This window comes from Tursiops truncatus, chromosome 17, assembly GCF_011762595.2.
Source record: "Tursiops truncatus isolate mTurTru1 chromosome 17, mTurTru1.mat.Y, whole genome shotgun sequence".
NCBI lineage: Eukaryota > Metazoa > Chordata > Mammalia > Artiodactyla > Delphinidae > Tursiops > Tursiops truncatus.
In genome coordinates this window covers 28,288,890-28,360,978 of record NC_047050.1, presented here as the reverse complement: position 1 = coordinate 28,360,978, position 72,089 = coordinate 28,288,890, and the positions used below count along the sequence as shown (strand labels likewise).

At 38.7% G+C, this 72,089-nt stretch overlaps 1 protein-coding gene across 1 annotated transcript; it reads right to left on the bottom strand.

The window, feature by feature from the left end:
- Positions 1 to 43,635: 43,635 nt before the first annotated feature.
- On the bottom strand, positions 43,636 to 58,346 carry CA2 (carbonic anhydrase 2). The gene is made up of 7 exons (XM_004324933.4): positions 58,173 to 58,346; positions 56,865 to 57,062; positions 50,114 to 50,232; positions 49,593 to 49,685; positions 48,528 to 48,590; positions 45,802 to 45,957; positions 43,636 to 44,444 (listed from the first exon to the last, which is right to left on the bottom strand). Exons 1-7 carry the CDS (start codon positions 58,204 to 58,206, stop codon positions 44,325 to 44,327), a joined length of 783 nt encoding a protein of 260 aa, XP_004324981.1. The 5' UTR covers positions 58,207 to 58,346; the 3' UTR covers positions 43,636 to 44,324.
- Between the last annotated feature and the right edge of the window lie 13,743 nt (positions 58,347 to 72,089).

Here is a 72,089-nt window from a genome sequence, read left to right as displayed (position 1 = left end):
CCTTCAGCAGATGCCAGTGTGGCCGACACCAAGCAATGCCTCCCTAACCCCAAGTCTGAAGCTCTCTTAGTACCTGGGATTTACCAGGCATTCCAGGGGGAAGGAAAGAGGAAGAAAGTCCTGAATCGACCAAGTTTGTCTGAAGTGATCAGAGTAAGTTTTCTGCCATCAGACTAAATGGGAACTTAACATTTTTATCTTCAGTTACAGAAAAATAAAGAACATTACCAATTTTGTTTTCATACCTGAGGTTTTGACTCGTAACAATCATACAAACTATATAACGATTCCTCATCAATGGATATTTTTAAATGTTTCAAATTTTTCACGTAAAAATTATGCTGCAATGACAATTTATATGTGCTTACTTATATACAGGTCTATTTCTCTAGGAAAGATGCCTAGAAGTAAAAATTCAAATGATTCTTTGCGCTTTTCTACAAAGAGCTGTCCCACCCAACCATTTGCTTAGAACAACCTTTATCGTATTATTAGAATGTGAGTTTCTTGAAGACAGGGGCTTTTGTTTGTTCTGTAGTATTTGCACAATAAATATTTGTTGAACAAACTATTCACATTTTTGTGTCAAATAACTCTATGCTCTCTTTTCAAAATGTTTATTTTTGAGATAATCTCATGAGCCGCTTTTTCTCAAGACAGTATCCTATTTCCTGAGTAAAACTAATTCCAGAAGCAGACTATGAGCCAGCTAAGGAAGTTGGAGGAAGAATTTGGGTGGGAAGGGGGGGACAAGGATTACTGCTCAAGATTATCAAGTTTGATCACCAATGAAACTGCAATTTTTACAGCATGTTGCTGGGAGTCTTGAAGAAGTCTGGTTTTCTAGTAAGTCCTCTCAGCAGGTAACATATCTGCCTCCCCCACCCATCACCACCAATAAATTTTGCAGTAGTCATCACTGATAATTTAAACAGGGATTGTTTGGAACAAACTCTATCCACTTTAACTGAGAGGCAGAGGAGTAAGGCGGCCAGAAGGGAAGAAGGGACACCAAGGATATAATCTCACCTAACTTCATTTTGCCGGGGGCGCACCTTGCGTGAGATTAGAGATGACAGAGTTCAGATTTACAGAACTTCCGTTACTTGACAGATCTCATCTGTGAATATCATTAATTGTCTACTTCTCAGGTTTTAGTTTGCCAATCTGTCAGTCCAGGTGAAATAAATCCACCAGACAAGTGCTCTACCTAATTCTACTTGATATATAAAGCCTGCTACATTATTAGATGTCAGTAAGAGCTAAGTAATACCATGATGTTGTCATCAACATGTTCAGTTTTCACTTCGTTTTTAATCCAGGTCAGCCTAGGTGATTAGAACAGTGTTTGCCCTCTCAGTCACAGTGGAAACTGACTTTTAAAAATCTCCAACAAATGACTGTAAAAAAAAAACAATGAAAATGCAGACCAGGCCATTTCTCAAATAAATATTAAAAATCTAGATAATTTTTTCAGTCAGTTTGTGATTTAAACTTTGAGCTAGATATAATTATGGAATAGATAGACCTTGGGGGGAAAAGAGGTGGTAGGGAAAAATACATTGCAAGAGTATACTTGAGGCTGTTCTTGAGATTTTTGGTCTACAAATATGTTCTGTTTCTCTAAATCAATAAATATAGCAAAGGTCTCACACTAATATTCTCAGAGAAGAAAAATGCAAGGTTAGTGAAATAAATAAAAGGAAAATCTATATGAAAACTTAAATTGTTTTTCATTCTTATTTATTTCACTTTGTCAATTGACAAATCAATAGCAGATGAGTATATTTTAGCTTTGCCTGCAGACTAGTAATTTATTTTTTTCTAGATTTGGATTACAGGTGTGTTTCTAGTGAGGGAGGCCCTTAGCATTTCAAAAGGGTATTAATAAAGCAAGATGTTATCAGATTGAACTGACCTAGATGATCCCTTCTATTCACAGGGCTCATTCTTTGACAATCTCCAGGTCTCAGTTTAGATGCCATTCAATAATGACTGGATGTCAATGTGTACTGAGTGCTCACTAGGTGCCTCACAATTTACACGTGCTAACACATTTCATTCTAGTAACAACTTTATGAGTTAACCCCATTTTAGAGTGGAGGAAATTGAGGCACAATGTATATGTCCTTAGCTATTACACTGTATGTATGGAACGATAATAGAGGTAGCCTGGCTCCAAGGCTTATGCTTAACCATGGTGCAGTTAATCCCTCTAAGGTAATGATAGTGAAGAACGTTAAAAACAAGACTACCTTGATTCAAATCTTGGCGCTGATACTTGCTGTGTGATTGTAGGCAAATAATTAAGCTCTTGGTAGCTGTTGGCTCAGGAATAGCAATAGTACCTGCTTCACAGGTTGTTGTACAGACTAAATGTTAGAAGAGGAGAGCTTCAACAGTGCCTGGTGTTTGGAAACAATTTAATGAGGAATCCAACTCACAGATGTATTTCTTGAATGAAGAAGGCAATACACCAACATAAAAAAAATTTTTAAACAATTACTGAAGGTCTATGCAGATTCAAAAGAAGATCACATGTTAATACATGAAAGAAAAGAATGACATCTTACATAACAGATGAGTATTCTTCACAATTTACTGCTAAGTAGAATTTTACATATTTGACAAATATTATCCTCTGCTACACCTTGTGCTTTGGAATCATGATTAATGATGTCAGAAAAAGCTACCTATAAATCTCAAAGTATTACCTCTGACAGTGGCTCCTCAAAGTGGCTGAATCACCTACGAGCTCTTTAAAATCATGTATACCCTGGCCTTACTCCCAGAGACTCTGATTCTTCAGAACTGAAAGGGAAGCACCAAGGAATTTGCACTTGGTGTTTTGTTGTGTTGCTTTTTTTTCTTTATAATCTGAAAGTCACTGATTTAAGAGAGTTGGACACCACTTAGCTGCATTATGCTCCAGTCCCTCCCCTATTTTTTGAGTAATGCCAGGGAAAATCAGGCCACAGCTGCGCGATCACCCTACTACTGACTCTGTCCTGGGCTTTATTGATGTTGTTGCTCTTCTGTTCATGGATTTCCCACCAACTTTAGCCCTTTCTGCTGGGGATTAATAATATTGGAGATTTAAAAAAAAATACCAGATTAGAAACATATTAGGAACCTAGTATTTAATTTTATTGGTGACTAAAACTGTGGTTGAGGTTATTGACAAAAAAAGAGAAATGTTTTGGTAAGCACTAGTTTTTTAAGCAATTAAAGCAGGTAAATTATTCATTTCCACTAAATAATGTAGATACTACTCTGTTTCAGACACTATCTTATTTTTTTCTTACATTAATTATTTTCTCTTCATAATAATCCTGTGAGGTAGGCATTATTTCACCATTTTGTTGATTAGGAAACTGACATTCATGATAACTTATTCAAGGTCCTGGCCAGTAAAGGCAGAGCTCAGATTCACGTCCAGATTTCTGAGTCCATGTTCAGAGCTGTTTTCCCTTCGCTAGATGAACAGGGGGTCATTTTTCTCTTCTGTGGTGAGAAATATATTAAACTAGGGTTTTTTCTAATGCATTATCAATTTTTATATTTTTTGTAACCTTACTTTTCAATAGACAGTCTTTTTTAGAATTACTCCACAGCCCCCACAAGGAGTAGGCAGTGAAAATTGGCAGTACAGTCCAGAGTCTGATTTAGTCAAACATCAATCCACTTGCAAAAGTCCTTGGAAAAGAAAAAGTGGCTTTTAACACTTTGCCAAGCACTGGAGAGGAGGCTGGTTTGAAGGTTATACGAGAGTTTTCTTCCCACAGTTCAGAACATTCTACTTCACAGCTTCAAACGTCACTACATAATTTTTTTCTCTCATTTGATTGCTTTTTAATACACATGGAGATGAAATTTTCCCCATAAGACACAGAAAACTGCTGGGTAGTCCTCCAAGTGGACCTAGTTGCTTGTGACCCTTCATTTTGGGTTAGGTGCCCTCCCACCTTGTTCTCAGAGGGACAGCAGTCTTGAAGCAGGATGTTATTTCTGTGCTCAGGAATTGAATTCAGCCACTAGTCCACCAGGGGCTAGAGGCTACAAGCAAAGTTCCCTGGCTCTTGCCCCATTTGATCACAAAATGTATTTCAAGGAGGCAAGAACAGGTACAAAGTATATTATTAGAGACATGGCACAAAGTATGGGAGAGAACACAGAGGAACTATTTATTTAAGTCAAAAGCAAGGCAGAAATAAACACCCGGAGAGGATTGCCAACGTCCTGAATGAGGAACGCAGTAAAGAGGTGATTTAAATCATCAGTCCCCAACCTTTTGGCACCAGGGATTGGTTTCGTGGAAGACAACTTTTCCAAGGACCAGAGGTGGTGGAGTGGGGATGGTTTCGGGATGATCAAGCGGATTACATCTATTGTGTACTTTATTTCTATTATTATTACATTATAATATACAATTAAATTATTATACAACTCACCATAATGCAGAATCAGTGGGAGCCCTGAGCTTGTTTTCACTTGACACCCACTGATAGGGTTTTGATATGAGTCTGCAAGCAGTTGATTTTTTATGGTCTCTGTGCAGTCAAACCTCTCTGCTAATGATAATCTGTATTTGCAGCCACTCCCCAGTGCTAGCATCACTGCCTCAGCTCCAACTCAGGTCATCAGGCATTAGATTCTCTTAAGGAGTGTGCAACCTAGATCCCTCACATGTGCAGTTCACAATAGGGTTCGCGCTTCTATGAGAATCTAATGCTGCTGCTGATCTGAAAGGAGACGGAGCTCAGGCAGTAATGGGAATGATGGGGAGCGGCTGTAAATACAGATAAAGCTTCGCTCACTCACCTCCTGCTGTGTGGCCTGGTTCCTAACCAGTCACAGACCACTACCGGTCTGTGGTCCAGGGGTTGGGGACCCCTGATTTAATTCACTTATGTAAGACAGTCCTTCCAGGTCTTTGTTTACATTTGGCCAATTACCTTGTTTCTTTTTTCACACCTGACCAGTCCTAGGACCCTTCCCAGCATGTGTGCGCAACATTTTGCTAAGATGGATTCCATCGCAGAGGCCTGTGGGTTCATGTCCACACTTATTATGGGGTGGTGCCCCCTCCTGTTTTGACCCCCAAGCCTTCCTGTACATGTGCAGACAGGGAAGTTTTCCTTGACTTCAGGAGTGGTCATCTTATCTCTTTACTTCAGCAGAGCTCAGCTTCTGCCATTAGCTTCGTCTTGGAGTGTCTGGGGGAAAACAAAGCTTCAATATTGCTTCACTTGACAAATACCAGCTGTCTGGCCCAGGGGCCCATCTATCTCCTACCTCAACCTGACTCGGGATGCTGTCACCAAAGAGGCGAACATTTGTAGTCTCTGACCAGGCGGCTTCTCTCCTGACAGCTACTGCTCCCCACACCTGCTCCAGTTCCTCTGACTCTGCTCATCCATGGGGTCTCTTGGCTGAGCAGATTGAAAATTATTCTTAAAATATATGATGAAGCACTTCTGACCCATTAATAAAATCTAGATGGGATGAGGTGGCTTAGTGACTGCGGTCAGTTTCCAGCTTCACCCCATTTTCCATTTTCATTCCTTAATTTATTCACTCATTCATTTATTCAGTACATACTTTCTAAGGGGAGCTGTGTGCCAAGTACTCTGTTAAGCACTAGGAATGATTAAGTATCTACTGTCTACCCTCAAGAAGCTGACCAAGAAGTGATTTATAAAAACAGACTGATAGATCCAGTAACGGTGCCTGTGAAGGGTACTGGGGAGCAGAGGCCCACAGAAGAGGTGCATCTCTCCCAGCCTGGGGCTGGACAGACGGTTACAGGGCAAAGTAGAGATTCAGGGGGAGGTTACCCCGTAGTTCATTCTAGTAAGATGTGTGTGAGGAATTGGATTGAGGTGAGAAAGAGCAGTGGAATGGGATTTGATGAGGCACATTCTAGACGATGGAGACATTTTGAGCAAAGGCTTTGGAGAAGGAAAGTCATGTGTGTGTGTGTGTGTGTGTGTGTGTGTGTGTGCATGTAAGTATGTGTGTGTGTGTGTAAGTATGTGTGAGTGTGGGGGTGAGAGTGAGTGTGTATATGAGTGTATGTATGTGAGTGTGTGGGGATGTGTGTGTGAGATAGCTACTGAAATCAGTTCATTGTGTTATCAGGGAGCAGAACAGAAAAGTACAGAATGGAGGAATACATTCATAGCTGCCGTTTACTTCTACTTACTGATCAGAAATCCTGAGGTGTACAAAGAGCTACCTAAAGCCTGAAAATAAAGACCAGCACTCCTCAGATGCCTTGGCAACCATTCCCCAAAGGCTTTTTCTTTGAGTTTTAGTTTCTTAAGTTGTGAAATGAAAAGCTGTGTCTCTGGAGTGATCAAGCATGAAGGTTCTGAGATTGGCTGCCTGGGTCTGAATCCTGACTCCAATTGCGAGTTCTAAACTGAGGTCAATTACTTAACTCTCTGGTGGGATGGAGAGCTGACTGGTGGACCATTACTGATGTCATCAACCAGAGGGCACCAGGTATTTACTGGGGCAGCTCTGAAACCTCCCATCCTCTTCCTTTTCAAGACCTACATCTTGCTTCCACATGTAACAGAACATTTGATGCTGTAAACCAAAGACTATATTTCTTAAATCTGAGCATAGTACCTTGTATTCCATGATTATTCAGAAATTTGTATAGATGACATGTGTTATGGGTTGAATTTCCCCCCCACACACACACAAAAAAAGATATGTTGAAATCTTAACCTCACAATATGGCCTTATGTGGAAATAGGATCTTTACACAGGTAATCAAGTTTAAATGAGGTCATTAGGGTGGATCCTGATCAAATATGACTGGTGTCAGAATAAAAAGGGGAAATTTGGACAGAGAAATAGATACACAGGAAGGATGATGCAAAGACACACAGGGAGAATGTCACGTGAATACAGAGGGTCTGAGTGATAGATCTACAAACCAAGGAACACTACAGATTCCTGGGAAACCTCCAGAAGCTAGGAAGAAGCAAAGAAGGATTCTTCCTTATGGGTGTCAGAGGGAGCATGGCCGTGCTGATGCCTTGATTTCAGACTTCCAGACTCCATAACTGCGAGACAACAGATTTCTGTTGTTTTAAGCCACCCATTTTGTGGTACTTTGCTACGGCAGCCCTAGGAGACTAATACAGCATGGTACAATTTCTTTTATTTAGTGGGTTCTTAGGAATGATCAAATGCCAACACTTCATTATTTGCTCAAAATATTTTTCATCATAGGGGAAAAATGTGGAAAGGAAGAGTCAAAATATATCTACTTTTTATAGGCTATAAGAGCCCCCAAAATGCAATAGAGAGTAACATTTTTGTCTGTGCTTAATTTCCAGTAGCTATCATAGGAAGTTCTGATGTAAATTTGGCTAAGTGGCTGTTTCCCACTGGAATGTGATCACACAAAAATAATGCAGGATCTCAGGGCTGTTCCAGCTTTTCCAAGGGAGAAAGTTGATAAGTACCCCAATGGTTAAGAGACTGTTTCAAACTTATGTGATTGTTACAGGCAAAGAAAAGATCATAGTCATGTAAGAAGTTCCAGTGTTCCAGAATCCTGCATGTGGCTGTCTGTTGGCCTGCAAGAGATAAAATAGTTTTTAAATTGGAAAGCTTGTGGCCAAAACAAAACACCCAGAACCTAAAGCTAATGGTTTTCTTCTTATGGTATTTGTGCCCTATTATATACTCAAAAACTTTTAAAGCCTCCAAAATCAACTCAAAACTCACTAAACATTTCTATCCTCCAAAGAAACACAAAATCTGAGACCTATAGTTTGCAAATCACAATCAAGCTCTGTATCACTTAAAACACACTCAAAATGTAAAGTTTTACCTTAACCCAAAGATCAATGTTTCCAATGAATGTATCAAGATTTATTGATTCATACACTCACTTCTTTATAATACCAAGGATCAACTGAGCACCAGTTTCTTCTTTAAAAGGAAAATTATCATTCAAATATTTGTTAAGATGACTTTTTTTTTTTAAGATGACATTTTAATCAGACTTCCTGAAAAGTATCCCAAGGTCAGAATTTATTTATTACCTGACATTTTAAAATAGAAATGTATTTTAGTGTTACATGGAATAAAGCCTCCATTTTTAAATTTTCTTTAAAAAATAAAGCATTATTTGACTTTTTGAGTATCGAGAACAATGTAAGGATAATTCTCTAAGGGGTTTAATAAAATGCTAAACAAAGCTTAGTTTGCATTTTAATCCTGATTAAAAGCAAAGTGGCAGACTGTCTATAATGGCCCCAACCCAGAGCCCCTTCTGGTTCCCCTGGGATTTGTCACTATTTGGGAAATAATAGCTTTCATTTTCTGTTCTATTCTCACCTAAAAACTCTCCTGTACTTTTTTTGGTCACTATTACCTTTGACTTCAAATCCTTTGTCCATTAACATATTTGCCTTTGCTTCACAAATCCCTCATGACATGGAAGTCACCTAAGAATCTTAGACGTGGCTAAAAGGGATCAAAATATACTGTAAATTTTTAACAGGTAGTAACAAAGTCTTCTTGATTCAAAATTGCCCTCTTACCCCCAAAAAGCTCTGGTTAAAAGATCTTGTAAACTAACTGAGGCAACGTGCTGCTGTTTGGCCTTGTGTTTTCTTACAGCTCTACTAAATATTACAGTGATGCAGAGGAAGGGAGTGTAATTGCTTTTGCTTTCTTTTTATGAGCTAGTTTGTAGGTCCTCCTCCTGTGCTAAATACCTTTCAATGAATATTGCAAGAGCTGTGCACAGGTTTGTACCCCAAATGAAATCAGTTTGTTAATTTTCAGTTCTTTCTCAAAGGATGAAAAAATCGCCCCGAGAGACCCCTCCAATCTGAGCACCAGATTACCTGTGCCATTAAAATATAGAGAGCACTTTCAAAGTCACTGACTTGAATTTTTAAAGGCCATTGGATGGGCTTTAATTTTCATGACTTTTAAAGTCAATTAATTGCAAGTAACTCAGATGGGTTCTGTCCCGAGACTGTTTCCACTTTTGTTAAAACTGAGTCTCCCGCTGGGTAAGGTTAGTACTTGCTTTGTTCCTACTGAAACCAACATTTTGGACTCAATGGGTTTTCTTTCACCTTATTTTCAGAAACTTTGCTACAAAAGAATTGCCTGCTCTGTCCCTGATGTGAGATTGTGTATAACTCTTGCTTACATTCATCTACTCAAGTCAGGATTAAAGCTGGAATCTGAAACTCCTATCACAGTTTAAAATGGTGGTTTTCCCCAGAAGAAGACCTTAGAGTCATGGGCTCAGAGAGATGTGCACAAGGAAGGCAGAGAACTAGGAAACAAAGGTCAAAGATCTTCTCCAGAGGTCCCAAGTTTTATTCCAACAATTGCCTGGACATGTGGGTAATGTTGACTGAAAACTGGAATAAAGAACTTTTGGCCACTTATCCTTCCTTTATAAGTGCCTCTATATTCAAGCCCTTTATAGACTGTCCATAAGGACAAAAAATATCAAACAAATGAATACTGATCTTTACACAGCCCATGTTAGAATGTAATTTAAGAGAACTGAAAATTGTTCTGCTGTATTATGACAGAAGTGAAATAAATTGATTTTTTAACTCTCCTGAGACAAAGTTTTATATAACAGCTCTATTTATAAATAATTCACGTACCATAAAATTCTCTCTTTGAAAGTGTACAATTCAGTGTTTTTTAGTATATTCAAATGATTGTGAAACCATCAACACTATCTAATTTCAGGACATTTTTATCAGCCCAAGAAGAAACCCTGTACTCATTAGCAATTACTCCCCATTCCTCCATCTCCCAAGACCCTAGCAACCACTTATGTACTTTCAGTCTCTATAGATTCGCCTCTTTTGGACATTCCATATAAATGCAATCATACAATATGTGGTCTTTTGTGACTGGTATATTTCACCTAGCATCATGTTTTCAAGGTTCATTCACGTTGTACTTCACTCCCTCAGTATCAGTACTTCATTCCTTTTTATTGCTAAATTGCTGAACTGAGAAGATCAAGCTCAATAGCCCAAGAAAAATTATTTGTTATATGTTTATTACCTAGAGAAGCCTTTTCACATTAGCCTGATGTGATTTGCTCTATTTCTGAGTTAAGACACAAGAGCAACTTGGTAAGTATTATCTCACTTCTGCCAGAGTCTTGACTGGAAACAGTCATGGACCAATTATGTAATTTGATGAGAGTTTAATAAAGGGACTCTTCAGAAAGTATGGGTGAGATGTGGACTCTCCATGGGGTAGTGTAACACCCCAGAGCCAGTAGGAGCAAGGGACTCTTACCATGCCTGGACCTGAAGGGCAAGGAATTGAGGCAGCAATGAGATCCCAGAGAGGGAGCTGTGGGGAGAGGACCACCTGGCAGGAGCTGGATGGTAGGAGGAGAGAGAATCGAGAGGGCCGGGAAGTTAAGGTGCTGGCAGTACCGCTCTGCCTGATCAATTGTGGCACTTCCTGGGGATCCATGTGTCCAGAGAGAAAGCTCTGCAGAGGGAGCAGATTGTGAAGAGTGAGCCAGGGAGGTGAGAGTGTGTGATTCATCCCTCTCCAGTGATGCCTCTAGATCTTCAGGAAAGCTATGAGCACCACAAGATGCTTGCCAAGAGTGTCTTTTTACTTTTCCTTTTTCATGGAAACCAGAATAAGGCTGAAATGAGAGAGCAGATTTGGGTGCAGGAATACAAAGTGAAAGGAAAAAGAGAAATCAAAAATCCACAATCATGGAGAAGGGCTTATTATTTTTCCAGACCCATGCAGATCTCCAAAAGATAAGAGGGACTGAATGGTATCAAGTGCGACCTGGGTGCATTTATATCCAAGAATAGAGAACTACTTGTTTCTAGATAAAAATTATTCATAATAATAAAAGTTAGCCTTACTATGATCTCAACAAAAGATGATCCTTTAATGAAAAAAAATTTTTAACATCTTTATTAGAGTATAATTTCTTTACAATGGTGTGTTAGTTTCTGCCTTACAACAAAATGAATCAGTTATATATATACATATGTTCCCATATCTCTTCCCGCTTGCATCTCCCTCCCTCCCACCCTCCCTATCCCACCCCTCCAGGCGGTCACAAAGCACCGAGCTGATCTCCTGGTGCTATGCGGCTGCTTCCCACTAGTTATCCACCTTACGTTTGGTAATGTATATATATCCATGCCTCTCTCTCGCTTTGCCACAGCTTATCCTTCCCCCTCCCCATATCCTCAAGTGCATTCTCTAGTAGGTCTGTGTCTTTATTCCTGTCGTACCCCTAGGCTCTTCATGACATTTTTTTCCTTAAATTCCATATATATGTGTTAGCATACGGTATTTGTCTCTCTCTTTCTGACTTACTTCACTCTGTATGACAGACTCTAGGTCTATCCACCTCATTACAAATAGCTCAATTTCATTTCTTTTTAAATGCATGTATCATTATTTATTATTCAATGTCATTAGTTTTTTCCTCTTAGTTATTCCTTTAGTTTAATACTGCAATAACATTGCCTTATTCTCCCATTCATTATAAATGAACAGTACCACACCTATATTAGAGATTAAGTAAATTTTTGCTTGCTAGTTTGGAAAACCAACCACCACTTTTATAAATTTTGTTAGACTGTACATTATGATTCCAAGTAACAAACATTAAAATAATCTTTCATAATATGCCTATTTTTGAACTGGGGACTATTGATCTTAACAGCTGAATTGAAGAGGCTTGCCAGAAGAAGAGGGTCAGAAGGAAGAATGTGGGGAGATGCAGTGATTAACTTTTTATAGGGAGATAAGAAATTTAGAAAGGCAGTAAATCAGTGAGGAAAGTTTGAGTAGTGATGGTCAAAAAAGAAACTTATTGTATTGAAGGAGGGCAACATACTAGATTATATATGTCTTGTCACTGAATTTTGAAGTATCTATTTTTCAGCAAGGCATTGAGACAAACTAGATAAGAGATCATAGAATATTTACATTCTTGCAACCAACCAAAGTGAGGTTGGCCAAGTTCATAGGTGAAATTAGTCCAAATGGAGAGAGGGCTCAGCTAAATTAATTGCGTCTGCACCTTTCCCATTTACTCAAGTTACTGAGCCCCTCCTATTCTTAATTATTTTATAATAAGTAAGGCTACACCTTCTCCAAGCTTCCAAGAGCCAAACCAGCTGCAGGAAAGTGTCCTTTCCCCCAGTATCTTAGGCATCTGAACTATGCCAGTTCTCTGCAAATGGCATAATATTTTATGTAGAAAATCCTAAAGTCATCAAACAAAAACCTGTTAGAACTAATAAATGAATTCAGAAACAACCATCCTTTGAGCACTTATTCCATGCCCTGTGCTAAGACATTTACCTAATTGTGTGTTTATAGCCATGTCATGTGTAGCTATTAATTATCTTCATAATTAATATGAACACACTAGTCTTCACATCAGTGTGTCTGATCCCAAAGTGAGTGCTCTTTATCATCATAGTAAAGTTCTCTTATCAGAGAACTACATGCTTAAATTGTATTGCTTTAGACCTTTATGAATTATTTGTACTTAAATATGCAAAACTGGCAATGTTGATGATGGTTGTTGCATTAATGAAGACACATCAGAAATGATTGGACACCAAATTGCATTTATTTGATCCTGTTTTCTTCTTTGATTTGGCCTCTAGGAAGCACAGAGAAAACCATTGCCAACCTTTCACAACAAAACATATGCATTTCTGTATGCCAATTTTACCATAGATTTATTATTTTCTGGTCCATATTTTTCCTTTGCCCTAATTCTCTCATTTATTTACTTTAGTTACTTTTCATTTTGTGTATTTTTTAAACCTACTCAAATCCTTGGTAAAAAAGTATATTGGGACTTCCCTGGTGTTGCAGTGGTTAAGAATCCACCTGCCAATGCAGGGCACATGGGTTCGGGCCCTGGTCCAGGAAGATCCCACATGCCATGGAGTAACTAAGCCCGTGTGCCACAACTGCTGAGCCTGCACTCTAGAGCCCGCGAGCCACAACTACTGAGCCCACATACCACAACAACTGAAACCCATGCGCCTAGAGCCTGTGCTCTGCAACAGCAGAAGCCACAGCAATGAGAAGTCCACACACCACAAAAAAAGAGTAGCCCCTACTCACTGCAACTAAAAGAAAGCCCGAGCGCAGCAACAAAGACCCAACACAGGCAAAAATTAATAAATAAATTAATAAATATATTAATTAAAAAATAAAGTATATTAAGTAAGTAAATACAGTATATTTAATGTGATTCTTTTTTTAATGTAATATTTATTTTATATTGGAGTATAATTGATTTATAGTGTTGTGGTAGTTTCAGGTGTACAGCAAAGTGGCTCAGTTATACATATACATATATCCATTCTTTTTCAAATTCTTTTCCTATAGAGGTTATTACACAATATTGAGTAGATTTCCCTGTGCTATACAGTAGGTCCTTGTTGATTATCCATCTTATATACAGTAGTGTGCATGTGTTAATCCCAAACTCCTAATTTATCCCTCTTCTCCATATTTCCCCTTTGGTAACCATAAATTTGTTTTCTATGTCTGTGAGTCTATTTCTGTTTCATAAATAAGTTCATTTGTGTCATCCTTTTAGATTCCACACATAAGTGATATCATATGATATTTGTCTTTCTGTGTCTGACTTACCTCACTTTGTATGATAATCTCTAGGTCCATCCCTGTTGCTGCAAATGGCATTATTTTGTTCTTTTTTATGGCTGAGTAGTATTCCATTGTATATACGTACCACATCTTCTTTATCCATTCCTCTGTTGATGGACATTTAGGTTGTTCCATGTTTTGGCTATTGTAAACAGTGCTCATATGAACATTGGGGTGCATGTACCTTTTGAAATTATGGTTTTCTCCAGATATATGCCCAGGAGTGGGATTGCTGGATCATATGGTAGTTCTACGTAATTCTAATTAATATATTTGGCAAGAATTTATCAAGTGTTTGTTATATTACCAGAACTATTCTAGGCACTGCATATTTACTGAAACCTCCAAAATAAAAACAGTAACATAACTATATATTATTCTGATATTTGAAATATAACTTCTTATTATTCTTATTCTGCTAGCCAAGCAATGTCTAGCCAAAAATATAAAATTATCACATGAATATACTGATTCTGTTATTCTGCTTTCTTCTATCACAACACACAATGGTCTTTAAATCTATTTTTTTAACTATAATGAATATTGTCAGTTTGAACAGTTTAATGCATGAAGCACACAGATCAGTACAACCAAAACACATTCATGAGTACAGCTACAATAGCACAAAGCACCAATGGAGTTTCTTCAACATCTTTGGAGACATTAATCAATCCTCGAAACTATTTTTTCTCATCTGAGTAATATGCCAGCAACTCTAAGCCAGAGAAGGGGAATGAATTATACTTCATCTGACCCTTTTCATCAGATAAAAAAGAAATGCAATAACAGAACCCAAATGCAGTCAGAGTTGCCTGTTATGACTAATAATCCAATTCTACAGAGAAAAGAAGAAACAAACTAAGAGATCAGTCAGGATTACCTATAACAGACATATTTAATTCAGTTTCGTTATGCTTAGGATTTATCTCACTCACTGTGTGCTCTGGCTACTTTTGAGAAAGTGAATTAATTATTAAGCAAGTTCTATAAAGCTACTTGTCAGCTTTTTCATTCCGCCCCAAGAGCAATGATGCAAACAAATGCAGTCACAGAGTAGAATGAAATTAAAGTTTCAATTGATTTCAATTATTGACTACATTTCAGCTAAATAGGGAATTTAAGTTTAGTTTCCTCATCTGACTTTAATTTTCTACAAAGGAGAAAGGACAGATGTTTTAAACTTTTTGATTATTTATTTATGAAACATGTATTTTAATGCTTTTTGTACCACAGCAACGATTATCCACTGTTTTTCTATGAATAGAGACCCCTTTAATTAATAGGCTTATTGATTATTCATAATTATTCCAGAGAAGATTGATACTTAATTCCATCAAGACAAATCTCCTAAATAGTTTCAAGAAAGGACAATGAAAGTTAGAAGCTAGTATTAGAATTGTTGATCTGTGAGCATATTTTCAGTCATTTTTTTAAACCATATCTCTGGTTGCCTGGTATAATGATTTCAGCATTAGATAAACTACATTTTTACATTAAGAAGAAACCTGAGATATACTTACAAAAGGGACCAAAGTAAAATCTTTCTGCTGTTATCAAAATCATCAAATATTAAATTACAACCCTCGTTAGGTTTTACTCAACAGTAGAGTTGAACTTTTAAACCAAAGAATTTCTTTGCATGAATCATTTGTGCTACTCTTTCTGATCAATGTTAATGACAAATGAAAATTATAAGAAGCATTATAATCACAGTTAATACATATGCCATTTAGAGTGTTTTCTGTTGTGAGTCACTGCCAACCCTTCCCAAACAGGCTTAAACAGTAACAGGCAGTTGATTGACTCATAGAACTGGGGTCCTCAGTGCAATACCTTCAACATTTCCATTCCATTTTCCTTTTTATTTTTTTTCCAGCTGTGTCTTCCTCTAGAATTTAGTTTTTTCTTCTGATGGATCCCCCTCAAGGAGGCAAAATGGCTCATACACTCCAGATGTCACACTGGTGCACCAAAATATCCTGGGAGAGATCATTTATTTGAGTTACTCTCTCTGAAAAGCAAGCAAATTCCTCTTCAACAAAAACTCTAATCTAACTGGTTTGAATCTAGCCACTTGCAGAATCAATTCCTGTGGCCAGAGAAAGGCCCTGATTGGCTTGTGCCTGAGTTCCTTAGCCAGTCACCGTGGCCAGAGGGGCAGGACCGCCCTGACTGTCTAAGACCAATCAAGGCTCCCCACGGGACGTGGTAGAGGGGCAAATCCCACCCAGACCACAGGCTGCTACACCTGGCAGAAGAGGAATAGATGTCAGGGAGACCAGTATGTGATCACTTCAGTTCCTAAACTTTTTTGTTGTTGTTGTTGTTGTTGTTGTTGTTCAACTGTATTCACAGGAAAAGGGTGGGGGCATAATGTGAAACCCAAGCATACGCTAAGGTAGTTATAAATAGAAGAAGCCTGAAAATTATGGTGAGTCCCAAATTCCCATTTCTGAGATTTTACCAAAGACTCAAACACTGAAGTTTGCTTGAATTCTAGATCAAAGTAAATGTGGCTTTTTATAATATTTTTTCACTGTTTTTAAGAAACTTTGCTTTCAAGAATTTACTGCATCTGGCTCTTAGGCTGTCTGTCATTCCAGAAAAATCAGCAGGCATGAGGATTCCCACCTCCTTAACAGCTTCCCGTGAGGCAGCTGCTTCTAGGTGATGTCACTTTTTGAGAATCCAAGGGCAAAGAAGCAGCTAAGCGAGCTGGAGCCTTCTCTCTGGCACAATCAGGTAATACATCCCTGTCATGGGCATGGAGACAAAGAGACCTGCTAAACCAGCAACTCCTTGTCTTCCCTGGTGCTGGAAAGTAGAAATAGATATGTTGGAGAATGCATTCAAACAAATCAGTAAGTCCAGCCTCTAAGTCCATAAGGGGCAAATCATTTCTGATAGAGAAACCTCTAGCTTTATTATTGAACTGTCCTTCTTTTCATAACTGTTAGAAAAGACCATAACAGTATCTAAGCATCTAGTGAAGGAATTCCAGTACCTCTCCTGAAAGGAAAAACATGTCTTAACCTAACCAAAATAGTAAATTTAGGAACTCAGGAATAGGAGTAGTCGTTACCTATTTAGTATAAGTTATTCTTTTAAAACAGTAGAATTCGTAGTGTTTTCTATTTGAACCTTTTCATTTTAAGTCTCTTAAAATTGAGTCTCTAATAAATCCTGTCAGCGTCACGGAAAAACATCATACCCAACTATCAAAGTCCTTTAAGTAGCCGAATGACATGTCTGTTAGTGCCTAGAGCAAGTCAAAGAAGTAATCTGTCTTGATTTAGGCAAAGCTGTTGACGTTGTCCTACTTGGCAAGCATTCCTTTTGCACTTACTGCACGCTGGGCATGGTGCTTGTCACTGTCCAAATTTCCAACTTCATCACTAGCAGCACTGACTGAAGCTTGCAAGAGAAGGGTGTGAAGAATGGGAGAAATTAGAGGGGGAGAGAGGGAAGGGAGGGAGAGCAGAAGAGAGGAAAGGCAGGAGAAAAGGAAAAGGGGGAAATATTTATTCATACCTGGCCAATTAATGCTGCTAGCTGGCTTCTTTCCTTGCCACGATCTTGTTTAGTGAGAATGGAGGTGAGAAAAGGGAGAGAAAGTCAGAGGGAAATTGATAAGGAGAGAAAACTCTGCCACAGAGCTTTCCATCACCTCCACTCGGTCAGTCTCAGGGCCATTCTTAATCCTCACACCATCCACCTCCACACCTATATTCAGTGGCACCTCTCTAGAGCTACTTCCCTCATCCCAGAGTGTTGGAAGACAACTTCAATGCCTTGACACCACCAGGGATGAAACAGGAGAAGGTATGCTCCTGGTTCCCTAAGACATGACTCTGAATAAATATTCTGGCGGCAGTTATGGTCTCAGTTACTACATACAGTAGTTCTGTAGTTTATTGAATTCCCTCCCTCATGCACTGAGGCTCTACTATTGTGATTAGTCTAGGTGATGGGAGGCACTGACGAGCAAGGTCTCTCTTACGGAGCTTACATATTAGCAGGGCACATACGTAATATACAAAGAAGTTAACAAGAAGGTATAAGGTGGTAGATTTCTTTTTTGAGCTATGCAAAGGATTAAAACAGGATAACATAATAGAATAATTAGGTGGCTACTTTGCACTGTGTGTCAGAGAAGATCTAATAGTTAAGTTGAGTCTACTAGGCAGCTGTACCCAGGGCCATTTTTCTGAATGGCTGAAGGACAAGAAGGAGCCAGCCTTGCTAAAATCAGAGAGGATAGCATCGAAGTGAGAAAACAGGTAGTGCCAATGTCCTAAGATGACAACAAATCTGACTTTTTCAAGAATCTCAAGGAAGACCAGTGTGACTGGAGCACAGAGGGTGAGGGGAAAGTGGTGTGAAATGGGGTTTGAGAGGGAGCAGCACGAAAGGCATTGTGGGAAACTCCTAGGCTTTGAGGAAGTCATTGAGTTAGAGAACTCTGGCATTATCAATAGTATCAGCTGCCAACCTTATCAGTACATATTGCAAATCTATTACATTTTAAAGAAATTTGTGGACTTTTCTGGGGTCGGTCCAAATCATGATAAGAAAGATTATTTCCATGAGAAAATGCTTTCTGAATTCCAGACAAGACACTCACACAGTCTCTTCAGACTTGATTCATTTGCAACCTGGGTGGGGAATCTTCCTCTAAAATGGCTTGGATATTGTCCCAATATTGCATCACTGTTTACCTTTCTCTTGAGGTCAGATTTGGAAAATGGATAACTGCAGATTATCTGAATGTTGTAGGCTTCGAGGAGAACCTGGCTTAACATTTCTCTCTTTACCAATGTATATGGAGCCTTACCACTAGAGAGTCATCTGTCTGGGGCCGGGTCTATAATTCTTGTTTTGTTTAATTTGTTTGAAAATGTCTTCTGACAAAAAAGGAAACAATTAATTCACACCATCTTCTCCTTCTCAGTTTTAAGTAAGACAACTTTCGCTTTGAATTTTTTCATAAACCTTTTTGACCTTAAAAAGCAATAGTAATAAATCATCACCACTTTGAAAATTGCATTAGTAAACAAAACATGAAATACGATTATATATTAAGTTATTTGTGAAAATTATTCTCTGAGGTTCAATGATTTTATTTTGAGAAATATATCCCATTTTCTAGGATCAGAGATCACTCTAGTATATGCATAGGCCACATCAAGTAATTTGAAACATGTTGGGACATAAATAAATGTAAAAATGTGTTCTTCAAAAAATTAATGGCTATCTGATGCACAAAAGATTTATTTTTCATTCGGTTAAGTTACTCAGATATAAAATGATAATATTTTTATCACTATCTTTAAATGGCTGAATCCTTATTGTAAATTATCTTCTAGGGGAAGGTATTTGGGGCACTATTTTCTCAAGACATTAGAGCAATGTAATGTAAACTTACCATGAGTTCAACAGACCCACAAATTCAGAGGCTAAATAAATTGATAAAGTAATTTAATAAAATTGTTATATGATTTTCCAGTTTGGGATATTCGTCACACATAATATTGCCATAACACTTACAAAAAACTTTATATTATGGAAAACTTCAAACATACCCAAAAGTAGAGAAAATAGTATATTGAATTCTCATATACACACCACCCAGATTCAATAATTTTCAGTATTTTGTCCATTTTGTTTTATTATTCCACTCAATTTCTGATAAGAAATTTAAGAACTGAAAAAATATATGCAATAAACTCATAGTTATTTTGAAATTAACTGCAAGGTCACTATCTTTCCTAACACTATATATCTTTTTATAATTTTCTAACTTTTAATCACAAGTATTTAGATCTATGTTTCCTAAGTAAAAATGTAAGATATAGTGACTCCTTATCATATTTTTTTCACAGCATCACACCTCTCAGTAACTTGTGGGAATTCAAAAAGAGGTAAGTACTAATTGTTTTGATGTTTCCAGCTTTTCTGTTTCAGAACCATAGTTGTAAGAGGGGAGGTTGGCAAGAGAGCAAAGGAGTGAGATAATAGCTGAAAAGGACAAAATGGGAACCATCTTATTGCTTGATGATACTCGATGAGTTTAGATGGAATGATGTTAATGATAGGAGAGCAATCTCAGGGTGTGGGAATCTCTGTGAAAGATCATAAACTTCTTTGTGTGCTTGTGCCTAATGAATAATCTTAGACTTGTTTCCCTGCTCGTAGAAGCCAGTCTTAAAACCTCCATCCCTATAGCCATTATATTACTAAGGTTTCTGTTACCTCTCCCATGTATTTCTGTGATGGCCTCCTCCTGACTCTCCCAACCCCAGTACATTTTCCACACTATCTACCTTCAGTCAGGACAATGTCTCTAAAACTCAATGATGAACAGGTTTGACATTCTCCAGTGGTTCCTCATTGACTTCAGGGTGAGGCTGTCTCTTTAGTGTGACTTGGGTGAAAACTTTAAACCTGACTCCAGCTTAACTCTTTGCCACGACAGTATGTTGAATTTGTTGCATGAACTGGGAAGACTGTCCAAGGTGTCCCTTCTGGGTGAAAACTAACGTCACACCATCTATTTATTCTTCAGATTATCCTCTCACTCAGCGTCCTGACGCCTCATTGCTGTGAAGTGCTCTTCCACTGCTCCCATAGCACCAATGAGGCTATGGTGTAAAGCCTGTTGACATTCTCATTCCCCAGTAAGACAAGAACTCTCTGAGGCAGGGGCCATGCTGTACTCATCACTGCATCCTCAGCCCATGTCCATTGCTCAGCACATATTAAGTGTTCAATAAAGGTTTGTTGTAGAAATGGCTGAGTGAGTGAATGAAAAATACGATTCTGCTTTTTTCAGTAAAATAATTCCCACCAAAATGGAAATAAATAAATTTTAAACATTAAAAATTTTTAAAAAGGAAAGAATCATCATTAGGAGTATCATTTACTATAATAGAAGTTATGGTAGAAAGTTCCTTCTAGTCAAGTATAAAGTTCTAGAGCTATTTTCTTAATATATACTAATATTTTTAATATTATGTCTTCTTATCTACTTTTTAAAATAGATATATTCCAGATCTATAATCTTAACATATTATTATTCATTGTATCAAGTCCATAGCAACAATATACCTCAGTGGGGTTTCACTAGCACATTATTGTTGTAAGCTGAATAGAAGTCTTCCACCTTCCCAGCCCACATGACTTAGTGTATAAGAGCAACCAGAATAGCTCTAGCTTCCCTAAGAGACTCCTAAGAGAATGGATAAGAGGAAGTCGAGTCTATTTTTTCCTCAAGAAACCAAGCACACTTTCCCCAGAAACTGGAAAGCACAGGTTATTTAGGTTTTTGATGGAATTTATTGATTTGTTAGTGTTATGTTTCAGTGTCTCTTGAAACTTTAAACCATTTGTATTCTATACACTCCCTTACATTCTTTCAGAAATAGATGGGACATAACTTTAAAATAAATAAAGGTACAGTTTAATCTATATAAACTACAGCGTTGTCAACACTTAATCACATAATATGTTGGCGTATTTGTTTCATGGTTATGAGATTCAGTTGATCAATTTTTTTCTTACAGGATGAATCCATTGCTTTACTTTGTTTATATGATATTTATACTTTCTTACCCTAAGTAGAGAATGTGACTGACTGCTTCATTTAAGTAGCCCTGACCTTAAAGAAATGCATAATAGAGAAAAGATATGAAAAAATATGCCACTTCTTTAAGTTCCTGGGGGAATATACAGCCCTTTCAAATACATTTAAGAATAATTTGTCTACAATGTTATAATTCAGCCTATAATTTATTTTTATTTTCAGACCTTTGTTATCATTTTCTTTATTATATTTGCTCTTCTGCCAAAAATAAAGCTTGCATATATCTGACAATATGTATTTTTAATAAAGTTATGGAAGAGCTTTCAGCTTTGAAGCACATAGGATTTGATAAAGTTCTTCCAGTCTTATTTTAAGAATAATAGTGAAGATTCTATGATTCAGACTGAACAAACATTTATTGAAAAGCTACATGTTCCGAGTGCTTTCTCGTGATATCTCATGTGATCTTTATAACAATGTGGTGAGGAAGGTATTATTAGCATCTCTGTTTTACAGATGGGCAACTGAGACTCATGGGAACTAAGTTGCTTACTGTTACACAACAGAATGGAAAATACCTATGAAGCAGCCTGACACATGGTAGGCATTCAGTAAATACTTGCCAAGCCGGAAAATACACTGCATTTTGAGACAAATACTGTTTCTTTTCATCATTCTCAAATCCCACCACACTAAATGAGCAAACATGAGGCTTAGCAAGCATTCTGACTCATTTATGTATGTAATTTTGTAAGTAATCTGTTATTTTATCTGAACAGGATATTAAACTGTCTGCCATTTTAAAAAAAACTCTTTAAGCATGTTTGAGGCCAATCTTCTCAAATTATATTGTATTTTTAGCCCAACATATCTCTTTCCTTTATTGTTTTATTGAGGTATCTAAGAGAAATTGTTTCAGCCAGAGTAGTTTGAGATTCTTTTAGTCAATCTAGAAAACCATCTCCTATGTTTAATCAATGCTTACCTGTCCTAACAGTGAAGTTTGGGATTTGCAAATGGCAAATTGCTTTAAGGTCAGTCTTCATGTTTTACTAATTTTTCCCCCCAAGCTCCTAACACGGTGCCTAGCATATCATAGATATTCAATAAATATCAGATAAATGAAATGATGGATGAACAGTTTCCATATTGAATGTCACACACATATTGAACAAGTAATTCCGCCCTGAAATGCTTCTTTGGGTTGGATTCAATAAGGCTAGTTAGGACAATGTTCAAACTCTACTACTTGCTTACTGTGGGAATTTGATGTATTCGTATAACAGCTGTAAGCCTCAGTTTTCTCCTTTTTAAAATGGTAACAATGAATTCTATTCACTGTAGTGACAAATGTTTCGTAAATGTCTGGGAATGCTATGGGGGAAAACAGATATTGGAAGCAACTTAGAATAAATAAACTGGTTGTCAAAAAGTACAGATTTCAATCTCTTAATAAACAAGCTCTTCTATGATTTGGATTTTGCCTGCTCTTTGGCTTCAATTTCAACCTCCAACCCCCTATTCCTTCCCCACCACTCCCACTACCCACATATTACACATACACACACTCACACACACACTCACAGGCTATGCTTGAATCACACCCACTTGCATTTTCCACAGACTCCTATATTCTCCTTTATTTGATGACTTTACATATGCCATTCTCTCTGAGTGAAAGTCTCCTACTCCCCTTTATTTACCTAGTAGGCTCCCAGGTATTCCTGGAATCTAAACTCAAGCATTATCTTCACATTTTAAAGCCTTTCCTGACCACAGTTGAAGTTAGAAGTGCCTCCTCTGCTCCCACAGAACCAGATAGTCATTACCACACTGGATTGTGATTGGCTGTGGACTTGCTTGAGAGCAGAGACTCTGTCTTTCATCTCTCTCCCTCATGCTGAGCACAGTTCTTAGAATACAGTAGATGGACAATACATGTTTCTCAGGTCAAGTGCATAATTAATTAACATAGAGAAATGTCATATGCGAAGATATTCAGCAACCCATACACACATGGCAAAATGGCCCCGGGGCTGATTTTTGGTATCACATGCATCTGTTGCCTGGACATGTGTCACTCTGTCCTCCAGGACAATGGCTTCCACCTCCACCCTTCACATCCTCATCCACCATGAAGGTATCACCCTCTACCAGCCAGCTTAACATCAGATGCTAAGTATGTCTCCACCCTTCTCCACTCAGTAGGAAAGTCTTTGGAATGTTGGCTTTATCTTTTGAAAAGTTGTCAAGAACAATCCTAAAGCTGTGTAGTATTTTTCACCTGCATATCTTTTATTTTAACCATGTCTTAAAATGTGTTACATGGAAGCCCTGAGTCCCTCAACAGTGATAAATCAGTCTGTTTGGAAATAAATATGTAAAAATAAAAGGAAAATTAAAGTAGTTGAAAAGTTTCGATTTTTATGAACCCATATATCTCCAATGAATAAATATAGATGAACAAGTACTACTTAAAACAGTCTTATAAGAATTAATAATCATAAATCCCAATTTTTACTCTGTCTTTGAATTGGTTGTGACTTGGTTTTAGTCTCTCATACACGTACATTTCTCCTGTTTATAAAATGGAAATGATTTAGGTGTATCTATTATAAGGCATGTTCACTTTCTGCAAAATCGCACACTAAAAATAAGAGAGTTTATGGGAAGAGTAGGATCAGGGAAGATAGTTCAAAAGCTATGGAACTTTTGCAAACAAAGCACTAATAAGGGCAGTTAACAATCCTAATAGACATATGAACACAGTTACATGTCCATTGGTACTTATGCCCTATCAATTGATCTTTGCAGCCTTAACCCCTGGTGCTTATGCTTCCCTTGTGAGGTAGAGATCCTGGAGGTAGACCATTCTGTCAGACCTTGTAATGAAAATTAAAAATCTAATTCAGAGTGTAACCTTTTACATTTTTCCATTGTTTTAATGCAAGGGAAATGTCTTTGCATCTTCTTCATCTAAACTCAGTTTCTCCAGGAAGCTTAATGTAGAAGAAAGCTTAGGAGTTCTTGAAGCCACTAAACCAACCTCTACTTGCAGTTCTGTAGATTTCCAGTTCTTCCTAAGGTCTCCACAGATAGCTCCAGCTTTCTCTTTAATTGAGAGAAAAACTGCTCCTGATGGCTTCAAAACATTAACCTGATGAGAAAAATCATATAAGAGCCATTCCATGACTGACATGTTATATAGACGTTATTTTCCTATTTACCAAGAGTTAATGGAGTAATTAGTACAAAGCAGCACACTTTGACGTAGAACAGATTGTAGTTCTAAAACCTTATTTAATTGATGAACAAAATAATCAGCGGGTGCTTCATGAGATCATGTCAGGAAACTTCGCAAATTCCATGGTACAACTGTATTATGCAGCAATATGCAGTATCTCTTTGGAGCCACACAAATAACAATCCTTGCAATCACTTCCACTTTTACATGGAAAGGAAATGTATTGTTAGTTATGGTAATTCTACCCTGGTACCTTCCCAGAAAGTTGTGTGCTAAATATATTCAGACAAAAACAATGAAGACTTGCTCAAATGTTGCCGCTGGTGTTCTCTTGGGCTTTTCAATGAATACCTTACTGACCAAGGAGGACACAGTTCTAAACTCTGCAGCTGAAAATGCTTCCATAGTGGTCTATCAATTTATTTCCCTCTGGGATGAGGACATTTAGATACCATTGGAAATGAACTTTGCTGAATCGTGCACAAATAAAAATCACCTCTCTCTAAGGCTACCAACTAGACTCAAAAACGGTTGGAAAATAAAGTGTGATACTGGGGTGCATTGGTAAAAATAAAAGAGTGTTCTGTTACAGCCAGCATATTTTTAATTTTATTTTTTTATATCTGAAACTATGTTACACTTCTGGAAACTATGTGGCAACTAAGTAGCATTCTTATGTAAGGCTCCTGTTTCAGAATAGGTATTTAGAATTCATATCCTTCCGGATTAGGTAAATATCTATTGTATTAGGTGCTATGTGCTCTTAATCCAGCCACTCACAGAGTGAGTTACAGATTTGCTGACTGTTAAAACAGATTGAACTTTAGGAATCAATTAGATCATCTGAAGGTCCTTCTCATAGGTCACAAAACTGGTAGAGGAAATAATGGTGGGACATCACAGTATTTCTTGCGGAACATAACTTATTTCATAACTTGCGAGAACAGGAAGCAATTATGATTACACTGGCAAAGTGAGAGGGTAATAATGTGTCCTTTCTAGTTTGTATATCAAAGCTGGGAACAAAACTACTAGGTATTTGAATTTACCCATAGCACAGTTAGTGAACTTCAAAGAAGATGGCTGTTCATCTTATTTCAATCCATTTAAATTGGGAGTTACGTAAGCTATGTGAGTCACCCAGAAAGACATACTGAATGAGAAGAGCAGTGGGCAAGGACAGAAACTGGAGAAGCAATAGTTTGAGAGGCAGGAAAAAAAATCTCATGCATGAGAGTAAGAGGGAATGAGAAAAGGAGGAGTATGACCAGGAGAGATGATTTTCATGACAGTTAAGAGTTTTTATAAGAAATATTTGGGCAACATTGTCAAACACTACAAAGTGGTCAGGAAAGATTACAGCTGAAGTTAACACCCATATTTTGACGAAAGAACTGGAATATGGAGATTATGGTCAGGGTGGGTTACCGGGGTTGAAGATTTCTTATAGGAATTAGTCTGGGTTAGTGACAAAGTCCAGAGTGTGAGTCTGACTAGGTGCAACTGAGGTGGAGGGAAGGCCAGGATCTTTGGAGATAAGGAAATCAAGGGACTGACCGCACGACCAGGTTTCACGTGGGTCATTCACATGACCATGGCAGTCACTGTTATGTTGGCAGGACAGGAGGTACCTAAAAAAGTAAGTTTCAAAATCTTTTATTATTGGGAAGTGAGCAGTGTACCAGTAGGAGGACAGATACTGAAGACAGTGAAGTTTTACATAAGGAATGAAAAGCAGTTGGGTTTAAATACAACAACTGGGATTTAGGAGAATATTGACTCTTCTTTTTAATCACAAAGTTCATGAGGCCTCCAGAGTATATAGCTTTGGGATTGGCCTGAAATGGAACAGATAAATGTGGGTCATAAGTAGGAAGTATGGAGCAGTATGGGTTGAGATGAGAGAGAAATCAAATGACTCCAGGCTTACATGTTGGGAGATTGATCAAGGACTAATTAAGAGCATACCACTTCTAAGGCACTAAGGATTACTGAGGGCAAACAAAATCTCGTCCCTGCCTTCATGGAGTCTATAGTATAATGAAGACATACTTTACGAAAGACTCAAATAAATGTAAAATTATAGCTTGATAAGAGCTAGGAAGGAGCAGTGCAGTGCAAGGAGCTGGGAGAGCAGGATTTGTCTACTCCGGGAGGACAGGTTTTCCTGAGAAAGGAAAGACTGTGCTGAGCTCAGAAGCTCTGGGGAGAGGTTAGGGAAAGGGCAGTGGTGCTCAAGGGGACAGAGAGGATAGGGGATGCAAAGACCCAGTGGCATGCGGGTTGCAGTGCAGAACACAGGGCGCATGTGCCACAGAGAGACCCAACCCTGCCAGGCCTTAGAGGTCACATGGAAGAATTTGTTCTTTATTTAAGGGCATGTTTTGTTCCTGTGACAAGAAACCTCAAACTATCCTCATGAAGTGGATGGCGACGTCTAAACACACCCTTATTTTTCTGTTGACGGATCTGTTGGCAAGCAGGGAAGGAATTAATCCTCTGCTCAGTCAAGGCTATTGTGGTTTTCATAGTTGATAGTTACTTCTTCAAAAGGATTACTATAACATCCTGTGTGGTAACCTTATGTCTGTGAGCAAATCATGCAAGTTAAGTCATCATGTTAACAGTTTTTGGAGTGACCCTCCGCCCCCTCCCACACGCAAACACTGTGCATCCTCTCTCCTTCCCTCTGTGGTAAGACAGCCTTTCCTGCTCTGCATTACAGTGGAAAATGAATTAGCAGATGACAGATATAAACCACTTTTTTTTTTTTTTTTTGCGGTACGCGGGCCTCTACCGTTGCGGAGCACAGACTCCGGACGCGCAGGCTCAGCGGCCATGGCTCACGGGTCTAGCTGCTCCGCGGCACATGGGATCTTCCTGGACCGGGGCACGAACCCGTGTCCCCTGCATCGGCAGGCAGACTCTTAACCACTGCGCCACTAGGGAAGTCCTAAACCACTTTTTGATAGAGCAGTTTCAAGAAGATTGTGTGTGTAAAAATCAAATTGCTGTAGATAAATAAGGAAGTGGAGGTGGTTAGTCAAACAGCTATTTCTAGAAATAACAAGAGAAAAAAAAAGAGAGAGAAGAGAATGAACCTTGAAGGGAAATGAGGTTAAAGGAGACTTTTTTGTTCATATAGCTTTTTAAAACAACTTTTTGAAGAAAAACTTTGAAACATACACAAAAGTACAAAGAAGTAAAATGAGCCATCACAATTCAGACTAAACAATTATCAATAATTATATTGGCTACATTTACTACATTTTTCCTTTCTCTTGTTCTCTTTTCTGAATTATTTTATGGCAAGTCCCAGACATCATGTTATTTAATCGCCGGATCCTTCACCATGTTTCACTAAAAATCTGTATTTTTCCTTTATAAATATAATGCCATGTTTATATCCAACAAAATTAATGGTAACTCTATTATACCTAATTCCCAGTTTATATTCAAATTTTTCCTATTGTCTCAAAAAAAGTCGTCTACAGTTAGTTTCTTGGAATCAGGGAATTTGGTTGTTGCGCCTCCTTTTAAGTTTCTTGCAGTCTAAAACAGGCCTTACCCCCACTTTTTTTTTCTTTCATGTTTAAGATTTCCAGATAAAATCAGTCAGATCCTCTACTCTCGCATTTTTATAAATGAAAATTACGTCTAAAATCTTCATGGATTTTTTTTTTAATACTGAGGAAGGTTTGAGTAAGTCACACATGGAGAAAAAGGAGTTGGTGAATAGGAAGAGGTTGAAGATCAAAGGGAAGGCAAAATAATTATTGGTGAAAAATTATGAAGAAGTGAAATACAGAAGTTAGCTGTTGCCTGAAAGTGAAATTTTCTTCTTCTGAGACAGACAGAAGTAAGAATAAAATATTGGTAAATTTTGAAGTCACGACAGACGCGATATTCAAAACAGTGATTAACCTGTTTGACCTGGGGTATCAATGATACGGAACAGATTGATTCAAACAACCCATGTGTATATCAGGGGCATATTAGTCCTGAGCGATGGAGAGGAAAGTTGATGTTTGTGCTTAGTGACCTGACCTTTATTTTCACATTGAAGTAGAAGGTAAGGTTGTCTGATGAAAAGAAGGGATAAGTGCATGGTTGCGATTGAGAATTAAATATTCAGAATAACTATGGTAACGAATGAGAAAGAATGTCAGCCTCGGATGAGGTAAAGAGTTCCTGTCAAAATCAAACACCTAGAAAGAGTAGTTCAATTTGGGGTCCTGAAAGTACTTGGCTGACTGGTTATAGAGACACAAAGGGAGAAGAATTATTAATACTCTTGAAAAGGTGCCTAATAATCAACAAAGAAATATGACTTGCATATTTGCAAATCTTAGTGATGTAATTTTTTAAATTAATAACCGAGGAGAAAAGACAAAGCCAAAACAAGGAAAGGTTAATAGTTGATAGATGATGATGAGAATATGAGTATTTATTATAATACTTTGGTACTTTTCTATATTTTTTCACTATTTAAAAAGTAATTGACAAATGAAACCTAGATTACTGGATATATAAGGTTGTGTTAAAAAAGCTGCTTTAATCAAAATTTATGAATATGTACTTCTGTTTACTTATCATATACTCATAATAAAAGTAGAAATAATTTTAAAAAGTTGGAAATTAGAGAAAAATCACTGTTTATGTATTTCTATTCCCATTTTTCAATGGATTTTTTTTTGAAGGGGAGACACTTACCATAGTACAAGTTTGTGTTTTTAATTTAAGAATATGTACTTAAATTTTCCATATTATTGTATAAATTTTATAACCATATTATAGTTAAGTATTACCCTATTGAGGTTGCTTCTGCACTCATACTATTACAGATAATGATGGATGAATGTTCTTAAAATTAAGTTTACTTTATGAAAATATAGATATAATTTTCTCATATCTTCATATATTTATGAATCAAAGAGTATGAAAATTACCAAGGTCTTTCATAACAGTTGGTGGTCTTGCTGCATAAGTCCCATAGCTCTCTAAGAGGATTCAGTTTCTACCAGCAATGTCTGAGAATGTCTGTTTCATCACACCTATTCAGCATTACTAATAGCTAATAGATAGCAAATTTTCTAGACCAAAAATTATATTTTAGGAAATTCCCTGGTGGTCTAGTGGTTAGGACTCTGTGCTTTTACTACCAAGAGCCTGGGTTCAATCCCTGGTCGGGGAACTAAGATCCCACAAGCCGTGTGGCATATATATATATATATATATATAACTTTATAAACAGTCCTAAGATAGAAGTCTTGTTTCTGTCTCAACCTTACAGAGAAACTAAAGCATCTAGTAAGACAGCTGACAACTATTAATGGAAGAAGCCCCTGCTGTGTGCCGGCCACTGTTCTAGGTGCTGTTGATACAAAAAGTTCTTACATTCTAGAGGCCAGAGAAATACAATAAACCAAGGCATATAAATAAATAAGATCTTTTCAAATAGTGGTAGGTGCCTTGCAGAAAATAAAATAGAATGATACTCTGGAGAGTGACAGAGATAGAGAACTGGGGGAGCTATTTTAACTAGGATAGTAAGGTAAGGGCTTCATAAAATGGCATCATTTCAGCTGAAACCTCAAATGAGAGGAAAGGGCCATTTGAAAACCTCAGAGAAAAGCATTCCAAGGAGGAAGAATAGCATGTGTAAAAGCCCTGAGGCACACAAAAAAATGGAAGTATACTGGAATGCAGTGCAACAGGAAAAGAGGGCAGCAAGTTCAAAGCGGAAGACTCAAGCCAGATCGCATAGGGCCTTGAAGACAGGTTTAGATTTTCTTGTCAATTCCATGGGAAGTCATTGGAGGGTTTCACGGAGGAGAGTAATAAGATTTAATTTATGCTTTAGATCGGCAAGGCTGGTGTCTGTGTGGACAATAAACAGCAGAGTAACCAGAATAGAGGCAGAAGACATGTTGAGATGTTATTGCAGTACTTCAGGGAAGATACAGTGATGGCTTGGACAGGATTGCATGGAAAGAGTTAGGGAAAGAGAAATCAGATGTGATTTCTAAGTCTATGGCATGAGCAATTGGGTGAGAGGTGATGCCATTTGCTGAACTAGAAAAGACCGTGAGAATAGAGAAGATTGCAGAGCTCAATTGGTCTTTTTGGTCATACTGAAGTTGAAGGTGCCTGTTAGACATCCAAGTAGCAAAGTCAAACAGACAAATGGAAAGGAAAGGCTGTGGTTCTGGGAAGAGGTCTCAAGTGGAGATTAAAGATTGGAAGTCTTCAACATGTAGGTAGCCTTTAAAGTTGAAATCCTGGATGAGATAAACTAGGTACAAAGTGTACCTAGAGGGAAAATGGGCAAAGAATAGGTTTGTGTGAGGCTAACATGGGACAGGCAGTAGTACACTGTCAGGAAAACTGTGAGTGTGGCATCACTGAAGTTAACTGAAGTGAGTGTTAAAAAAATAAGGGTGATGCACTGTATCAAATGCATCAAGATGACAAGTAAGGTGAGGAGAGAGAAGGGTGTCTTTGTAGTCTTCCCTAGTGCCACGTCAGTGGTCCACTGGAGACAAAATGCTGATTGGAGTGAGCCAAGGAGAGAAGGGAAGGAGGAAGTGGAGACAGCAGGTATAGACAACTCTTAGAGATTTGCTGTGAACAAGGACATGGATTTGTAGCTGAATTGGTTGACATAACTTGCCCAGGTGTGCACAGATAGTAAGTGAGTAGTCCCTTGCTTTGAACCTCAGAGTTTCTGATCCTGAATATAGGACAAGCTTTTAATCAAATATACTATGTTTTAATTTGTATCTAAAGAGTTTTGTGTATTTGCTTAACATCGTCTCTTTAATTTTCATCTTTAACTAAATATTACTACAGTCAATCAGACAGGTTAGTCAATTAGCCTAATATTGAGACCTATCAGAGTCAATGCTTAGATAAGAGGTCTGGGAATACTAGATGGCTGGGAGGGGTCCAAAGAAAGAAGAAGTGTGGCACAGATTTAATCACTGAAAAGATCCATGTCTGTCACTAGGAAGAATTAACTGTATCTTGTGTACTTTTGGAGTCCCATTTTCAAAAGAGAATACTTCCCATTTCCCAAGCACATGCCTTGTTGTAGAAAGAGTAGAGTTACAAGTGATTTCACCATGCTTCCTCTGAAAGCTTATATAGGACATGGGGAGAAAACTACTTTTCTTTGGTCTGCATTTAAGGTCAGCCAGTATATATGAAATAAATGAATGTCACACGAAGTAGAGTTGACTCAGAATAATAAAATATACTGCCACTTAGGTTTGAGGATGTGGTTCTTGAGGTAAAACTTAAACGTAGACTTTTAAAGATTGCATGTGATTTTATTGATAACAAGCATTGGAAAGGATGAAGTGAAGGAGGAAAGGAAAGGCACTAACAATTATTGTTCAGTCATGTGCCAAGCACTATGCTAAGTACCCTAAAATGTGTTCTTTTTTGATTCTCACCAAAGAATCAAAAAAGAACATTTTTTGATAAATACTAACCCTTTTAGGGTTATTATTTACCTACACTTTTCAAGATGGAAACGTTGAAACTCAGGAAAGTTAATTCCCTAACGTACCGTATCAGGGAGCCAATGCATGGTCTATCCAAATTCCAACTGCAACAATTAACTATAATGTCATCATCCGCATTAGCAAAAACTTTGTCACATAACTATGACAAATGGCTTTATTTCTTATTTACATTTATTTTGAAGAACAAAAATAATGACATTATGTAGGAATTCTTAGAGTTCTACTCAACACCATTTCATTCCATCTGACTGTGACCACAAGTGTTGGGCTACACCCCACAGGCCTACAAGCCTTGTAGTTGTCCAGCCTCAAGACTGAGGAAAGAGCCCCGAGACAGAGACATAATGGTTTATTGGATAGGGGATCTTACACGCCTGAAGCAAAAGAGTCCTGGAGAAACACCACACTGTGGATGGCAGAAGGAAGGCAGGACAGGACAGCAGTCTTTGCCACCAAGAGGAAGGGAAGGTTACCAGTTATAGAGGGAACTGACATCAGGCTGGCTCATCTGTTACCAGGGAAGCCAGCAGAGGAATATGCCCCTCACTGCCCCTTTGATAAACTGTCATAGTGGTGATGTTCTCATCTAAAGATTTGAACAATCACTAGCTGGGGCCGGGGATGAATATGTAGGCATTTGCTGATTCAGCCCTATGATTAAGAGGGAAGGTCAGTGGGGGAAGAGGGTGTAGGTGAGGCAGGGACTTGTCTAGAAGGGGATGTACAGAGATCAAGAGAGCAGCCATCTTGAGTGGCCTGATCATGCAAATCACATGTTATTCATGTAAGTGTGACACATGAGGGAAGAAATTCCTGCACCCCTGACTCAAAATGGGTTTGTGATCCATTTACAAGATCTTTCAGGAAGAGAGAAATGAAAATTAAATATAGTTCTGCCAGTATATTAATGAAAGAGACACATTTAAGTGGTCCTTTATTTAGATAAAAAAAAACAATCCATAGAGGATTTCTCTGTGCATTCCTGGAAGACTGGAAGTCTTTAGCTCAGAGCTCAGCACCTAATAGGAGGAGCTCAAAAATATTCATGGAAATAAAGTGATCTCTGATTATGTGTGTACTAGGCACTTTGGATAATACAAAGGAAAAATAGCTCAGGCTACCTTAAGAACAGGGAGGCTAGGAATTCACGTAAATAGAAACAGAGAGCTGGCAGAGACCCAGGCAGACCTGGGGACCAGCTTCTCCCTCCTGTCTTTTGGGCTTCCAGATCTTTGCCTGTGGGCTCCCTGTGCTGTTTTCTTCCCCTCTTTCTATTAGGCAATCCTCTTTGTAATCTCGACTCTGATTTGTAAAGGTCTGCCTGATAGGCTCACCTACTCACTGTTATCTCTTTGAGCAGAAATCTTTATTCCAGACCATTTCTTGGTCCAGATTTGAGCTGGGTCCCCAGTTCAGTCCAATAGGTGGTCAACAGTGCTCAGAGAACAACCAAGCCCTGCTTTTCTGAATGGAAAACAGCAGAAAGACAACTTCAGCTGGAAGGTGACTTGGCAAGGTGATCATGACCGACGCATTAGTTCCTGTGATCTTTCACCTAATGATCTGATTTAATTTGTGAGAACGGCACAGAGTTTGGCTAACTCTCCGCCCGGGTCATTTCAGTACAAGTCTAATGCTTTGCTTCCTGTCCTTGAAGAGCAAAGGAAAATTATATGAAGTATCGATTCAGAATTCTTTTTAAAAAGGAACTTACCTGAAATCCAGATGTGCCAGAATTTTAGACACCTAAGGAAGAAGTTTGAAAGTGAATTGTTTCTCCTTAAAGATTCAATGAGTTGACACAAAACCAAATTCATGCACTACTTATTTTATACAAAAAGCAGTTTTTCAACTAACAGAGCTATTAGAGCATTAATTTATAAAATGTAGAAATTTGATACACTGGTAGCAGTAGGTCATATTCTAATGTATATAGAAATAGTTTTGCCCCAACTGTAAAAGAACGTGCCTTGTAACTGAAACTCTAGAATAACAAACATGCTGATGAAACATACAACATGAGTAAGAGACTCACTGCTTCCTGAGAAAATGAAGGTTTCTAACAAAATGCATTTGAAGATATTAGGGATGTGAGTGTAGCTTGATAAGTTTATTTTTTTCAGTTTGGCACATACACAAATACTCTGTAAAAATTTCTGCCTCTTGGGAAAGTTTACATACAGTATGAACACATGGGAACTCTAAATTGTGCTTTCCTTTTTCCCTTCTTCTTTTTAAAAATTTCTGGACTTCCCTGGCGGTCCAGTGGTTAAGACTCCCCACTTCCACTGCAGGGGGCACTGGTTTAATCCCTGGTTAGGGAACTAAGACCCTGTATGCCAGCCAAGAAACAAAAATAAAATAAAATTTAAAAATTTCTGTTGCAGTGATTAAACCTTGCTATGTATATTCCATTAAATCCTTTATAAGGAACTAATCATAATTAAGTAAAGTATATGTCCAAATAAGGAATATTTAGGAATTTCTGAAGAATACAATTTCACTTTGTCATTGAACAAAAATATTATGTAAAAGGACATTTAATTAGTGTTATGGGTTAAATTGTGTCTCTCCTCCCTCAAAAAGGAATGTTGAAGTCTTAACCCCAGTACTTCAGAATGTGACCTTTTTTGGAAATCAGGTGATTGCAGACATAATTAGTTAAGATGAGCTTGTGCTGGAGTAGGGTGGGCCCCTAAGCCAATATGACTGATGTCCTTATAAAAAGGGGAAATTTGGACACAGACACACAGGAGAACACCAAGAGTGTTAGAGTTATGCTACCATGAGTCAAGGAACTATGAGAGGGACCTGGAACAGATCCTTCCCTAGTGCCTTCAGAGACCCTGACCTTGATCTTGGACTTCCAGCCTCTAGGACTGTGAGACAGTAAAGTGTTGCTTAAGCCACTCAGTTTATGGTACTGTGTTAACAGAAACCCTAGTAAACTAACATAGATGGTCAGCTGCTGCTGGTGGGTGGCTTTAGGAATCTCCTTCATTCAAGGAATCCATAAGAACGTTGAGCTTGCAGCTGTGGAGGAGCAGAGCTGGACAATACCCCACCCGTCTATTAGGATGAGTTAATATATGTAAGAGCTGAAAATCTGCCTTTGAAAAGACACAGGAACACTGACCTCTTTGGGATCCAAGTTTATAGAAACATGCACACTGTGTAGCACATGATTAAAATCAGAATGAACCATGGAAGAGATAATACTACTGGGGCAGATGAAATCTGGCCCCTGAGCTGCCTGCAGCATGAAGGCCAAACAGTCCTGGTGCTATGGGAGCATCCTGGAGGTAATGACGTGTGTGTGTGTGTGTGTGTGTGTGTGTGTGTGTGAGAGAGAGAGAGAGAGAGAGAGAGAGAGAGAGAGAGAGAAAGAGAGAGAGAGAGAGAGAGAGAGAGAGAGAGAGAGAGAATGCACAGACAGTTCTGTAGTGGGTGGGACAGCCTCAGGCAAGTTTAATGCCCTTCTTTTTCCAAGAACATCACAACCTGTGTAGGCAGAAAGAGATCTGCACTAAGGCCGTGGGACTAACAAGGCTCAAGCTGAAAGTCCTGGCCAGGGTGACAGTACCACCAGTGATGTGGTGACTTCCCAGTCCTGACTGCAATAGCAGATCTCCCATTCCCTCACTGGGATTAGGAACGATGGAAACACAGAATCAGAAACCTTCAGGGGTGCATCACCTACGGAATTTGCCCACAAGGAATGTCTGAATTTTTCTGCTTCCTCAGCAGGCAATAATAGTATATTATGCCCAAGGGATAATTTTGGAATAATTGTAGGCACCCATCAGACCTGCACAAATATCTGGAGAGAAAGAATCTATCAGCACAGATCAAAGTTTCTGCAAGCCTATCAGATAAGACTGAAGGATCAAAACTTTAAACATTAATATAAATGTTTCCTGACTTGTATGCAAATCTGTATATAGCAATCTTACTAGTATACATTTAAAGTCAATTTATTGTCTTTAATATGTATATAAAATTAATTATTTCAAGGACAATGGCATTTTAAAAAAGCCATATATTGTAACTTCATGGCTGTAACAACTATTTTGTAGTTAGTAAATTTACCTGAGAAGCAGGTAAATGAAAACTAAGCAAAAACAGTGAAGGTTTGCTTACTGGCACAGTGGAAAACCTTAGGGTTTTCCACTGTGAAAACTTGGGGGTGGCCCGAAAGAGGTTTCTTGAACACTACAAGATCAGCTGAAAAAATAAATGGAAGAGCCTGTCAGGGCTGACAGCTCTATCTCTACACCAAAGAAGGCGTCAGATACTGTGTCTTCACACACTCATTCCATTCCACAGTTAATGAGCCATTTATCTGCTCTATGGCCTCCACTGTTGGAGATGTCATGGTGAGTGTTCCACAGCTATACCCAGAAGACTCAGACATTGCACTGGGCTTGCAGCATGATCAGTGCGTGTTCTGAAGTGAAAAACCCCAATACAATTGTTGGAGGCAGCATATGAAAGCCACCCCTTTGGTGATGCATTTCCAGAAGTCTGAAAAAAATCCAGTGGCTTTCTGCGTGGTTGAGTCAATGAATTTTTAATAACCATAGCTAGCACTTATGGAGCACTTGCCATGAGCAAAGTGTGGTGATTAAGAGTTTTACCTAGATTATCACTTTTAATCCCCCAAACAGCCCTCACAAGTAGGTACCCTTATTATCTCCATGGAACGGATGAGGAAACTGAAGCTCTGGGGGGTTAAGTACCTTACCTATCATCTCTCAGTGAGTGATAGCTGAGCCTGTGTTCAAATGTCAGCAGCCAGACCCTCACACTCTTACCCTCTGCCTAACCATACCTCAGGCAGCAGATGGAGGCTGATGTGATCCTCAATAAAGAGGATTTTGTCTGACAGGAAAATAGATCTTATTCTGAGCATGCATACAAGAGCGACTATCTCTTGAGCACTTACCATGTGCCAGACTACAATGGTGCTCTTCGTACAAACCGCATTTACTTCTGACATCAACCCTCTGATATATATTATCACCATTTTACACGTGAAAGAACAGGTTTGAGTCACGAAGCAACTTGTTCAAGGTCACACAGTCTGAAAAACATCTCTCAGTTGGACGCTAAAGGCTATATACTTCCTGCTCTAAACTTCTTTCTTGATGTTTCTTTTTGGTTTGTTTCTGATACCGTACCTATAAAACTCTATGGATAACAATGATGCGTATAAAACACCTTTTTCCTCGAAGCTGATATTTGTATTTTCATGCCCCAGCCGGCTAAGATAAGCTAAGAAAGTGCTCTCTATAGTAGTTAATCTCCCCCTTTTACTTGTTTACATTTAAAACAAGTAAAAATGTCAATCTGAAACGGATTCATTATCTCCTTTTCTGGTTGCATAAGGGCTCTGTAGACTTTGAAGCAAAGGGGAAAAAAGCTTGTTCTTCATTCATCTAGTATGTACTTCACAGAACAATCAGGGCACACATGAATTCTTGGGCGCATTGTCCAAGAATGCAGCACAGGTGGCATCCTGATCCCTAGGAGAAAGAGAGGAAAGATGACATACGGAGTCATTCACAGCTGTTTGCAAGCAGCAGCCTGGTCTGAGTTGGACTAATACTGAAGACTTTTCATCTTTAGTCACTTTTGGGGTCTATAACTTCTTACTTGTCATAGCTGATATATATTTTTTTTTTCTTTCTTTTTTTTTTTTTTTTCTTTCGGTATGCAGGGCTCTCACTGTTGTGGCCTCTCCTGTTGCGGAGCACAGGCTCCGGACGTGCAGGCTCAGCGGCCATGGCCCACGGGCCCAACCGCTCCGCGGCATGTGGGATCTTCCCGGACTGGGGCACGAACTCGCGTCCCCTGCATCGGCAGGCGGACTCTCAACAACTGCGCCACCAGGGAAGCCCCTAGCTGATATTTTTTATTGTTTTCTAAGCATGATAGTATTCCTTTTACATGGATTATCTTCCAAAAACCTTATGTGACAGCTAGTATTATAATCCTCAATTTACAGATGAGGAAAAGGAGATTTAAAGAGATTAAATAACTTGCCCCACTTTATGCTCTAAGAGACAAAAAGCCAGGCATTGAATCTAGACAATCCATTATGATTAACCACAACATTTGCTGCCTTTCAATCCTGCTCATGTTGGTGCCACAATCTTGTTTAAGGACTCATCCATCTTTCAAGTGAGATTGTAAATGTCTCTTCTCTTTTGAGCCTGTTTTCAACTGACAGGGGAGAAGTGAATAATGAAACAGTGGATATTGTAGAAGGAATTTATATTTGACTTTTTAAAAAACTGTGATAAAATCCACATAAAATTTATCATTTTAATCTTTGTTAAGTTGCCAGTCACTCTGTGTGTGGGTGTATGTTTAACAAAAATTGTTTTGAAATTCTATATATATGCACAGGTCTCAGAGCTGAAAGGCATCATACCTCCTGCCAGAACTTTCTGAGAATAAACTTCAGACAACAAAGCACACAGACTTGAAAACTTTTACAAAGGAGAAACTCAGGTGGAGTGAAGGGAGGGAGAGAAAGACAGACTAGTGACTGAGTGTTGGAGAGCCCTGCTTGGGAGGGTGTGCTGGCCTCTGCCACACAAGCCAGAATCATTCTTCTAAGAGGAAGTCCAGGAACAATGTCTTCTCTAAAAACACTGGGGAATCTTTCAAAAACACTGGGGACATCCGGTAGAAGACGGCAGTTCCAGTCCCCGTGGAGGAAAGTGTTCAGGGGACGGGGACTGCACTGGGCCTACTCTCTCCACAAGCAATTGCAGGCCCCTGGGGCTGAGGGCTGAGCCTCCTTCCAAGCATAATAGACCATGTAAACTTGTAAGGCAAGTCCTCAATAGCAGAGCCACCATGCTGCTCTGCAGAATATAACTCCATCAGGTATCCTGGTGATGTGATTCTCCCCCAAATCCCACAGAAAGACCATCCGATCCTAGGGTGTCACACATATAAAGGAAGTTGTGTGATTCTCTACTTGTTAAACATAAACCTTTCAGTACCAGAGACTACAGGGTTTTCTCTTGTTTCATTCCATCAAATTGTTAGAAATATTAGAAGAAAAGTAATGATGCTACGTGTCGTTGACTTATTTAAGCACTATTTACTTCATAATGAAGGTAGGGTTTCAGGACAGAGAGAGAATGGAGAGAAAAGGGGAAGAAACACAAATTAAATATCGTCTAGATTTTTACCAATTAGGCTAAAGAGAGCTCTTGAAGTCTCCATAACAACATATTGCTAGGTATAACAACGATAGTAATTTTGAAATATTTTCTGATAGACCTTCCTCTACTGGTGAAACCAATTTTCTTTATGTGCATTTTATCTGCTGTTATGACTGTGGGGAAGGGTCCTGGTGAATATTGCTTCCAGAAGAAAACAGTATAAGGGCAGCCCCATCATATATGAAGAAGAGACAGACTACCTTTCTGACCAGTGTAAAGAGGGGAATGGGAGGGGAAGCTAGAAAAGAGGTCAGGTACCAATGTCCTCATCCTCACTGCCACCTTCTTTCAGGGTCAAATCTGGGTGATGAGGGGAAAGCAAGGCCCCCAGTACCTGGGTCAGAAGAGGGAGGCTGTCTCTGTTTGATTCTTCCTGTGTGAAAGGGGCTTCCCTTATACTCTGTTCCCTTTTGGAAACAGCATTCACCTGGACACTCTCCTAGGGCTATAATGGGAGAGTACAGGACTTTGCAATCAGGGCAGCGGTGGGGATAAATTCAGCTATAGACACCTCCAAAGACCAGATGAAACAAGTGTCAGCAGACACAGACTGAGGTCAGGGCCAGCCTAGGCAGGGCACCCCACGGCAGAGGCCATCTAGCACCTAGGGGACCGATCCAGGCCTGCTCCAGTCATCCAGGCATGCCATTTGTGCGGCCTGGTGAGGAATTAAGAGATAGAAAACCTTTAAAAATCTGCTTCAAACCAGAATAGATTGAGATGCTCTTTGGTGGCAGGTTTGAGTTTTCAACCACCCCACCACCACTACACAGAGCATTGTGGATGAGGGTGGGCCTGGGGAAGATGAGATGAGCCTTAGTAAATAAAGAGCTACATTTTCTTTGCACACAAAGTGCAGAGTGCACGTCTGAGAGCAGGGCACCTTCCACCACCCACCCACTTGACTCATTTCAGATCTAGGACAAAGTTCACTCCCCTCAGAAGGCTTTTCCTGATTAATTCCATCCCACACATGTTTGCCAAACACCAGCCATGTACACAGAGCTCAGCAGTGAAACAAAAGCTGCCCTCCAGGGGCTTTCAAAGCTGGAAGGGAGACAGATGTGTCACGATTGTAGTCCCAGGTGGAGAAGGTACTGGTGTTAGAAGCCATAGAATCACAAACTCTTCTGAATGAGAGATTGGGGGTTGATGTTAAGAGTTGATGTTAGAGCTTGGCATCCAAGGACAGGTAAGATTTCACAGTTAGGGATGGAGAGGAGGAACATTCTAGGCCAAGGAATGATTTCTACCAGGGCTCCAAGGCTGCACAGGTAAACTTTTGGCTATTCACAGTTTATTTTCATATGGATTTTCCATATAATTGCTGCATCTGTATTATGTTCCCATTGCTGCTATAACAAATCACCACAAACTTATGGCATAAAACAACAGATTTATTATTTCACCTTTCTAGAGGTCAGAAGTCCAAAGTGAGCCTTACAGGGCTAAAATCCAGGTGTCAGCAGGGCTGGTTCTGGAGGCTCCAGAGGAGAGTCTGTTCCTTGCCTCTTCCAGATTCCGGAGGCTGCCAGCTTCCCTTGCTTGTGGCTGCAACAACCCAGTCTCTGCTTCTGTTGCCCCATCTCCTTCCTCTGCTTCTGACCTTCTTGACTCCCTCTGATAATAACCCTAGTGATTACAATGGGCCCATGAGGATAGTTCAGGATAATCACCTCATTTCAAAATCCTTAATATAATCAATCAAATCTGTAAAGTCTCTTTTACAATGTAAGGTAGCATATTCACAATTTTGGGATGTAGGCATCTTTGGAGGGCCCCTGTATGCCTACTACAGTATCATTTATGTTACTTGCCTTCTTTTTATTCAGTGAGAATAACTGAGTTAGAATCCTATTAGTGAAATGCAAAAGAAAAATTCAAATATACTTTAAAAAATGTAAACATACTTATACCAATTACAATAGCCATTAAGGCAGGGGTCCGCAAACCCTGGGCCATGGACAGGTACCAGTTGGTGGCCTGTTAGGCACCGGGCTGCACAGCAGGAGGTGAGCAGCGGGCAATCGAGCAAGTGAAGTTTCATCTGTATATACAGCCGCTCCCCATCGCTTGCATTACTCCCTGAGCTCCACCTCCTGTCAGAGTCATGGTGAGTTGTATAGTTATTTCATTATATATTACAATGTAATAATAATAGAAATAAAGTGTACAATAAATGTAGTGCACTTGAATCATCCCCAAACCATCCCCCCCCAGTGGTCTGTGGAAAAATTGTCTTCTGAGAAACCAGTGCCCGGTGCCAAAAAGGTTGGGGACTGCTGCATTAAGGTGTCAAGGTGAACACCATTTAAAACTAACAGTTGTCCTTGGAGAAATACATATTATATAATCAAAATCCTCAACAGTTAACATTAAATTATTTCCTGCCTCCCAACATTACTTTATTAGTACTTCTCAAACTGGAGCTACCTGGGTCCCAGCAGGTACACCTGATAACCAGAGGTGACAATAAGTTGCAGGATAAACACTGCTCCAGTGCCAATTTTATTAATTGTAATGAGCCAGTTAAAACATTTTATGTTAAAAATGAACATGGCTGGGCTTCCCTGATGGCACAGTGGTTGAGAGTCTGCCTGCCGATGCAGGGGACACGGGTTCGTGCCCCGGTCCGGGAAGGTCCCGTGTGCCGCGGAGCGGCTGGGCCCGTGAACCATGGCCACTGAGCCTGCGCGTCCGGAGCCTGTGCTCCGCAACGGGAGAGGCCACAACAGTGAGAGGCCCGTGTACCGCAAAAAAAAAAAAAAAAAAAAAAAATGAACATGGCTATAATACAGAGTAGAATGGAAATTTTGAGTAAATTTAGTAAAACATGAGACTTTAGAGAAGCAATGATCCGCTCCAAACTGTGCCTAAGGAATTTCTTCTCTGCTTTAAGGAATATCTTGATGGAACATCTGAAAAGCACTGGTATAAATTAGAATAATTTGTGAAAGTTTTTTGTTTCTCAAAAAAAATTCAAGAAAATGTCTCCTGATTACATTTAATCCCAGCTGAAAGTGATATAAAATGTTTTCATTGCAGAATATAGAGATCATTTATTAGGCACCAAGAACATCATAATTCATCTATATATAGAACTCAGTTGTTGACAAGTTTCTGCTTCCATATATAACTGAAAACCAATATGTAAAAATATACACAAATTAAACTCTTCGTATTTAGAAGAGGCCCTCTGCAGCTCACCTGGAGTATTTACTTTTTTTTTTTGATTTGAAAAATAAGAGATTTTTTTAACATCTTTATTAGAGTATAATTGCTTTACAATGGTGTGTTAATTTCTGCTGTATAACAAAGTGGATCAGCTATACGTATACATACATCCCCATATCTCCTCCCTCTTGCGTTAGCTCATACACGATTCTGTTTAAGGTTGGCTTTGTGAGTTCCATACTCAAAGCAATAAACAACAAATTAGAGGAGAAACCTTGTTCCAGGAAACTAAGTTGACAGACTCATACACACACACACACACACACACACACACATACACACAACACATTTAAAATGTGTTATTTTCGACCACCTCTTATACACCAGACATTACCCCATATAATTATGAACATCCTGCGTGTTATTCTCTTTTTACACTCAGGATCAGAGAGGTTGAGAAGAGCTGGGATTCAAAACAAATCATCGAACTCCAAAGCTTGTGATCTTTCTTCTGCAGAAAACTCAGCTTAGTTCCTTAGGAAAGCAGGTGAGAGTGAGTTTAGAGAGTTTGCTACCTCTGTTAACAAAGAGTTTTTGTTCCTCGAAGTGTGGAACCTGAGTTATGTGTTAAATTTGGCTTCCCATAATAACTCATTAGCCAAACATCCCATGGTCCTGGCACGGAGCTAGATCCAAAACAGCCATAGTAGTAGGAGATTGGCATTTCATCTATCCACTCTTCTTCCTACCTGTAATAGGGTAATTTACCTTCCTAAGATTCAAATGACTCTTTTACTTCTGGATACCACTTGGTTTCCCTTTTTGAATAAAATGGATTTGTATTTATTGTATTTCCAGGGAGCACGTGTTGATTCAGGATATCCCCCCACCCCCCTTCTGCTGTTCATATCACCACTTCCTCTCTCCTTTGCAGGATCAGTCCTCATGGAGATCACATGAGTGAGTGCTCACAAGTCACTTAAAACAGTGCTTGGCAAATAATAAATGACCTTCAGGGGTTTTCCTTTTATGGAGACTCCATCAATTATGAGAAAGTCAATTATGATGGCTTATTATTAACAGTGAATGAATATGAATTATAAAAGTACACATCTGCTCCTCCACTATTACCCACTGCCCAGCATAAAATAAAATAACCCAAAATAGAATTCCAGATTTTATTAGAGAATATATCTAAAATACAATATTTATTAAGTTATGATATATTATTTGAATGGAAATATACTCTGTATCACAACTATAACAATCTTTACAGATAATACTTCATTTACATCCCTATATTTCAAAAGTCACTAAATTACAACATAATTCATATTTAACATAACATTGCTACAAATATATAAGAATTAAAAAATTTTTCTTTAATTTACCATATTGGAACCACAAACATTTATTTTATCTGATTTACATTACATAGGATCATGACTATTTTACCTGATTTATATTACACAGCTCAATTTATCTCATTATATGGCTTTGCATTCAATCATCCTACTTTCTTATGTTTTAAAAATAGCATTTTAGTGAACAATTGTGAATGCTCATTAGCCCACGTGCTACTAACAAAGTCAAGGTACTTTTCTCCTACTCCTTACATTATTCTCTGTTACAAAAAGGCTACTACCATAAGCAAAGCACCAGTCACAGCAATTCTGTCAAGCCTGACAATTGGTCTAGGTTTTCACATTTTAGTAGTAAGCACGTCAGGTCGAGAAGGGTCTAGAAAACCAAATAGATACAAAGCAGCCAGGGTCCAATTCACCAAGGTAGACTTGTGCTTAGCTAAAGGGAAACCCAAAGACTCTTCACTGGACATGGGCTCTGGGACCATTTTATTTGAAGGAAGCTTTGATTTGTCTGTTTTTCAGTGGCTGAGTCGGACGCCAGTTGTTCACCATCAGGTGTTCAGGTTCGCCCTCTGCGTTGAAGTTAAGGGTACAGAATTTCGATAACTAAAAGACAAAATCAAAGATGAAAAAATTAAAAATAAAAGTTTCACAGGAGTATTCAATTATGTGTTTGTGTTAAATCTTGAAATACATTCCCCAATATTCACATGTTGCAATGTTCAAAATTTAATTTGATTCCCAATAGATATATAATCACATATAGATCACATATATATGCTTTTATACAACAAATCAATTTCTATAAAATACACACAAAATCTTGCTGTCATTTGAAAGGAAATTTTTGGTGAGCTTGTTTTTTTTCCTCTTTTAATTCTATAATCAAACATCAAAAGCCTATAAAATAATTCTGAGATGTAAAGTAACAATAACAATTCTAGATCCCAATTAAGGTTTGGTTTTCTACCCCAGGGAAGATAAACGACAGCATCTGTACAATTAGATGAAGTGATCCAGGATCTGCAAATTCCGGGGCCGAATGATGGGCTGACATCTCTTCTTAAATTTATAGAAACACAGGAATGAATCTGCCCAAGCTGGGATTTCAAATCCTTATCATTGGTTAATTTTGATTCCCTATTAAATTTGCGTCAGTTCCTGGCACAGTGATGTGACATAGGCAGCCCTCAACCGGTTTCTTTCTTCTTTGAGGTTGTTTTTGCAAATTGGCACTTCCCTTTCCTTAAGCATGACTTGATCTAAATGAAGAAGGGTGGTTGGGGAAGTAATGTAGCTGCCCATGAATCAATAGCCTTGAACCTGATTTCTTTGGTCCACTAATATTCCCTCGATCACCCCCCAGGAAGTCAACTTCATGTAAGCCAACTATTGTAACAGGCACAGCCATGGTCACTGCATGCACTGATCACTCGAACAGCACAAACTACACTGTATAGGAAATATGTATCTGGTCTAAGCTGCTAAAGCAACCTGGAATGACTTTTAATAGACATATTTTCTCTAAGGGATGACTCTTGCCTTTGTCAGGATCCAGAAATGTATTCTGACATAAATAAACTGCAGTAAGCTCTTAGGTGAGTGAGCAGTAGGCTGGGAATTATCACCCATACCTATGCATCCTTGAATATAAAATCTCTTTGTTCCCAGCCTCACTTTCTTCATAGCTTACAAAAAAAGCATTTATTAGGTGACAGACACCTTTCTCATGTAATCTTCAATTTTATCCAACTTTAGAGTAAAAAAGAAAAAACTGCCTAAGGTTATAGTTAACAACAACAAATACTTATTGAGTGCTGATTATATCTGCTAAGCACTGTTGTTGGCACTAGTTGCACAGCTAGAAGCATCAGGAGGAGGAATAAAGCCTAGGTCTGTCTGACTCCAAAGGCCAAGTCCTTCTGCCTGGACTAAATGCTCCACCTGACTTTAGCAAACAGACCTGCTCACTGCTAACAGAGATGGGTTCTTTGAGCACGAGCCAGGTCACGCTTTCCAGGAGAGGAGGGGTGGTCAGTGAACCAGGGTAGGTCCAGTAGTCCAAGCTTTCAGGAAGGAGGCCACGAGGATCAAAGTTAGTGAACTCGGCACTCTTACCCTGGAACAAGGAAATACACGTGTTAAAAATGTCACATGATCAGAGTGGGGGGAGGCAGGAGAATAGGAAACAGAAATATTCCCCTCTGGTACCCAGAAAACTTTCAATTTTTTTAAAGAGAAGTTCCATGTTCACCAGAAAACAGAATAAAACAAATTAACAGAAGACATTTGACATGGAAATTTAGACTGGCAGATATGAGCAAGAGAACCTGACTATTAATTTCACCTATCCATTTTCTCACCTTGTCCTCTAAAACAGAGGTACCCAACCATTTTTGCTGGTTTCATGGAAGACAATTTTTCCACGGACCAGGGGAGGGGGTGGAATGGTTTGGGAACGATTCAAGCACATTACATTTACTGTGCACTTTATTTCTTTATTACATTGTAATATATAGTGAAATAATTATACAACTCACCATAATGCAGAATCAGTGGGAGCCCTGAGCTTGTTTTCACTTGACACCCACTGATAGGATTTTGATATGAGTCTGCAAGCAATTGATTTATCATGGTCTCTGTGCAGTCAAACCTCTCTGCTAATAATAATCTGTATTTGCAGCCACTCCCCAGTGCTAGCATCACTGCCTCAGCTCCACCTCAGATCATCAGGCATTAGATTCTCATAAAGAGTGTGCAACCTAGATCCCTCGCATGTGCAGTTCACAGTAGGGTTTGCACTCCTATGAGAATCTAATGCCACCACTGATCTGTAAGGAGGCGGAGCTCAGGCGGTAATGTGAGCTATGGGGAGGGGCTGTAAATACAGATGAAGCTTTGCTTACTTGCCCACCACTCACCTCCTGCTGTGTGGCCCAGGTCCTAACAGGCCACGGACTTGTCTGTGGCCGGGAGTTGGGGACCCCTGCTCTAAAATAATCCCTTATATTTTTCTTTAAGTCATTCATGATCATAGCCAGTATTTAAAGTGAAATTGCTGCCACTGAAATGAGGCAATTTTAGGTTGCTGTAACAGAAAATATATAGTATCCTTGATGAGGAGGTAATTGTCTTGCTGTCCTATTTGATGGCTGGGTTAGAACTGAAGAACTGTATTCAGTTCTGGACACCATGCTTTTAGAGCAACAGAAGCAACAGGAAAGAGTTACTGGAAGAGTGACAAGATTGCTACAAAGACACAACTGTCATGTAAGACTAGTTAAAGGGAACTAAAGATAATTAGCCTGGGGGTAGGTAAAAGGCTGATAGAGAATAGGGTCAAGTGGAAGGAAGATCAGGTTTTGCTTTGTTTCCGTTTTTTTTTTTTTTTTGAGATATAATTGACATGTTATATCAGTTTCAGGAATACAATGTAAAGATTCAATATTTGAATATGTTGTGAAATGATCACCCACAATAAGTCAACACCTGTCAACATATATAGTCACAGAATTTTCTTTTCTTGTGTTAAGAACTTTTAAATATACTCCTCGCAACTTTCAAGTAGGCAATACAGTATTATTAACTATAGACAATATAGTCCTTATTTTGACTTATTTATAAGTCATCCCCACGACTTATTTTATAACCGAAAATTTGTACCTTTTGACCCCTTTCACTCATTTTGGCCTCACCCCCACCTCTGGCAACCACCAATCTATTCTCTGTATTTTTGAGTTGGTTTTTTGTTTGTTTGCTTGTTTTGTTTTGCTTATTTATTTAGATTCCACATATGAGTTCATATGGTATTTGTCTTTCTTTCTTTGACTTATCTCACTTAGCCTAATGCCCTCAAGGTCCATCCATGTTGTCACAAATGGCATGATTTCATTCTTTTTTATGGCTGAATCCATTATATCTACCTATCTATATACCACATTTTCTTTATACATTTATTTGTTACTGGATGCTTAGGCTGTTTCTATCTTGGCAATTGTAAATAATGCTCCAGTGAATGAGGGGGTGCATATATCTTTTTGAATTAGTGTTGTAGGATCAGGTTTATTCTATGTGAATCAAGGGAGTCAAGCTCAGGGTAACAGGTAAGCATTTCAGAAGATAGATGCTGCTTCGATTTGAGGATGAGTTTTATAAAGCCAGGTTGCTACTGCTGATGGTAGTATTTATAAGCAGATGCTCCATGACCTCAGCACAACTGTGCTGTGGAGCGGATTTAAACATGAATTCAAAGAGGTCATAGAATATAAATCTCCACAAAGCATGACTTGACTTGTCATGTTCACCACTGTATTTCCTAGATTAACAAAGTGACCAGAATGTAGTAAGTACTCAGCAAATATCTACTGTATGAATGAGTGAATAATTTGACCAGATGATCTTTCAGCCTCCTTGCAATCATGATTTTCTCTGACTCTTGCATATGGATGTTCAAATGATGGGAAGCAAGATTAAATAAATACAAGTCTTAAAATTATACAAGTATTAGGATCAATTTTGGGTTGATGATAAGTTAAATAAACGCATAAGCAACATTTTACCTTTATTAACTGCTCATCTAAGCACCACACGTCAAACCGAGACTACTCAATTTGAGCAAAAGAATTTTCAAAAATGAGTGGGGTATGGAAAATAGGTACCTTATTCAGGTGGCAAAAAATTCAACTATACCTTTGCTTTAATGGAATCCAGCACATCAACGACTTTCTGGAGGCCTGGTTTAGCATCACCAATCTATAGAAAGAGACAAGGGACAAGATAGTGTATTCCAGTTGGCACTACACCAGCTTTTAATTAGGGCAGCTCTATGGTAAAATTTCTCCAAATAGCAAACCAAAACCCACCATTTGTTACACACCACCCATCAGTCTTAGTTTGATTTCCCTTCTTTCACTGACAACCTCCTTCTGCTTCTGCCCCTGTAGTTCCCCTGAAATTACCTTCTCAAATGTCACCAGTGATCTCCAACTGCCAAAGCAAAGAGCACTGTTCACGTGCTTACTTTAAGCTTCATGCAGGATTTTGTGCTATCATCTTCCCTCCTTTTAAAAATTCTCCCCTCTTTTGGCTTTCCTCCTGCTCTCCAGCCTCCCAAATCTCCCTTGACTCCTGTATTCGTTTTTAGTCATTTAATCAGCATCTTTCCTTACAGTGTGAAGTTTCTTAGGGTTGCTTGCTGAGCAGTTTTATCCTCCCTCTTCATGCTTTCCTCGGATGATTTCATATACACTTGTAGCTTCCACCTTGACACAGGATTTCCAGAATCATGAATCTGCAGCCCAGACCTTTCTCCACTGGGTTGACAACTATCCAGAGGGCAGCTCAACCTGTATGTCCTACTCTTGTTGCCTGGATTCTCCAATATGGAGTCACTGTCCTTCACTTCTCCAAAACTTGGTCTTAATTTAGCACTATCATAAAATAGTACTATCTAGCTTAAGGTTGAATGAAAAAAAAATACTAGTATTCACCCAAAATATGCCTCTTTCTCATTTCACATTTCACATGTATATACCCTTCACATTTACATCCAAATGGTACCTATGAAATATCTCTGCAATTTTGTCCCCCATCTCTACTGCTACTAGCAGATGCACGGGAAAATAAGCCTGAAAATACTTCAGAGCCAAAGGCATTTCCTAGGCTCTTTGTAGAATGTCCTATTTGTTATGAATGTTCTGTCCAGTTAATCTTTTTTGAAAACAGGGAATAAAAAGAATTGGGCCATCAACTAACCTTCAGAAAAATACCCAAAACAGCCAGTCCGTCAGGCTGTTGCGCTGCTTTTCCAAACTCCCCGTACTTGGTGTTCCAATGAACCAAGTGGAGCTAAAGTAGGAGACAAAACCACAAACAACAAATGATTTACATGATAAAAGCCTACACAGCTATCTAGCGATCTTTTCTTCACAGCTAGAGGTTACTAAAGAGAGTGAAAATGTGGATAATTTTAAATCTAAACTTGTATTTTAATTCTAATTGGCATAATATCAAGTGATTCCTTCAACAACTCTAAGAAAAAGAGTTGCATACTTTTGAGGAAAGACAGAAAGTTTATTTCTAGATTTCCATTAAAACAGGATCCTCCAATTTGAATTTATTAATTTTGTGCAAATGGAGGTCTTAGAGAAAGTTTTGCAGCATTAATCGTAATATCACAAATAAAAGTTATAAAAAGCAAATGTGAAGGTCCTCTGTAAAATAGGGGGTTTGAGTTTACCAAATTAAGCTTTTGAAAGAAAAAAAGTGTATCTTACCTCTGCAGCATATTTCTTTTTATCCACAGTATGCTCAGAACCTTGCTCATCAGATGAACCCCAGTGAAAGTGAAACTGAATCAACCTGTAGGTGCCAGTGAGGGGTCCTCCTTCTAGCACTAAAATTAAAAAATATATATATATATACACACACACACACACACACACACACACACACACACACATTTACATACACACACACTCATACACATGCACGTGAAACACACACTACTGAATATTACAATCTTTAATCCCATTTTATAGTACTAAATTTATGCCTGAACCAACATTTTCACTCTGAAAATTCAATCTAGACTCAGGTTTAGTCTACAGAGCTGAAGAGGATCATTTCAACTGTTTTATTTTTTCCTCACTTGTGTTGACTGAAGGATGGATGCTTTTCCCATCTGTTTTCTGAGCACAGTGGCACTTCTCTTCCAGATTTTTTTGGGGCCTCCTCATAGGTTCAGGTTCAGGTTCAGAGAGAGGAAATTTTCAGGGGAACTATGAATTCCTCTGTGAATCAGTGAGGAAGTGCCCACAGCTACTCGTCAGTGCTGGTCTGCTGCACACCTGCAAGCTGAGGAATCTCTCCTCTGCCACGGCCCAGTGACTGACCTTCAGCCGGCCTTGCTAACCTCTGATACCAGTTCTTACCAGAATTTGTGAAACAATAAGCATTCCCTTGAGCTTAACAACATAAAATCAATTTTCCTTACACAGGCTTTTTCCTTACACAGGCTTACAATTTTCCTTACACAGCAGATTGTCACTGCTACTAATTAGCTTTATACCCTTAAAATGTTCTATTTGACTTTCTGATCTTAATTTGCTCATTTGTAGAATGGATACCTCCAATTATTTACTACTTCACTAAGAATTGACTGATTATCTGTGAGACGCAGTGCATAATGCTTTCTTGAAATTCTAACTTTAATAACCATCCCATGATTCTACTGTTCTGATATTAATGTAACTTTATTACACTTAAATCCATATTAGAAATCACATTCTTAGACTATAGTCTATCTGTAGATAATTAATGAGCTGTGTCTTAAGAGAGGATTAAAATAGTAAGAAATCACTGTTTCCCCCATTCCCTCCAAAAAGCCTTTTACCTAATTTATATGTATTAATGGGACTTAACTGATACAAGCTTTTAAAATTAGTTTAGTTCTACTACTTCAATTTTATTTCTCTAGAACTGGGATTAGAACACCTTTTGCTATAAGTGTATTTTATTAGCTTTGATTTATAATTCCACAGAGTAATGAGCCCAAACTAATTTTGGCTTTGTAAAACCAAGGGACAAAGTCTGTACAAAAAGTTTGTTCGCTCAACTTCACCTAAATATGCTTAGATGGCAGCAATACCCATTCATCTATTCAAAGAAAAGATAAAGCTGGCTGGAAGATACTTAAGCAGTCAGGCCTTTCTATGGCTCCTGATACAACCTCTGGCTGCCAGATCTGCCTTACAATAGGCCAGGAGAAGAAAAGAATAAAAAAAAGAAAGAGAACAAATTATAAATGGTATTATATTACAGATCTATTAAGAAACATGAATTTGGATGTATTCTGATAATATCACATCTCTTGAAACTTAACTTTTATTGTAAAAGTGTTTTTCTAAATCTGATAAGGAAAGAATTATCCTTATATCCCCAAAATAGACTTTTTCCAAAATGAAGGAATTCCCATTTTTCATAATTATATATACCCTTAAAACAAAATACATGTTTATAAGGTAAATTGATACCAAAATTAATTCCTTTATAATAACTTTTTTAAACTACTAACTAACTGGCTGATCATAAAAACCATTTGTAACATCATTAATTCTACCAAATGGCAAAATTAGTTAAATAAAACCATAGTAAGCATCTGAGATAACTGATCATATTTCAGAAAAGATTTAGAATTAGGCAAGAGTATATGAGCTTTTATTAAATAAGGTTTTCTAATACTAAAAAAAAAAAAAAAGAAACACTCTAAGTTCAAAGATTAAACACTTTCAGGGCTAATCTATTATTCCCAGATACCTGTTTGAACTCCTGTTAAAATAAAACTATGTTGCTATGTAGAGTAGAAGCCTACTGTAATTAGGAAAGGTATTAAATTCTTGAAGTTTAATTGCTACAAAAAGCAGCATTTCTGGTCCTCTTCAACTAATTGGTCATTCCTCAGCAAATTCTTAGCATGGAGTTTAGTCAATGAAATCCCTCAAAACATTGTTATAATAATAAATTGCCATAAACTCTAATATAGGTAGCATACATCTTTTTATTTGAGAAATAGGAAAGACAAGGTTAAAGATGGAGCTTACACAATATTCTGGATCTACTTATTTTTTTACTTAATTTGATTGCTCCAAGCCATTTTCTAAACTATCCCAGTTTAAAATAAAACCTGTTTTTCTAATGCAAAAATAATTTTAAAGAATATCAGAAATTGCTGATATTCTTTTTAAAAAATTGTTTCTTTTTTCCTCTGTAAAATCTGTTAGTGGGGCTCTGAAGAGTCAATCATCTCTTGTACCACAGAAATGTTTTTTCCACAAGTGATAGAGATACATAAATGGGGTTTTCTACTCAAAGACTCAATGTCTTGTTCAAGACTTCTCCAAACTTAATTTAAATCCAAATCTCAAAACCAAGAGCCCCAGAAGAGTTTAACTTTTATGGTCTTCCATCAATTATACATACTATATATAAAACACAAAATAAGCACTAAATGTAATATTATAATCTGTCTTCTTATACATATTACTTATGTAAATTATACATTACTTGTGAAAAGTAAGAGATTCATTCCAGTAATATTGAAACAAATTAGATACTTATATAAATTAAAAATTTAATGTTAAATTTTTTTTCCTTCTTAATCACTTTATTATTACTTAATATAAGATGCATCCAAATAACAAACTAAAGACCTTAGTGAATGTCAATAATCTCTCCTAAATCCAAAATATAAATAAACTACTCCCAATAATCCTTAGTTTAAAACTAAAATTTAAGGGATTTCCTATTAATGAAGTAAATGAATAAGTCTACTAAAAACACATTTCTAGCAGGTGAATAATTTGAAATTTATTAAATCGGTTTTGGTTTTTCGGCAGTGGTCAATAATCCTAGGGCTACCTACTAAGGTTAAAAAAACAAATGTCAGTGTAGACAAATCTGAGAAATAGACACCCACATTCCATTTCTTTTTATGTAGTGAAATGTTTAGCTGTCACTTTCACTAGTGTAAGCACAATTAAGATTCAAGAGAACAGAAATTTTCAGTTTCAGGTTTATGGTAATTGTACGAGAGTAAAAAAAAAGTAACTCTTTGACATGAACATTATTAAATACAGTGTCTAGGATGCTTTTGTCAGTTTTATAGAAGCTTAGGGTTCTGTTCACACCATTAGCAGTAGGCAGGACAAGCCCTTCCATTTTTTGTTGTTCTGTTTCCTTTTAACTTATAATTGTTTGTAAAAGGAAAATGTTCAAGCTTCAAAAGCAAGTCTCTGAAAATCAAGCAGGAATCTTGTATGACGATCCATTATATCATACAAACAATGATCTGCTTGAAATGAGCACAGGTGAACTCAGCTTCCTTCCTTCTCTTTCTTGAAATAATAAAAACAGATAAAAATATTCCAATTTCTAAAAGCAGAAATGATGTGAGAGTTGTATATGGGTTGGCCCAATAATTCGAATATTGGTTTTTCAAAGATATTTGCCTCTAACTTTGCTATAAAGCAGGAGAGTTTTAAACTCATTAATAAAAGTTAATAAGTTAGCAGGAGTTAACAATTTGACTACTATTCTTTTATCCCAGATGAAGCATGTAATAAAAGATCTCAAGCAGGAAGATTTATTTTTTAATAATTAAAAAAAAAAACCTAACAGGATTAACAATTTTTCATTAATTTAAGGTGGTTTATTTTTAAAGGAATTTAGAAGATTGATGAGAGCTTTAACCCAAGCTTCTAGTTAAAGCCTATTAACTCCGCATTTTAAAAGATTTCTCTCAAGCTTAAACATAGCAATAAATTCTACCAGTTCAGGTCCTTATACCCAAGTATTTAAGTTTGGGTATAAGATAACATTTAGGATACATCTGAAAATCTAAGTCTATGAGAAGTTCTAGAAGACTGAAATCTCACTGGGGGTGGAGGGGGGAAGTAAATGAACTGAAGCATTTAACTACAGAAAATAAAGGATATCTAAAAATGTTAACACCATGAAAATAATTCCTAACAAAAAGCTATGATAAACTGTCCATTTTAAAAAACTGAGTGACCAAAATGAAAAATTATTTTTTGACTTAAGTGAACATAAAAGTATATCAGTTTTTAAAAACATGGTACAAGTACAAACACACTAAATATTAACTATGATGGTCCTTCAAAGATTCTTATTCAATTTCTATTTTTAAGTGGTTGCCATTTAGTCTCATTCCAACAAACTAGGAAGGAGATGATTAGCAAGTAACTTAAACTCTTGAGCGTTCTGTTTCTTCATGTTTATTTTAAGTGGGTTTGACTAGAGTATCTCTACCATTTGTTCTAACTTGAGAGTCTAGGATCTTAAAAAAAAGTCTAAAGGGTGTTTCTCTGCATGGTATGATTGGTTTTGTTTCACTTTTTTTTCTTTTTTCTATCCTGTAGGTGTGTTTTCCCTTAACATCAGCATTTAATATATTCTGTATTCTAGAAAAAAAAATGCTTCCTGTTTAATCAAAACAACTGCAAATGTTGAAGAGATATGGGCAAAAGTACAAAGGAGTCTTCCGTATTTAAAGGAGAACAAGTCTTTCTAACATTCACTCCTCTTGTTTTTACTGTACCTCTTGCCTAGCTCTCTCAAGTCCCCCATGTTTCCTACTTCCTTTTGTCTGGAGTCTCCTCCAAGAAACTGAAATCCTTCAAGCCTCATCCTTCAACCACAAACTTTATTCACCCTGAAAAGTCTTTTCTGACTTGCTCAGGCCAACTCCAAACCTGCTTTCCATATTTCCTTGGGATACTTCCTTGTTGCACTTATCAAAGTGACTGTCAGCATCTATTATTTCTATGTCTTTCTACCTGAGGTATCGCCATCATGGCCTCTGGGGATGCAGGAGAGGGACCAGGACTCCATCCTGCCCTCAAGATGCCTAGCTTGTCTTAACATATAAGTGGTATTTGTAAGAATTTTGTTTTTTTGCATAAAACTAGGTGAATAATACCTCTGTCTCTAAAGACATGGGTTTGAGCCTCTATCTGAACCACTTGATTTTCATGTTTCACAATCTAAACATGGCCAGTTGCTTTAGTAATGTATGTGTTAGTCACCAGAAGTAGTTAGACAAAGGTGGCTAGCTCTCATCAGTTCCTGCTTATGTAGAAATCCATCAGAACTTGACATATTCATGGTAAGACATATTACTATGTAATAATGTCATATATAAAATCAGTACATAGTTTAATATAATAAATGGCATGTTTGGGACAATATAAAAGTAAGATTTTAAAATGCCATCAAGTGATGGGAAGTAATTTTAAAGCTAATTAAAAACTTAATTCAAAAAACTTATCAGAGGTGCAATAGCTACAGCAATTGCCTAATAAAGGCAGTCAAATGGTGTGTAGACCCGACAAGAGCAATGGTCATTTATTGAGGAATTGTTAGGTGACAGGCACTAGGTTTTATATGTCTGTCCCATTCAATCCTTCCTCTGTAATAGATACTGCTACTCCAATTTTACAGTTAAGAAAACAAAAACTTAGGTTAAGTTACTATCACTCCCAAGAGGGGAGGAAGGAAGAATTTTTTCAAAACTGTACTGAATACTTTGGATAGCTACTGAAAGAGAATAGTCAACTCTATTATAATGACGATAATTACATTTATATACCATGTGAGTACTATAGGTCATTACTCCAACATTCTGACAGTATTATTGAATGTTGTCTCTATCTTCCCTCATTTTGCCCCAATGCTCCCTGCCCCCCACCCCCAGACTCCCACACCACCACACATAATGTGTTTGTAGCTCCATTCACTCAGTGCCCTTCAGAGGAAAGCACTCAGGAAAATAGGACACTGGCAACAAAATCAAGGGGATTGTTCTCCTATTTCTAAGCAAGAAGAAAAGAACAATTCAAAGGGCGCTCTGTAAACAGCCTCACTACAAATAAATTATGGTAATTGGTTTTGTCAGTAATGGACCAGGTATGTCCAACCAACTCTAAAACATTTTCCTTTGTGGAATGAATTTCTGGGTGGATACCAAGATACACGACCACCCTTATTACACTAGCCTAATGCTGAGAAAGTATTTGTAAATACAATGTTTCCAAGAATTTCAGGATTTTAAAGTATTAGGTTTCCATCACTCTTCTCACTGCTACCTTGCAGATCACCCTAGGATGTGCTTTTTCTTGGATAGGCATCAATTCTGGGAAACAAATATTTTAGAGTCTTAAAAGTTCAAGTTTTGCAAATCTCATCTTTGCTGATCTCTGTTGCCAGGGCACCTTGCCTTTTGTGACTTTTCCCAGGCATATCACAGTTATTCAATGCCCTACATAGAAACCAGGAATTTTACAGGGAGAGACAGCCCCTGCCACTTCAAAGTAATTAGCCTACTCCTCAGAGACTGCAACCTAATGAAGATTATCAGAGTGTAGTATTACAGGGGTCCTGCTGCTGCTCCTGTTAAGCTGGGAAAACAGCTACTGGCTGAACTGCACAAGTTATTTTTTAAACACTGACCTGCTTTGTCCTGGGAGTCATCAAACTCCACGTTGAAAGAGTGACCGTTGTTGATAATTCTGCGGGAAGTCGCTTGCTCATAGCGAAGAGACAGAGGCTTCAGGGTAGGGTCATGAACGGCTGCTTGGGTGTGGATGTCAACAGGGGACTGGCGCTCTCCGTTGGCGATGGGGAAGTCCTTATGCCATTGCTCGGGTCCTGGGTTTGAGAACAGACGTGTGAACTCCCCAGTGTGGGGAAGGGCACATGCAGACCCCTAGAAAAGGGCAATGACTCTGGAGCCAAACTGCTCAGCTCCAGTTTTGGTGGCACCACCGAACAGCTGAATAACCTTTGGGAAAACATTTAATCTGTGCCTTAGTTTTCTCATTTGTATTAGGGGGTAATAATAACATCTAGCTTATAGAGGTTGGTGTGAGAATTAGAATCAATACATGTAAAGCTTTTAGAACAAGTAGTGAGCGCCATATAAATATTAGCCATTTTTATGCTCCTTTTACTGAAATTGAGCAACTGACACTGGGTTTGTGATTAGGATTTGGGATATGCAAGCTCACTTAGGACACTCCAGCAGATCGGAATTCCTTCCTCTAGTCCTCGGACTAGATGTAAGGACAGAGTCAACTGCTCAGGCCCGGGCACCCCTCCTTTAATGGTCAGGATCCCCATGACCTGGGGATCCCCAAACCCCTAAAGATGTTCAAAGATGCGCCAGACACATCTTTCCCTTGCGTTTGCTGGCCCGGGAGAACCCAGATCTGCGGCCCTGATAAAACCGGGTTCCTGGTGACCTCCTAACATAAGAAGTCGAGAGCTGAAGGGAAAACTCAGAAATCAACGCAAAGGATTCAGACCAGCCCAAGAAAATGCCCCGGAACAGTTCGTGCTGAGAGTCTTAGCCACAGGTGGTGCTGAGGATGAAGTTGCGGGTGGGTGGGTGAAGGGGGTTCCCTAATTCCTCTGCGATCAACAACTAAAATGTTTCCTTACAACCCTTCCTAGTTTATTCCTGGGTCGGGATAGGATGGTCTCCGGCTCGTGACCCTGGAGTGGCTGTCCGTGGGTCCCGCGGCTGCGGCTGCGCACCCCTTTCCCCGGGCCCTGCGCGCCACAGCGGGACTCAGGGATTCCTCGACGGTGGTCTAGGGATCTGTGCTGGGGGCATCCTGTGCCTGGGAGCGGCGGGCGGGGCGGGCGCCGGAGGCGCACCTGAGCCTCGGGTGCTCCGGACGGCAGCGGTAAACAGTAGGTGCGGGCGCTGCGGGTACCGGGGCCCCGGGCGCCGCGCCGCCCGCCGGCCGCACTCACCGTTGTGCTTGCCGTATCCCCAGTGATGGGACATGGTCGCGCCGTAGGTCCGGGCAGAGGAGTTGGCGCGGGTCTAAACGGCGGCTGCTCTGGCGCCTGCAACGTGTGTCCGCGGGTCGCGCCGTAGCCGGCTTTTATAAGGCTCCCGCCAACTTCGTGCTTGGGGGCGGCCCGGGGGAGGGGGCCCCGGGTGGACCTGGGCGACGCGGGGAGGAGGTGACAGGCGGAGGTGATCTCCCCGCGCTCGGGGCGGGCCGGGCTGGAGAGGCTCCGGGGGCGGGGAGAACGCCCTCCCGGCGGGCGCTCGGCCAGGTTCAAGAGCTCCTCTCCCAACGCCCGGCTCCCTCGGCCCGCGGCCCGGGTCCCCGGTCCCTGGGCAGCCAAGAGGCTCCGAGCTCTCTGCGCGCGTGGCGGCGGCGGCGGCGGCGGCGGCGGCGGCAGCTGCTCCTGGGCTCCTGGGTTGGACTGGGCTGCGGAGCGTCTACGTGCACCCCATCCCCCTCCGGGGCGCTGAGGCTGGCGGCAGAGCTGACAGCTCGGGACCCGGGCCCGGTGCCTTTCATCCCCTGTCCCCTTTGTGACCGCATCCTTGGCCTCGGAGCCCTTCCGCCCAGCCCCATCGGCCCCACCCGCGCCGAGGTCTCCAGCCCGGAGGGTTGCTGACCGGTATCCCCGGCCCTGGGCCGGCAAGCTCGGTTAGGAGCTATGACCTTGGGGCAAATAGGGATACGGTCCCTTGAGGCGCTGGGGAGCGAGCCGCTTAGGGCTGAGAACCACGCTCCCCCTGCTGGAAGGCCGTGGAATAAATCAAGAAAGAGGAGAGAGTCTCTTTTGCGTAAGTCCAAACTGAGGCGAGCAAGGGAGAATGCATTTCCTTGAGAGCTGTCAAGGTCTCATATAAGGTGCTCATCACCTCCCATCTTCTTTTTTCTCTTTAAAAAATTAACTTTGCGGGAGAGACTTCCTAGTTGAGTACATATTAATTTAAAGCAATCAAAACTTCTAAAGAATCACTTTTCTAACAGGAATTGGGTAAAAGAAAGAATTTCTTGCAAAAAGATGAGAATTTCCTCGGCTGACAAAGGAAACTTGGCATCTGGCATACCTAAAAACCAATTGAAAGAAATTTAAGACAGGATATTTTTGAGACAAGGCAGCATTATAGCTTTCCTGGGCCCTAGGCATTTTGCCTTTATGGGTCCCTTATTCATAAACATACACACACGCACAAGCTCACACACACATACAGGTATTTATGGCTGTATTGATATAAAGATTAATACCTTAATATTATATATTTAAATTTTTTCTTTGATCTAAATGTTCAATTTTTTCTTCTGATTTTAAAAGAAAATATTTTCATGGATATTGAAAAGTGTTGTGAGCCTGAGTCACTGTTTTTCCTGTACCTAATGGGTAAGTCAGGACTGTTTTGAGGTGGGGACAGAATTCATTTCCCTCAGGGGACTTTGCCACAAAAAGTGGAGAAGGATTTTCTTTCCTGTGGATCTCTGTGATCTTTGAGAGCATAGTATTAGAGTTAAAATTGGGGCAGCAAGACACAGTTTTACACAGTTCTATCAGCCTTAACATCATATTACTCTTATAGACAAATAAAAGGATAAATTATAATATTAGTGTAAATTTTTGTAATGTTGATCTCAAAATCATTATTTACTATTTATTTCAGTCAATTCCACACAAACAAATATGATTCATATTTAGATTTACTTGTTTTTGTCCTAAGTCTCCAGAAAAGTGTATACCCTCCTTGTGTTGGGGTCTTCTGGTTGATGTCACCATGATTTCTTAGCCAATGAGCTATTTTTGATTTCTAGTAACATCAGAAAATGTAGTTTGTAGTTACAAAGAACCTTTTATTTATGCCTCTGTAGCTGCCTAGTCTCTTGTGGAGCCCAGTAAAATAATTTTGATTCTTTGCATAATTTTGAAATATTTACTTAATTCAAAAGGAGAGGGCCTTGCAGTTTCTACGAGACTCTTCACTAGGCCCTGGGGATGAAAATTTGGTAAGTGCTAAGAGTTGAATACTAAGTCTATAAATGTAAAGTGGGTTCTAAAGAGTCTGTGAAGCTAGCTAGGCTTTCAGAATCCTTGGAATCCTTGTGTCTCTCTCATTTTCTGTGGAGCTGGATTGTGGCTTTACTAACATGGAAGTAATAAGAGTATATTTTGATTATTAAATATCTTTAAAACTTCAAACACCACCAAACTGCAGTTCAGAAAATAGATTCTTATTATTCAAGTGAGTTTCTCCCTTCTCTCTCACTTCTAGAAAATGAACTCATTTTCAGTGGAAGAGGCCCTCCCCACAGAGCTGTGCTTGGGGAGAATGTCACATGCTCACTGCAGGGCAGAAATTATATCTCACCTTTGGATATTCAGCAGAGATCTACATTTTTTATTAACTTTTTTTATTACAGTGATTGTCAATACTTTTTTCTGTCCATTTTTTTTCAGTGCTGGAGATGGCTTTGTGCCTTCATGTAGATACATTCAGAATGTAACTTTATTTTACTGAGGGCATTCTTAGCAGGCAGTCATAATTCAGTTATGTTCAAAAGACTACTCTAAGATTGGATTTTTAAATATAAAAAATATTAATTTTCCTGTCCCCATGTTTCTACTAGAGGGAAAGGCTTGTTCATTTCAGAATAATTCTAAATAAAGAAACTGTACAGTATCTGAAGAAAGGCACTTTTTTCCTGCCCCAGGAGGAAGAAATGGCAGGCTATAGACTAGGGAAACATAATATAAAAATCTTGAAGTCCATACTCTAATTATCATAATAAAAAGGCTTCTAACATATTAATCTTGCTAAAAATATAAAATAAAATGGAAAAGTATTTGCTTTTCCCCCCTCAAAGTAAAGATATTTTTAATATATTTTACAAGGTGAAATATACATAGTTTATTAAACATTTAACTACAGAACTAATAAGATAATAAAAAGTTAACTAGTCTCATGTTTGTTACAATCATAGTTTTCAAGTAAATATCTATGCAGGCTAAGAGCCAATCCCTTCTTGGGGCTCCTGTAGGTCTTTGCACACATATTCATCCATCCAAGTATTTTCGATAACACATTCTAATCAGACACTATTATGATCATCAAGTTGTAATTCACCATCCCAAGAAGCTGCTGGCTGCTCATTTTTGAAGTAGGAATAATGACACCCACCTCAGGGTTATTATAAGGATTCAATTAGAGACTATGTATAAATCATCTGCTACATCAAGGCACTCAGTAAATGGCTATTCAGTTCACCCCAGACAGTGCTAAACCGTTAGAATATAATGTAATGAATGCAAAATTAAATACCTGGGCAAGGTTCAGGGAAACAAGAAGAATGAGCTTTCCGCAGCATGCAGTTTTTTGTGGGGGGAGGGAGGAGTGTTTGGGCTATGGAGAAGTCCATTCTAGCACACTTGCATATTTGTTTTTCTTATTAAACTGAGCCACCTGAAGCTGGGAACTGTATCACATTATTCACCTCCGAATCCTAGGTATCTATGACTTTTATCTGGCATGAGCTCCCGGACGCAACTAGTAACTACCCAAGTAATGCTGTTTGAAATTATGAAGTCACTAATCCAAATGGAGGCAATAGCAGTTGCTCTGTACAGAAGCCAGTCGGTTAACAAATAACATTGTGCTGAAATTAGACTTGGTTTTGAATCTGGGCTAATTTACTAGCACTCTGACCTTGGGCAAATTGCTCGGTCTTGCAAAGATTCAATTTCCTCATTTGAAAAACTAGGACAATAAAATTACCCACCTGCTAGAGTAGGCAAGGACTAATGTACATAATTTGTACAAAAGATTTAGCACAGTGCCAATATTTAGAACTTGATAAATCCTAGTTATCATTACTACTATTATATGTTTTTTGAACTCCTGTTATGTGTTTACTATTTTTTAGGTACTATGTGGGCTGTAAAATCTGTAGTCATCTATCCATTCATTCATTCAATAAATCAGTCAAGTACTGTTATGTGCCAGGCTGCAGCACACGAGCTGCAGCCATGCACCAGATCCACAGAGTCCCTGCCTTCGTGGAGCTTACATGGGGATGGATGGGGGTAGAATACAATAAATGAATAAGCAACAAGAAAAGTGAATTTCCAGTGAGGTAATGAGTAACGGGGTGGATGTTATTGTAGGTGCAGTGGTTATGGTAGACCTATTGAAAGCAGTGACATTTCTGGAACCATTAAGGAAAGACCTGGGGAAGGACATTTCAAGCAGAGGAAAAAGTAAATGTAAAGGCCCTGAACAAGGACATTTCTAGAACAGAAAAACTTGTGATGGAAGCACTGTGATCGAGGAAAAGAAGGCAAGGAGGTGAAGTCAGAGGCAGGCGGGGGCAGCTACTTGCAGAGCCTTTCAGACCCTGCTCCCCGGGAAGGATTTTATACTAACTGTGCAGGGAAGCCACCAGGAGGTTGGAAGGAAGGGAATGATACAAACTGCAATAATATAGTGTGCTTCAGAACTAAAAGGAGTTTAGCGATTATCTAGTCTGATTATTTATTTTATGGATGAGGAAATTTGTAGAGGTTCCCAGAATGCACTTGCTGTTCCCTCACTCCCTTGCCTTTGACCATCTGACGATGACTTTTCACAAAAAGATTCAAACTCCTTTTCCTGACCCATCAAGCCATTTTAATCCTGGTTCTGGCTTCCTTCTTAGCCTCTGAGTCTCTTGACATTCTTCTACTGTAGGATGGGAGGCAGTATCACATAGTGGCCAAGAGCCCAGGCTTCCTGAGTTTGGATTCAGCTTCTACGACTTACCTTCTACTCAGCCTTGGATGATTTATTTCACCTACTCAAGGCTTAGTTTCTACATCCAAATGTAATAAGAGTACCTAGGGTTGTTGTGAGTGTTAGATGGGCTAATTCGTGTGATTTAGTCATGTAAGCTAGCATGATGCCTGATGTTGTTAGCTGCTCCGTTAGGATTCTTGTTAGTGTAGCAGAGAGGCACAGAACTGTGCAGTGGGAATGAACTTTCTGAGAAGATGGACCTGAGTCCAGATTCTGGCTCTAACACTCACGTGCTGTTTTACCATCACCTTGAGTGAGCTACACGATCCTTCTGAACTTTACTTACTTTATTTGTTAATTAGGGGGAAATTCTAGGTCTGAAGCATTATGATGAGAACTAACATCTGGAAGATAGCAGATATGGTTCTGGAACATTTTCTTTATTGAATAAATGGTATAATTATTATTATAGTACTTCCCATTGTAAAATCATGAATTGGCTTTTCTGTTTCTCTAACTTGGATGAAAAAAATCACATTTACTTAAGGAATATGTTTGGAGTTCCTACTCTTATAAAAAAATAACATTTTTGGAAATCTGATTGTGCTGCAAGCATGATTCTGAAGGTTTTACACAGCCCTGAGGCATAGATGTAGGTCATTTTGCCCCAGGTTGTCCCACTCTACAGTTTGAGTACTTAGCAATCTGCTGTGTAGCCTCAAGGTGATATAGTAACAGTGCATTCGGATTATGCATGCATTACTATTCTGTAAAACAAAGTTATATCGACATACTTGTCATTTTTCGGGTTTCCTACCAATCACTAAAGTGGCAGGAGCTGGTATTAAGTATACATCTAATAAACAGATGAGTTCAATTTCCCTTAGTAAACTGCTTTTCAGACGTTTAAAAAATTAGTTCCTAAATGTGTCTTTTTCTTTCATGGAAGCTAGTAACATTTCAACTTTTCTGTAGTAATTAAATCTATTTAATTTTTAAGAGTCCACCTCTTCTTAGACCATTGGTTCTCACCTGGAGGCAAATCTGACAGTGTCTGGAGACATTTTGCTTGTGATGGGGGGGTAGTGTGATACTGGCATCCAGGAATGTTGCTAAACACCCTATAATGCACAGAGCAGCCCCCTGTAACAAAGAATTACTCAGTCCAAAATGTTAATAGTACCATGATCATGAAACCCTGTCTGAAGAGTATCTGTATGGTAATGCTTTTGTAAAAGTTATGTATGTATCCAGCAACACATGAGCCCTAGGAGAGTGCTTTGCCCATAATATGCTCTCACTCATTTTTGTTGGTTGGATTGGATAGAAAAGCATACAATCTCATGTCTGCACCTTACAATGATTGTTTATTCACTTTGCTTCAGCATGTATTCAATAATGGCTTTTCTACCAAATCATGAGAGCTGGTTATGTTAGTAGTAACTTTATCACATGATTAAACTTCTCATTTGCTTATAAATCACCACCTTGAATGGGGAATTTTTGACTTCCTTTTAGTAACAAGAACAATTTAACTTTTGCATGCAAGGGGAATTATAAGCATGACAAGCAGATTTTTCCCCCTTATCAAGGGCAGGAGTCAGGATTCACTGGTGTCATAAACTAGAGGCAAAACATAGTTTCCCACCCCAAATTTTAAATTTGAATATATACTTTTAATGAGTTGTTGTTGTTGTTTTAGGCTGTTGGTTAGGGTGCCCTCAAGTGTCTCCATGTAGTTATGTCTTTTCCCCCAGTGAGAACCTTAGCCTTTAGCTGTCATTTAACTTTACAGGAGTAAAGTAAATTACTTTATGCTTCTAGAGCGTCACTCATGCCAGAATAGCCCATGGAAGGCTTAGATCCAGATAAATTTGGTTTTCTGGAAACTGTCTTAAGAGTATACAAATGGGAAACCAGCACTTTTATAATCTTAAAATATATATGGATAGGCCACAGGAAACAGAGATGGTTACATTTTATAATTCTGTAGTTTGCTCATTTTGTACTTATCCAGGTTAATCCTAAACAGAAAGTAAGTTTATTTTATGCAAGAAAAGATATCTTGAAAAAATAAAAGATATCTTGAAAGTTTTGGACAGCTAAATGAGGATTTGGGGCTAAAAGAGAAGTAGTCCATAACCTAAAAATATTGCTCCTGATGTTGAAACTCCATAGCATTTCTGTTATACTTCTTTGCTTCATATTACTTATGTGCATTTGTTTTACCACTTCACAAAAATTTTCTTTGTTTTACAAGCTGCAACATTTTCAAAGTTATTCCACACAAATTTTCTCCATATTTCTGAGTGCCTCTGTCTCTCTTTCCCTTCCTCCCCCTCCTCCTCCCCTTCTTCTTCTTCTCCTTCTCCTTCTCCTTCTCCTTCTCCTTCTCCTCCTTCTCCTTCTCCTTCTCCTTCTCCTTCTCCTTCTCCTTCTTCTTCTTCTTCTTCTTCTGCTTCTGCTTCTGTTTCTGCTTCTGCTTCCTCTTTTCTTTCTTCTTCTTCTTCTCCTTCTTCTTCTTCTTCTTCTTCTTCTTCTTCTTCTTCTTCTTCTTCTTCTTCTTCTTCTTCTTCTTCTTCTTCTTCTTCTTCTTCTTCTTCTTCTTCTTCTTCTTCTTCTTCTTCTTCTTCTTCTTCTTCTTCTTCTTCTTCTTCTTCTTCTTCTTCTTCTTCTTCTTCTTCTTCTTCTTCTTCTTCTTCTTCTTCTTCTTCTTCTTTTTCTTCTTCTTCCTCTTCTTCCTTCTCTTTCTCTTCCTCTAGAGCATAGTGCCTTGAACAGCATACACACTTGAATGAATAAATTTCCATATTTTAAGGGACAGAAGGAATAGTATAGTAAATATCCCTTGAGTTATCTTTGATAAGATGGGATGCCCTTTTCTTTTTCTTGTCTTTCTCTTTGGCCATCTTTGACTGAGCTAAAAGAGTTTATAACCAGTTCAAAAAACCACCTAACCCAAGGTCAAAACTGGTCAGTCGAAGCTGTGTGCTAGACTTCTCACAATTCACAGCAGGGCCTATTTGCCCTATTTTTCTTACACGTATGATAGAGTTATCCTCTCTACTTCTACACTCAGCTAATCCCCACTGGGTGAGACAGTGAATGCAACAGTGGCCCAGTGAGATGAGGAATCATAGAACAGAGTGAAGTTGATTGGCTGGCAGGAGACTGTCTAAGCTGGTCTTGTTAGTGGATGGCTCCAAACCAGCCGCCTCCACATGCAATGCACACACCTTGGGGTGCACATGAAGGACCACTCCATGGCAGGAAAAAAAACCATGAGAATATTTCTCTTAATAGCTATTTTTTCACTCCCTGAAAATTTCTACTTTATTTATATTTTATAACATATATAGCAGTATAATACTGTAAGTATATAATTTATTTTTAAAAATTCTATATTGGGGGTTCATGTTCTAAAACTGAGCCCTAGTGGCTATATCATCCAAAAAGAGTCTGGAGTCCACTATTGGCCTAGAGGCCTAGGTGACCCAGGGCCAGGTTTTGCAGGTCGCCTGTGCCCTTGGTTCTGCTATCTTTTCCTTCTTTCCAATGACACTGATATCACTATTTACCATGTATTTCATGCCCAGTGTGCTGGGCACCATGGCCATGCCCGATAAGGCCTTCCCCTCAGCAGTCACAGCCACATTTAGTACAATTTCCCTTGAGTAATGTTTGAAGGTGGACTCTTTCTTTTCATTTTTTTTTTCTCTTCCTTGATGCTTCCAGGTAGATCCTTGACCTACTTTTATTTCTTTTATACTCGACACATAATTGCTTTTGAAAAGCATGAAATCCTTTAAAGAAAAGGGTTTCTTTAGTCATGTGCAAATACTTTTAAAATTATATATCAAATATTGAATGCTTCTGCCCAGCTAAAACCACGACATTCTTAGCAAGCTGCAAACTTTCTTCTTTGCTCCTTGTGCTTATTTTATAATTCCTCTGAAACTCCCCACCCCTACAAGGGCCTAATCAATGTTCCATATCAAGCTGCTAAGAACAAGAGGCTTAGTGCACCTCACAATCTTGACAACAGGCCCTTTGTTAGAGAAAACAAACTAATAGAAAGAAATTAGACCTCTGATGAAATATCATTAAAATACTTCTTTAAATTAAAAAAAGTTATAGAGGCAACCAGAGATTTACACTTCTAGTTATGAATTGAGCTGCCAACTGGCATTTCCTACCCCGCTCCCCACCTGTCAAAACAGAACTTGAGTTTGATTTCTGGTAAATTCACTGCCTGAGTAAATGTTTTTCCTCAAAGAATCATCCACTATATTGTAAAGCTCCAGGTAGTAATTACAAGTGTGTGAGGATGTATGTGGTGTATATGTCTGTGTTGTTTGTGGAGGGCAGGACATTTACCTGAATTGACCATCATTTGCTTGGGTGGGGTGGAACCTGTCAGTTGAAACTCTTTACTGAATTTTCAAAAGTATCATACTTTGCCCATAACACAAGCATTTGAGTTAAAGAGTTATCTTTATTATGTATGTGGAATTGCTATGAGCACAAAGGTGAATGAAATGGAGAACTAAAATGACAAATGAGAAAATAAAGGCAAATTTATAAAAGTTCAAGCACTAGCATGAATCGTGCCAGTTAGTATCACCAGAGCCCAATGTCACAGGCTCATTGCCAACTACCTTCAGTTTGCATATTAGAAGCATGGGTGCTAAGAGATAAATACTCTGGTAGAGAATCTCCTTTTATATCTCCTAAAATATGTCTCTTCTATACTCAGTTAAATTTGCAAATGATAAAGTTTGGATACATGTAAAACTGTTTCTCTTCTGGCACCCACACTCTCTGTACAGACAAGCCTGGGTGGCTGCAATGGTAACCCCTGTTTTTCTCCAAGAACCCTTCCAGATATTAGTCACTGACCTTCCTAGGATGAGGACATAGCTCCCACCAGCTCAGGAACTTAGACTGGCATTCATTATTTTAGGACTCTCACTGCCTCTTCCATCTGTCCATCTGTCCATCCACCCGTCCATTCCTCCCTTCATTCAACAAGTACTTTTCCAGCACTGACTATGTTCCAGATAATTGTGTTAGGTACTGGGGCCTCTGTAGTATAACAAGACAGAGAAAGTCCTTACCCACCTAAAATCTCCCTGCCCCCACTACTCATCACACTTACATACACACATGTACACACCGACTTACATTACAGATACATTGATAAATAATCTTGTTACTCTTAAAATTAATTAATTCCTGGTACAAGAACCTGAGCCCTAGGTCTTCACTGGACTAAAGTTTCCGTATTGCCGACTGTCGAAATGCACCTTTTCCTGCTTAGCTCTCAGTTCTTCCCTGGCCTAGGCCTCACCCTTCCATCTTCTCTGCTTGGCTTGCACAGTCTCCCTACCCATGTCAGGCCTCTTCTCTGGGGTCCTGTGTTCTATTAAACCAATCACACACACAGGAGGGAGAAGTGTGAAATCTTTGAACCCAAGTTGCACTGTATTTTCAGACACTTCCATTTGTCATATACTTTCATGGGACTCAATTGTCCTTGGGGGAATGACTTCCCTTGAACAAATGTGTTTGTAACCATCCAAATTTCAAATGAGCTGAGTGAGTAGGATAGAAATGTACGGGCATGCTGAAACAGAATATGTACATTTAATGGCCAAAATATTTTTCCTGAGCTTCCAGGCTCCTCTACCTGGGAATAATTTAAATACAAGGGAGAATCTGATTCCTCGTTTACTGCACAGAGTTGATTCTCACCTGGCTAAAATTAGTTTTTAAATCACTGGGTTTTATGCTTTTGTAGTGCACTTGGTCCCCTGTGACCGCACCGTTACACTCACTCTTACTCCTGCTGATTATCTGTGATTATCCACCTGGTCAAGTTGTCAAGTGATTGCCATTAAGTGCCTTCAAATCTGAAGTAGTTAATTAGTTCTCTAGTCATTCCCTGGATCCTGGATTTTAAGCCTCGACTGTTTTATTTCCTTTTGTACAATTGAAGTTGAGTTGCCCCCAAATGGATAAACTCATCCCCCAGGATGACTTGTGCATCTCATTCAGGATTCTGATTTTATGACATGCCTAGACAAGTCCCAAATTAATTTCAAGGCAAGAGACTTCCTGTACTTACGGTGAGGATAGATTTTCCACTTCACACAGCACTCCGAGCTACTCTATCCTGCCAACATTCCAAAGTCAGCCAAACAGAGTGAACACCATAGTTCTCTCACCTCTCTATTTTGATTTAGTTTTTGGATGTTTTGCTAATCATACATTTCCTCAGAAGGTCAGGTGCAAAGCTCTGGAATAGAAACTTCCTCCAGAAAATTTTCTGATCCCCCCCAAATCACCCCTTCTAGCTTTGTGCTGGTTTCTAATGGAGCCACAACTTGTTTTTGCTGCTCAAAAGTATCAGACAAGAGTTATCGCCATTGTTTTTAGAAACCATTTCCCCAATGCCAAGCACAGAGGGAACTCATTAGGGGAGCCCATTATGGTAACTAACTCCTTAGTCTTATCTAAATTGATAAGACATGGATTCATGACCTTACTCATAGAAACATCAAGAAAGAAACATGACTTTAAGTATTAAATAAGCCATTGGAATTTTTCTTGGTCACGTAAAATTAACTTACAGAAGATAATAGTTAACTGCTGTTAAGAGTTTTATTATGTCTGGAATAAATACTCTAAGAGGTTTACATATATTAACTCATTTAATACTTAACACTCTGAGCAGGTACTTTTATCACTCAGATGAGGACAGCGAAGCATAGAGAAGTTAACCTGCCTGAGGCCACGTATTGGGGGAGTGCTGTGTACCTTATACCCAGGCCTCCAGAAGACTGAACAGGATTGTAAAATGTTCATTTCTCATTTGTCTCAGTTTTAGTGTACCAACTACTAACACACAGGCCTCACTTTTGGCTATTAAAATTCTCGGAAAGGGGCTTCTCTGGTGGCACAGTGGTTAAGAATCTGCCTGCCAATGCAGGGGACATGGGTTCAAGCCCTGGTGCAGGAAGATCGCATATGCGGTGGAGCAACTAAGCCCGTGCACCACAACTACCGAGCCTGCGCTCTAGAGCCTGCAAGCCACAACTACTGAAGCCCATGCACCTAGAGCCTGTGCTCCGCAACAAGAGAAGCCACCACAATGTGAAGCCGGTGCACCGCAACGAAGAGTAGCCTCTGCTCTCTGCAACTAGAGAAAGCTTGCGTGCAGCAACGAAGACCGAATGCAGCCAAAAATTAATTAATTAATTAATTAATTAAAAAAAAACAGATTGACCATGTGTTTTAAAAATATATATATCAGAAATATGTAAGACTCTCTCACCATCTTTTCTGTTGTGGATAGATATTGATGGTTAATACTGAACATTTGGGAAAAGGAAATAGGGTATTTAGGATTTAAAAATAAAAACCCTCATTGTTCTATGAATGACATTTCATTTGTCATTTTTGTAATTATTTTGCTGTCATCTAGGGACCCAAGTGAAATTTTTTAAATGTGTTGCTGCCATCCAGTGATCTAAATGAAAATAACATGCAAACTTGATTTTGTCTTATTTGCATTTTAAGTCTTTAAGTGCTACCTTAGGGGTCATTTTAAAAAAATCATTAAATCTTCATATACTAAACTTGAAATTTTTAGAATTTCTAAAAATATGACATTTGCAGTTTTTCTTACTTCTCACTTATTCTTTGTCTGCTAAAATAGTGTATTTTGCTCATGTCCACAGTTCCTTTTTAATATCAAATAAGAGGGTATTAGAGGAGAAACTAAAATCTCATTAACTTTATTTATACATGGTATCTGATGTGGTTTTGGACCATATGTATTTCTTTTAGAACAATTTTATTTGTGCCAATTCTTATTTGAGTAACTGACATACTAATTTTTCACATCTATCCAAGCTTGTTTATAGTTGATCAATTTCACCCATATTTATTTAATTATGTAAATGATTATAGTTAGACACCAAAATCTTCAGTTTTACATGTTCTATGTAGAATACTTCCCATTCATCTACACAAGTATTCACTGATTGCACGTAAAGAATTTTGGATCAGTGGTTCTGAATAGTTATTTACCTCTTCATAAATATATTCTGTCTCCCCATTAAAGGGGTAGGAATTATGTACACCCTCTCAAAATGTAGTAATGCCCTATATTCAGTAAATTCTTATTGTTGATGCCCTATTCATAGACTTTTAAGGATATAATCATCTATTATAACACACGTCATTCAAATTAGTTTCTGCCCTTTGCTGAAGTTTTAAAATATCTGAAATGATTATATCTGAAGAACAAAAGTTGGCAGATGTGGAAACATTTTTCACCACAGCAGTTCCTAGCCATGTCCCCTCTGTAGGCTGTGTATGCCTAAAATGTAATTGTTTGGAAGACTGTGCACGATCAGGAAAATTGTCCCCCCACTGAATAAGGACACAAGTGTGGTTTCAATATTCTAATGGACATTTATAATAATTCAGCACTTTGAGTTGCAGGGAGAAGTTGAGAGGAAGTTTTAAGTTGGGTGATAATTGTGATCATTGGCAATGACTTGGATGGGGGGGGCAGGGAATATATGTTCTACTGGAAGGCTACCACCTGAAGCTAAAGAGATCATTTTCCAAGGAGACCCAAACTGAATGAGATGAGCAAAAAACAGTATTAGTTTTAATCCTGTGTTGTTAAAGAAGATGAGTATTTGTCCTGGGTTCATCTATGTTCATGAAATCAAATGTTTATTGAGTGCTTATCCAGTGCCAGATACCATACTAGGCAAAAAGGGGGATGTTAGTGTACAAGAGTAATGTCTGTGCCCTAATGGAGCTCATGGTCTAGGGAGATACCTTCTCTTGATTAGACATTTTTCCTTAAAACTGTTCCAGCCTGTGTAAGCTTGTGTAAGCACCATTGTAGCTAGAATTAAGTCATATGTTCCTCCACCGCATAAGAGTGTACATTGGGTACATTTTTAGAGTGTTCCCAGCATTACCAAGTACCCTGAGAGAATCATTTTGTGTATTACCACTAACTGATGAAAGCTCCACACCTCCTAATTTCAAGGAGTTTAATTAATACAACCAGTTTGCACTGACCAACCTGGTTTTACTTG

Bases quoted from the DNA above. Each gene is read 5' to 3' on its own strand.
- CA2 (XM_004324933.4), bottom strand. From the start codon at position 58,206: ATGTCCCATCACTGGGGATACGGCAAGCACAACG. The intron at 57,063-58,172 runs GTGAGTGCGGCC...TCTCAAACCCAG, and splicing joins GGGATACGGCAAGCACAACG to GACCCGAGCAATGGCATAAG. The intron at 49,686-50,113 runs GTAAGATACACT...CTCCTACTTTAG, and splicing joins AAAAGAAATATGCTGCAGAG to CTCCACTTGGTTCATTGGAA.